This window comes from Capsicum annuum, unplaced genomic scaffold (assembly GCF_002878395.1).
Source record: "Capsicum annuum cultivar UCD-10X-F1 unplaced genomic scaffold, UCD10Xv1.1 ctg4984, whole genome shotgun sequence".
Lineage (NCBI taxonomy): Eukaryota > Viridiplantae > Streptophyta > Magnoliopsida > Solanales > Solanaceae > Capsicum > Capsicum annuum.
Genome location: NW_025857660.1, coordinates 19,484 through 90,248, shown reverse-complemented (window position 1 = coordinate 90,248; position 70,765 = coordinate 19,484). Strand labels below are relative to the sequence as shown.

Below are 70,765 nucleotides of genomic sequence, written 5' to 3'. Positions count from 1 at the left end.
GATGGTAATATGAATTTGATTCTTGAAGTTGTCATGGTGATCTGTTAAGAATGCAGAAACTCTTCAAACCTTATGCAACCATGGGTGCTTCCTTAGATTTTTTGACAAGTAGCTGTTGCTACTTTTATGCTTGAAAGAAAGGATAACAAGAAGGGTATTTTGGTAAATAAATAATTTTATATAAAAATTATGTAAATATATATTATTTTTAATACATCAAATCAAATACTGTGAATGAAATAATATCTGCATAACTAATACCTGCATTACTAATACTTGCATTTGTAATGCAAGCATTACTAATACACTTTATTCAGCATTATTCTTATACACTCTACCAAACGACCCTTAAGTGTGAAAAAGATTATAGTGTGTAGTAGTGAAAGAGAGAGTTGAGACAAGAAAATATTCTAAGTCTACAACTATATTCACTATACAAAAGTCAGTTGTAATATTAGTGAATGAAAGAGTTAGAGACAAAGAAAATATTCTAAATCTTTAATTATATTCACTATACAAAGAGAGTAAATATATGTTGAAGGAAGGTGTTTTTATGGTGGAGCTTTGAACTCTACAATTAATCCGGAGTTATTTGAATTGTACATCGTTGATGGGTTGTTGTATCCTGGAGGGGACAAGTCACGAGATATATTATTAGATTGGTGTAGATTATGCCGCAGTGGGCTTGAATCTCCTTAAAGAAAGCGAGATATCTGCGCCTCAGCCAAGAAGAAGATTATATTATTTTCTTCATTTTTTGTTCTTTTTATTATTTCAAGTGTAATTATTGTAACTGTGGTATATTACACCAACATGTGCTATAGGTTTAAAAATTAAGGATATAAAATTATATGTATAAAAGTCTTTCCAAAAGTCTAAAAACAAAACTCCTAAAAGAATGGTCTAACACAATTCCAACTTTAAAAAATTTTAGTTTTAATGGCCAAATGTTTACTTAGTCTAGCAAAAGTATCTTTTTTTAGTGGATGTGAAAAAACAAAAATAATGATTAAATTGAGACGAAGGAAATAGTATTTTAATTTTGTCCAGATTTGTTGGGACTTAGCCTACTAATTGAAATAATCAAGCTATCTATAGGGAGATCTTATACTTAATGATTGCCACAATAAATTAATTACCATACTTTGGCACTTTGCATTTGGTCACACTTTTTTTGTCATTTTTTTTATAGTATATAGTTGGTTGTATTTTTAATTTTTAAAAAATTGGTCTACCACATTTGACTCCAATATTGTTTGCACTTTGCGTCACTTAACACAATTGTACTAATTCAATTCTTAAACTTTTTCTTTAGATAGACACGCATTACATATGCACTGAGGTAATACAAACATCATTGTCTATATTTGTTTACAAAATGTTCAAAAATATATTAACTTTTAGCAAAACTTTGGGATTTTTTTTTTTTCAATTTATTGTAATCTTAAATTGAATAAAGTGATATGATGCGATCATTAATGCGATTTGAGTGACTTGTAGGTGCAGAGCGGATTTACGTAGGAGCTCGAAGATGCCACGATACTTAGATATTCAGAAAAAGAATTATATATAGATATATATTTTTGTATAATTAAGTTTATATAAGCAGAAATTGACACTCCATATCAAAAATTAATTTAATCGAATAAAATTTGAATTTTTTAAAAACGTCATGAAGTATCTAACTTCATAAGATATACAATCCTATTTTTGCTCCCTTTTCTTTCTACCTCTTTTCTTAAATCCCTTCAATTTCCTCTTTTAGTACATTGTTCTTATTATTAAATGATTATAAGTTTACAATTATTAGATCGATGAAATTTCTTTTAGTCGATCGATAAAGAAAAGAAGTGTTTATTGTTAAATATATATTGTAATAATTTTATCAGTAAGTTCTAATTCAATATTGATGTATTTATAATTTAAATTTTAAAAATTTAAAATATTTTTGACTACTTACAATAGACGATTAAATTTTAATTTTAACTCTAGCAGCTGTTATAGCATGGACTTGACATCTATGAAGGTACAAAAATTTTACTAGTAAAGCAAATTAGATAATTTGATACTGTTAATTAATGATTATACTCTTATCATAATTACTTTAATCGCACAACTTGACTAACAATTATCATTATTTTTTTCTTTTTATGATATTATTGAACGTTTTTTTTTTCTTTTTGATGTAAATTATATGCAAATCAATGACTTTGTTGGTACTATGACACATTACTTTTCGAAAAATATAATAAAATAGGTCAAACCCATCGATAGCCCCTCAAACTTGTTCCTAAAAATTCACTTAGACCCTTAAACTATGGCATGTACCTATTATAAACCCCTAACCCTCCCCCTCCCCTCCCAATTTGGTTCTAATTGAGCATTTTTTGCCCGATCAGCAGAACGTTCAAGTGTGTGTAATTCACACGTGATGATGTGGCAAAAAGGACCAATTAGAAGCTGACACATGGCATTGTCGGTCCAATAATTATTAAAAATTAATTATAAATTTTTTTTAAAAAAATAAAATAAAATGGGTCCCCTTCAACATCCCCCACCCCACCCGCTTGTTCTTCTTCTCCATTTCTTGCCATCTTCTCCATCTTTCATTTTTTTTTTTAATATCTAATTAATCAATAAAAAAAAAAAAAAAAAAAGGATTTTTTCCACTTCCTTTCCCCCCCCCCCCGCACGCGACCCCCGCTCCATCTTATCATCTTGTTCTCCATTTCTAAAAAAAAAAAAAAAAAATTCAACATTTTTTTAGAAATCTTATTTCTTTTGCAATCTAATTTATATTTATTGTTATTTTTCTTCTTCTTGTGTTGTGGGTTCCTTAAAATTTGAATTCTTTAGTAATATCAATAAAGTAATTTTAGATTCATATCAAATTAGCTGAAACAAATGGAGTTCGCCGGAATCAAATTTACTCCTCAAAAATATATCAAATTTGCAAAGAGAAATGTATTAATATGTTAAAAAGTTCATGACTTTCACCGTATCTTTTTAATTGAAAATTGTTAATTGTTAAGAATTTAAAAAGAAAAAAAAATAGAGATGAAGAGTGAAGAAGATGGTTAAGAATGAAGAAGATGGCTGGGGTCTTTGTGGGGCAGGAGGTCAAGGGGGGCTTATTTGGGGGCTGGTTTTTTTTTTTTTCTTTAAATTAAAATTTGATATTATTAAAAATATATTAAATAAGTTAAAATGTGAATTTTTTTACCAAAAATAAATAAATTATCATTTGAGATCCATTTACGCGCTCAAGGAGAGTGTAACACACTCTCCTTGCCAAATCAGCATTTTGTGCTTGATAGGTACTAATTTTAGCACTTGAGAGGTCTGATAGGTACAAACCTTAGTTTAGGAATCTAAGTGAATTTTAGAGATAAGTTTGAAGTCCTATCGATGAGTTTGGCCAATAAAATACTATCCACAAAAGAAAAGTGGTCCTAATGGATATAGACCATTCAATCAAAAGGTTCCTCGTCTTTTTCCAAAGTGTTATGACATGTATTTTTTTCTCATAATTTAAAATTATGAGATGAAATTATCATTTGAACTATAAAATAAAAATAATATTCATCTTTTTTATTTATTTAAACTTTAGCTTGCCTTTTCAAAAGAAAGGCATAAAATGATAAATCTTTAGCTTATTAAGCATATGATTCATAAATTTAAAAATAAATAAATTAGAAGAATAATAGATGAATGTGTGTTGTAGTACTTTTACAAGGGGAAAGCATCGAATTAATATCCTCCTCTCGTCTTCTCTTTAATTAGTTGTCCTGTATGATATTTATATAATATATTATTCTTCATTCTTATAATATGTGAATTCAATTGCTTCGTTTATCTTATTATTTTATTATTGCTATTTTTATTTCTATCCTTCTCTGATTGCTTTTTTTGAAGCTAAAATTTGTCAAAAATAATCTTTTTATCGTATAAAAATAGAGTTTGAGTACATCTTAGTATTTCAAATGCAGTTATTTGAGATTACACAAAGTATTTTTGTTGTAGCAAGCCTTCCAATAAGAAATTTAATACATTTTCAAAAATCAGATAAATATTTTAGAGATATTCTTTTTGAAAAAAAGAACTTCAAAAACGTCATGTATATTTTTTTTCTAATAATATAAAGTGTGCCTTTTGTTTGTACTCAACCCAAATTTTAATCAAGAAATGTATTCACAAATATAATTAATCCTTTATTATTTTTTTACTTATGTTATATTTTAAACCCCGACATTCCAAAAATAAAAATAAAAAAATAACAAAATCATATCCAAATGTCGATCTCTTAAATATACTAAATTCCATTATTTTTATTTTTTAAAATCTTTTTATGTCTGGTGATTATAAAATATTTTATTTTCTGCAAGCAAAATTAATAAGCTAAATTAATTTTTTTATCATATTTAACGAAGTTTAAAATAGATATAATCCATGTGAAAGCATATATTTATCCTTTAATTCGAAGATGAAAGCATAGGCCAATTTTGGGAATCAATTCCAATTAAACGTGGCACAACTCAATAACCAATTCTTTCAAATATATAGTACAACCATGTGTCTTTTTTTTTTTTTTTTTTAAAAAAAAAAGATTTATTTATATCAATCAATATTCAAACATTTGAATTGTGTGTTCCAGTATTAGCTTTATTCTTGTAGTTCCTTGCTTTAGATATCTAATCGTTATTTATTATTTATCATGTTTCGATTATCGTATTAATTTAAGTATATTCAATTGCTATTTGAAAAAATCCAACTTAAACAATCTCATATGATTTATATATGAAATTTATAGAGAAGTGTTTTCATATGTTATGTGTGAAAATGATCAGGCATAGGCGAACTTAAAGAAAAGAAATAGTTTGGAGTTTTTTTTGCGTTTGCTATAACAGTTAGTTTGTTTAAATCTTTAATTTGTTATATCTCTGCTCTCAATTTCATCATTTGTTGAATTCATTAAATGATCAACTTTTTTTTATCAGCGATTTACGAATTCTTCACATTTCTATCAATATTTTGTTGTTGCTATTGCTTTTTTTCTAAATGCTTTTATATATTTTTTTTACTATTTGTGCTCAGTTTTATAATTGCTTTAATTTGCTGCATATGCGCCAATGCTCTTTTGAAAACCAATTCTTTATCTACATGAGATAAAGATAATATATATATACGTACACTCAATTCTCTTCAGTTCCCACTTATAAAGAATATACTAAATATATGCTAAGCCTTCAGTGTTACATTTAATAATCAATATATATTAATATCCCGATTCATGAATCTCTTGATTTAAGAAACCAAAATAAAAGAAAGAATATTAATATAATAGACGATTGTCAATAAATACATCATTTGAAGATTTTTTTTGGATTTCTCTTCTCGTATATGATACTCACATTAAAGCTTAACTAAATTCAGATTCATGTCAAATAATATCATAATATTAAAAAATAAAACACCTTCTAACAAAGAGTTTTTTCTTTTTGGTTTCTCATTCGGTGTTTGGTGTCTGCATTGTAACCCCGACTAATTCGAATCGTGCGTTGTAGGGTCCATTAAGGTGACACCACTCCCAACAGAATTTTCTTCATACCTCAGGTGAAACTCTCGATTTCTAACTGAGGGTGAAATAGTCCCATCCACCACAACAGAACGTATGCAATGAGGAGATTCAAACTCGAGACATCTTGTTTATTATTTTAGGATTTTTTTAAGTTGTCATCATAAAGCAAGCAAGAGGGACCACAGAAAACTTTAACAATGGGATAGTACCGCACCTTTTAGTTCTTTGTGCCAACATTAGCCATTCTTTTTCATTCAATCTTTCTACAGTAACCCCCATGGCTCAACAAAGAATAAAATACAACAAAAAATAAACCAAGAAATGGGAGTAATTGAGCTGTAGCCGCCCCTTAGCACACCAGGAAAACAATCCTAATCATTTTGCTGACACCCAATTTCTCTCTCTATATATATCTTGAAGAGGTTCTTTCAATTTCCAGAACAAACCCTATAAGTTCTTTTTGTGTGTGTGAGTTTGTTTGCTGAGCTAAGGTATATTAGCTTTTTGTCACCTTTATGATGGTCTAATTTTGTTTTGATAATCAAGATTCAATTTTTCTGCAATACCCATGGTTATTTTTGTCTGTTTTTTGTTGCATGTTCTGTTAAGTTTAGCTGGTTTCATTTAGTTTTGTTAATCAAGATTCATTTTTTCTGATATAGCATGATTCTTTTGTATGATTTTGTTGCATTTTATGTTCAATTTTCATTTTTGGTTAATCAAGATTCAGCTTTTCTGCAGAACGCAATGATTTTATTTGTCTGTTTTTGTTGCATTTTATGTTCCTTGTTTTTTTTTAGTTTTTGTTGCATGTTTGTTTATATTTAACGTTGTGTCTGGGCTAGCTGTAGCTCACCTCGACTAAATAACGGAATAACTGCCACCCCACCATCAGGTAACTATATCCGTCAAGGCTAAGAAAGATGAGAAGAAATCACCTAGTGTTTTTTTGGTCTCTGCTGGGGTTTGAAATTGAGACCTCAAGTTCTCAACCCACTTCATTGACTATTAGCCACACACTTGGGTGCTCATTTTTTGTATGTGTCTGTTAAGTTGGTTTTGGTTAATCAAAATTCAATTTTTCTGCAATACCCACGATTCATTTGTATGCTTTTGTTTATGTTCAGTTTTCACTTTTAAGGTGGTTTGATTAATCGAAGATTCAGTTTTTCTGCAAACTATGATTCTTTTTAGAATTTGAGAGAACATCAGTTTTTCTCTATGTTGTATGGAGCAGAGTTGGCCAGTTAAAAACTCGCATGTCCAAAAGATGGGAGTGCTAGAAATGAGTATGTTGAGGTGGATGTGTGGTCATGTCATGCTAGGAGAGATAAGATTAAGAATGAAGATATTCCGAACAAGGTGGGAGTGGCCTTCGTGGCGGACAAGATGAGGGAAGTGAGACTGAGATAGTTCGGGCATGTCAAGAGGAGGTGTGCAGAGGCCCAATGAGGAGGTGCGGAAGGTTGGCCACAGTGGTATCTAGGAGAGGTAGAGGTAGACCAAGGAAGTATTGGAAGAGATGGTTAGACAGGACATGGTGCAGCTCTGACTTTCAGAGTCATGACCTTAGATAGGAAGTTATGGAGCTTGCGGATTAGGGTAGAAGGTTAGTAGGTAATTGAGAGTTGACTCATTTCCTAGCAGGATAGGTTGGTGCATTGTACCCGTTTCCCGATTTTTTCTTCCAGTAGTAGCAGCATTGGTCTCGAAGTTGGCCTATCTTATGACTTTTGTTATTCCTCGTTATTTATTGTGCTTCAGTTATCATGCTCCTCTTTGGCATGCAATGTTATGTTTTCCTTATTATTTTCTATGTCCTCTTCAATTATTTTAATTTCCTCATCTGTTACTAATTTAATACACAAGTCAAACGATAATCTGACTGAATTCTGTGCCCACTCATATGGCAACATTCTTGTTAGAAGTGGTTGACAACAGTTTTTCCTGTGATTTTCAGGCACAAAACATGGCCTTGATGTCTCAGGCAGGTTCTTCACATTGCATTTACTCTGAAAAACTAAGATGTATTGGTGGACATAGCAACATCATGAACAATATGGAGATGTTCAAAATGAAGGACATATGCTTTGGCCTGGATATTTCTTCACTGAATTCTTCAAGGCGAGTGCAAGGGAATTATTTGAATCGCATAGGAGTAGAACGTAGACGAGGAGGCCTGGCAATTGTTGCTGCAAGTCCTCCAACAGAAGATGCTGTTGTTGCAGCAGAGCCATTAACAAAAGAAGACCTTGTAGGATATCTTGCTTCTGGATGCAAATCCAAAGAAAAATGGAGGTGCGAAGTTAAGCTTTTCTTTGTGTTCTTAAATTTCAGTTGCATATAGTTCACCCAAAAGATGAATATTCATTTTCTCGCTTGGCCTTTATAAGTAGATTAGTCTGTTCATTCATGATTCACCACATATATGCCTTGATTGTCTTTCAAGTATGTTGCGTAATTCATGGATCAATCTTTATCACTTATGTATTTTTATTAGACGGTCCATTTGTGATGCAGGTATTCTTTCTTCAGCTTCTCTGGTAGTGTATGATACGGTAGATGTGTAATATACTTTTTGCTTGTCATCATTGTGGTTACATTTCATTTTTCCATTTCGAAAAAATAAAAATATCGTGGGTAAGTTTCGGTTCAAGGGAATTAGGACTTGATACAGTTCTTCTTCATTGAACTTTCAAGCTGTACCATTTAGGCAACTTGAAGACGGGAAACATTAATCAATTTCCTAGGCATTGCTGTTTGTAATTTTCTTACAAATTTTGAATTGTTGAAATTATGGTAATAAAATTTATGAACATGGATACGAGGTGCCCACAATTGTTAATAAAATTGTTTACCTTATCAAAAAGAAAAAAGGAATGAACATTGAGTTTTGGGAGCCATTTCTGTGGATCGGTATTTTTGCATAATGTGGCAGCTAGGATTCTGCCTCACATATAATTTGGATATTTTGATTTACTTAGCTATGTGTCTGGATGTAGACCATATTAATCATTTCAAGATGTAGACCATATTAATCATTTCAAGCTTTCTTGTTCTCTGAAAACTTGAGCAGGATAGGCACTGAACATGAAAAGTTTGGTTTCGAGTTTGGAACTCTGCGACCTATGAAGTATGAACAAATAGCTGACTTACTAAATGGTATTGCCGAGCGGTTTGATTGGGAAAAAGTAATGGAGGGTGACAAGATTATTGGCCTGAAACAGGTAGAATGGAAACTTGGTGCATGCAAACTTTGTTTTGAAATATTCTAGAATGAATTTGTCATGTCTCCATACAATGTGTTCTGCAACTTGGCATGGATAAAAGATAATTTCCTGATTGTAATAACTGTTTAAACTTTACTTTAGCATAATTGATGGATATATTCGCACTGCCTTCGCACAGGGAAAGCAAAGCATATCATTGGAACCTGGTGGTCAGTTTGAACTTAGTGGTGCACCACTTGAAACACTGCATCAAACTTGTGCAGAGGTTAATTCACATCTTTACCAGGTTTGCACTTTTGCAACTCCATCAATTTCCCTTGTAATGTAATATTGGGTAATTTATATCTTTGTAACTATAATCTGCACTGGTGATATGTAAGTCAACTTTAGTTATGTGATAGCTTGGCTTTGGATGAAAGGGAATCTTGTTTTCTTGAGTTGGAGAAATCCTACTAATTTCTCTACTGTATTTTCTTTTCCTACTTTCAATATGCTTTATTTGAACCGGGGATCTACCCAGAAATAGCCTCTCTCAGATCATGAAAGTTAATTACAACAAAGTACCCAGATCATGAAAGTTCATTTGTTTACATTTTTCTATTGATACACCAAGGTATTATAGTGATAGTAAGCACCCATGCATCTGTACAAAGATCATTGCTCCAATTATCACATATATAACAAAAAAAAAAAAAATCTTTTCTCCAAAACACATATACACAACAAAATATATCTCTTAAGCTTCCAAGAGAACTTTCTTCAAATCCTGCATGCCCCTTCTGCCCATGATTTTCATTTTTGGAACTTTCTCACAGTATGTGCCCATCTAGTGTACTTGCCAAAGGACATAGGTCCTTTCTCTCTCCAACCCCAGGAAATATTTGCACGGAAAAAATTAAGTTTTGCTGATTTTGTAGAAGTTCTCTCTTAATGTTGCAGGTTAAAGCTGTTGCAGAAGAGATGGGAATTGGATTCTTAGGAACTGGATTCCAGCCAAAGTGGGGGCTGAAAGATATACCAGTAATGCCGAAGGTAAAAACAATATGCTGATCGATGTTGTAACCAAAAGATTTATTTGGCGTGCTGGTAACTTAGCATCTTTTCTGGTTGAGACTTCTATTTTAACAGTGAAAAGATGTTAAGATTTTGTGCACAATCATTTCACATATTGGTTCAGCATGTCAAGTGCAGTAGAAGTCCTATTGTAATTTCATGGTTCATTACTATTCGATGAAACTACTGCGGCCCGGTGCTCATACTCTGATTCCATTGCTTTGCAACACCTCATTTTTTTACCGACAAGCCGTACCAAACATGCCTATTTCACATAGTTATTATTGAAGTGAAATTTCTTTCAAATCCTCCTTCTGATCATGAAAATGAGGAATAAGTCCGTGTGTGTATCATCATCCTTGATATTTCTAGGAGGCAAAAGATGACAGATGAAATATTGTTCAAATGATTACTTATTTAGATTGACGGTTTAGATGCTGCTTGTCCACATCTTGTCCCTATCTAAAAGACAGAGGGGACAAGTGAATAAAGGTGTAAAAGTTCAGTTAGTTCCTTCTAATCTAATCATTCATCATCTCCATTAGGTAGATTTTGATTATTAGCAATTACTTAATAAAAGGATGAAGGGAATGAAACTTGATGGTCTTCTTATAGTGGTTAGTTTTTGTTGAAACAGTGTTTCATTTCACTCCAGAATGCGGATGATAACTTAATTGACAATTCTCTGACATATTAGACTAAAAATCGGAAATGGTGAATTGTCCTCTTTGACCAATAGAGTAACGAAGAATACATGGCTGTCAGCATTTGGGGTGCATCTGGGAGATCCCCACTCCTCGACTCTTCTCTTAAGGACTTAACAAAAAAGCATGAAGAAGAAAGAACCAAAAGAAAGCTAAAGATTCATCTTTTAGTTGCAGTACTATTCACTTCTGGTCAACTCAAGATAAATATCTTTAGCGTTATTTTTCTATATATCCTGATCAAACAGAAAACTGAAGTTTTTATCTGAGTTGCATAGTAAGTGAATACTGAACCCGATCTTAGACCAGATCTAGTAAGTATTTTCCAATAATCAGAAATTGTGACTAGATCTTTCCTACCTCTTTTTTCCAGCATTCTTCACAATTTAGAAGCGTAAATAGTTTTCCCCCACTTGTTTCTTTTATGTTCTTTACTTATTTACTGAAGGGGGAGCCTTGGAGTACTGGTAAAGTTGTTGCCATGTGACCAGAAGGTCACGGGTTGAAGCCTTGGAAACAGTCTCTTGCAGAAATGCAAGGTAAGACTGCGCATAATAGATCCTTGTGGTCAGGCCCTTCCCCAGACCCTGCGCATAGCGGGAGCTTTAGTGCACTGGGCTGCCCCTTTTTCTTTACTTATTTACTCTTAACTAAGCCAGAATATGTTGCTGGTGTTTTATTTTGATTTGCAGATGTAATTTGTAAATAATTTTGCACCATCTACCGCTAGTCATATTTTATATTATATACTATACATCATTTGCTTCTCACACCTCAAAATTATGTGTGTTTTCATCTGGTCTTTTTGCTCTGAAAGAATCTCTAGTTTTTACTTTTTCCAGTATGGTTTGACCTCTGAGATCTGCAATTAGCTAGTATCTTCACTGACAAAGTACTTTGACTCAGGGGAGATATGAGATTATGAGAAATTACATGCCCAAAGTTGGCACACTTGGGCTGGATATGATGTTTAGAACATGCACTGTTCAGGTAAGCTAAATGGTTTTATCTTCTTTTTTTCCTTTCATTTTGATGGGATGCCATTGCCCTTGTCTATTGGAGTGTGTGCCCCTGTGCAGCATTCAAAAGCTTTATTTAACTCATCATTTTCCCATTTGTTTCTGGGGCCCTGTGTCGTGCCCTGCATGGTAACATTCGTTAGTAAGCTGAACCAGTATTTATGAATATGTTGTTAACAGGTAAATCTGGACTTCAGTTCTGAAGCTGACATGATCAGAAAGTTTCGCGCTGGTCTTGCCTTGCAGCCTGTATGGAACCTTTGTCCTTTCTGTCCTCTCTCTTTCTACATAAAATTTATGTAGTTACCTGACTATATAATGAAACAGATTGCTACAGCACTATTTGCAAATTCGCCTTTCACTGATGGAAAGCCTAATGGTTATCTCAGCATGAGAAGGCACGTGTATTAGAAAGCAGTTCTTGTTTCTCTGAGGACTATAATCAGAGTTGTACATAACAAATCTTTGTTTGTTTCACCAGTCACATTTGGACCGATACAGATAATAACCGCGCTGGGATGCTTCCCTTCGTCTTTGGTGACTCTTTTGGGTAAGCTCTCTTATTTTGGCAAATTCTTGTAGTTTCTTGAATTGTTGGCATATTACTTCCTCTCTTCAGTCTAGATTTTGTTTGGTAAAGTTGGAGGCTAATGGTAGGGGCATTAGGAATCATATTAGCATTTTCTTTGTCTTGTGGTACAACAACAACAACAAACCTAGTGTGTTCCCACAAAGTGGGGTCTGGGGAGGGTAAGATGTACGCAGTCCATACTGCTACCTCCGAAGAAGTAGAGAGGCTGTTTCCGATAGACCCCCGGCTCAAGTGTTTCTTGTGGTATTCGTAAATAAATTCCTTAAAGTTCTTATATGTCTAACCTGATTGTTTTAAGAAAAGGAAGAAACACTTCCACCTTTTTACTTACAAAGAAAAGGGTAATTCAATTTATACTATCAAACCGCACGTGTTGCGCTGGTGCATAATTATAGCGTACATGTGACCACAAGGAGGAGTGTTTAGTGTTTACTTGCAATCAACTTCACTTTTTTGAGTGCTGGGTTGAGGTTCATTACAGGCTGCCTTCACACTATGATTTTTAGCTGGAACTGTGCATCCTCTCTTTTATCACCTGATAGTCATCTTTGAAAAGGCTATTTGATTTGTCAGAAGAAAGGGTGTTCCCTTGTATTTTAAGCCCGTGGTACATTTGTAAAATGTATTTCACAGTGAATGTACTCGTCGTACATTATATACTCGATCTAGGTTAGGGAGATGGATAAAATTTATTGGAGTTCGAAAGCTGTCGTAGCCTACATTGAAGTCTGTTCAACTGAGTTATGTGATGGTTAGAAATTGAATGAAAATTTGTATTCAGTGTAAATGAATATTTTCTCTGTCATCTCAAAAACTTTCATTGTCACAACAAACACTTACTGTTCTGATGGGCACAGGTTTGAGCAGTATGTGGAGTATGCACTTGACGTACCTATGTATTTTGTCTATCGGAAGAAGAAGTATGTTGATTGTGCTGGAATGTCTTTCCGGGTATGTTATTTACCAACATTACAGATTTATAGATGTCATTCTCTTGTGCCTACTTAACAACATTGTTGCAGGACTTCATGAATGGAAAACTTCCGCCTCTTCCTGGAGACTATCCTACTCTTAATGATTGGGAGAATCACCTCACAACAATATTTCCTGAGGTATGTGAGCTTCATCCTAGAAAATGTCCTTTTTGCTGGTTTGTCTAGGTATAGTTATGGAAGTTTGAACTTGGGTTAACTTTATCAGGTCAGACTCAAAAGATATCTGGAAATGAGGGGTGCTGATGGAGGGCCTTGGAGACGGTTATGTGCATTGCCTGCATTCTGGGTATGAAATCTGTTTCTAGGGATTACGATGTTGATTTTTGTAAAAGAAGGAAATAGCAAGCTAGTATTACTTGGTAAAGCAACTAGGAAATTGGATGGTTATGCTCCCTCCCCTCCCACTGAGAGGAACTTCTTACCTTTTCTCCTGTTTATTGGGACACTTCCGATGTTTGTTATGGGCTACTTTGAACCAAATTACCCAGTTAATCGTTTTTTGGTTAATTTACAGGTGGGTATACTCTATGATGAGGCATCTTTGCAAAGCGTCTTGGACATGACATCTGATTGGACTGCGGAAGAAAGAGAGATGTTGAGGAATAAGGTAATATGTCCTTACTCATTGAATATTATCATGCATTTTGTATCTAATCTGTAGTTAGCTAATGTATCTAAGGCTCATATGTCTGCATTTTGTGGTAAAACTGTCTATTGTTTTATTGTAATGTAATAATTCCTTCTTTTTTTCGGGTGTTTTTGTTAATTCCTCTCATGATGTCAAATTTGAATTTCAGAAATTGTCAACATGTTCGTGCTTGAGAAAATGAGAAAGCATCCAATTGCCTAATTGTTGAGTCACTATTCGTTTTAATTATGTTATCTTCTTGATGATTTCAATGTTGTGTTGGAAATCGTCCAAATGTTCATGCTTGAGAAAAGAGAGACTGTAATAGGCCTTTATTTTCTAAACTCTGAAATCCTATCTGTATGAAGATATGCTTGCTTTGCTCTTCTTTTGGATCTTGGACAAGCAAAATGATTCAGAAACAAAAAGGGACAATGTGATCATGGACTCTCCATCTGATAAGCAGTTGCATTTCATCAAGTTATAATTTTCAATTCTTCATATTTGTCGTTGTAACTTGTTTGGAATATAAGATGACTAATATCACCCCTTTTAGTAGGTGCCAAAAAGTGGTCTGAAGACACCATTTCGAGATGGATTGCTTAAGCATGTTGCTCAAGATGTTGTCAAGTTGGCAAAGGTGGGTTAAAGCTTCTAATGCTTTCATGGCTCGTCCCATTTCTACATGTTTACTAACTTATTAGTTGATTTCTGATCTTCAGGAAGGTCTGGAGAGAAGAGGCTTTAAGGAAACAGGATTTTTGAACGAAGTAACCGAGGTTGTCAAAACAGGTAAGTAACTTATGGAACAGCTTAAAATGTTGGTTGAAAGGTCATCTTTTTGAACTCGTGTTAGTATCTCGTTGCTTGTTCTACAGATACAACACAATGTCAAAATGATATTAATACATTATTTAAACTGCTAGAGCTGTTTAGAATTCCAAGTGAACTCTTCTTTATTCTGGTAGGTGTAACACCAGCTGAGAAGCTACTGGAGTTGTACCATGGGAAGTGGGGACAAAATGTGGATCCTATCTATGAGGAGCTTCTCTATTGAAGTTGTTTTGAGAGTGCATTTTCTGTTCAGTTCTTTCCCTGTGCTGTAAATGATTTCTCGATTTCTTTCTGAGGGTTATATCAGCTGATCTATCAGCCGATTTTGTCTATCACGAGACGAATAATCTACTAGCTAGATTAAGATATGTAACTATGGCACAAAATGTCATATGTAGCTCTCCCCTTGGATATGATCAATCTGGTTCAAATAGCATCTGTATACTCTGGGGCATACATTCCCCAGGACATAAACATTCTCACGCTAAAGAAATAAATGAACCTTGGCTGACCACCTTTACTTGTTTCTGCTTAGACCCCCCCCCCCCCCCCCTCTATCTATCTCCGTGTCATCGCGCGCACACTGTGGCACAGCGGAGTTAAATTCTCCAAGTGAGCGACTATAGACAGCATTTAGCGGCAGAGTTCGTTGTAATTTTGTCAGGTAGATGCTGCATTGTTGTTACTACAGCCTACTGGTAGCAGCTACATTATTATTTTGTTTTTGATAGTTGTGCTGTCCGGGCCAGCTTGCGTACACCTCGACTAATTTTGTGGGATACCTATTGCCTCTCACCAACAATTGGTACGAGGCAACTCTGTCCACTGAGGTTGAAACCGAACAGAAAGTAGCAGCTACATTTGCAACCATGCTTAGATGCAAGAGTGCATGTGATGCATAAGGTTCAGCCTTATTCAATGGTTAATTATCCACATTGCTTGAGCAAGGTAAGTAGCATGCCTTGCTACTTACCTTCATAGACATAAGCTTTTGTGAAATTGGTGCAAGCTAAAAAGTATTTAGTGAAATGGTCGAGGTACATGAAAAGCTAATTCGAAATCCCCATGTTATAATTACTCTCGTGAAATTGGGGGAAGATAGCAAGTATCTGGTGAAACACGAAGACTCTTGTGAGCTAGTAAAAGGTAGAAGTATGAAGTATTCAGTTGAATAGCCGCGACATATGGAACCTAACATGACACCTCCATGAATATATCTTGTGAAGGTGGTGGAAGCTATCGAGTGAAATAGTCAAGGTGTATGAAAGCCAATTCGACGCTGCCTATCACGTAAGTAGACTCTTGTGAAGTTGGTGGGAGGTAGCAATAATCTGAAGGTACCTAATATACTAATATAAGTACTCAGGTGAAATAGTTGAGGTAAGTGGAAGCTAACTCGACACCTCCATGAACATAAGTACGCTCTTGTGAAGTTGGTGCAAGGTCACAAATATTCGAAATTATACAAATAAACACTTGTGAAGTTGGTGGAAGATTAGCAACTATGAGGTGGATTAGTCGAGGAGACTCTTGAGAAGCCGGTGGAAGGTACCAAATATACTGATATAAGTACTCAGTGAAATAGTCGAGGTAAGTGGAGGTTTACTCGACACCTCCATGAACATAAGTATGCTCTTATGAAGTTGGTGCAAGGTCACAAATATCCGGTGAAACAGTCGAGGTATGCTAAAGCTAAACCGCCGACACCTTCATTATACAAGTAGGCTCCTGTGAAGTTGGTGGAAGGCAGCAACAAGCTGACCCCCGACGAAATAAATACAGAAAGCTAAAAGCTAATTCAGACACCACGATCATTTTGTCTGAATGAGTCACATACCTTTACAGACCACTGTTTTTTCCTTCCTGGTCAAGAAAATCAGGGGCCAATCAGTGAGAAGCCCTAGACAGTTTTTTCCCCCCCACAATTACACTGTAATCATAACTGCTACACGCGCCTATGAAGAGCGTGCAAACACGCCAAAATCTTTGTTCCATCAACTGAAAAGTCAAACAAGTAGTAAATAAGTAGTACTCATCAATATTGACTTCACTTGACTTGTGTTGGAAGGAAAAAATGACAAAATTATTTTTATTTGGCGTTTATGATATAACTTAACTAAAAATAAAATGAAAGAAAGATAAGAGGGGATTGTTTGGGTGATTAGCATCTTCTACCTCTGAATTTTCAGATCGAGTCTACTAAAAGAGGGATCAACCTCAATTTCGTGGTGATCAGAAGACACCTCTGATCATTCATTCAATGCTCGAGTCACCATTGCTATCTTATTCTCCATTATTTTGTACATAGATCCTGCACTATTGTAATTTTTATTTTATTTTTTTTACTGATTTTGATTTTAAAAAAATTTCAATGGCAAATGAAGAGGGGTTTGTACAACGAGAATTCAAACTTTACCAACAAGCTGAAAGTTCAGGTATAAAAGAATTTTCACTTGACTAGTTAGTTAGGAGTGATCTCTATTAGGTTCGATTTCTAATTTTAATATGTTTTGCTTGAGTCTTAGATTTACTGAAAATAATCTTTCTGTTTTCATTAGACAATGAAAAGTCTGCGTATATTTAAAGAGATAAGTACATCATCCTCTACCGATAGCTACAATTTATACAAGAGATAAATACAAATAAATAAGAGTCCTAGTATGACCCCTCAATCTGAACGGACAGATTGTCTCGTAAAAAACAAAATTGAGATGAGGATAATCCTTTTGTGAAGATATTAGCAAATTGTAAGCGGGTGAGCACATATTGAACAACAAGATCTCCTTGAGCAACTTTATCACGAACGTAATGAAAATCTACATCAATATGTTTAAAGCGATCATGAAACATCGGACTGCGAATCATATACATAGAGCTAACATGATCACACATTACACGAACTAGTTCCCAAAGGAACACATCGAGCTCAGAAAGAACATGCCGAATCCAAGTAGTCCCAGCAACAGTGTAGGCAATCGCCCTATACTCTCCTCCAGTTGAGGATCTAGAGACAGTTGGTTTCGCCCTATACTCTCCTCCAGTAGAGGATCTAGAGACAGTTGGTTATTTCTTTGCACGCCAAGAAAAAAGATTATCAAGAAACCGTTGGTTGCTTCTTTGCACGCCAAGAGAAAAGATTATCATTCTCTACTGATAACTACAACTTATGCAAGAAATAGATAAAAATAAATAAGAGTCCTAATAGTATACACCATCCTTTTCAAACTTTGAAGACCTAGTGTAGCACTATACTACAAGTAGCAATTGTATTATTTCAAGTTGGGTGGTAAGAAGTTCAAAACGATTTTGATTTTAAAAATGATCGATTAGTTAAAAATATATGTTTTATGAGAAAAAGATAACTCTAGTTACAAATAATTTGTGTTGAATCGTTTATAATGAGATTGTAAAATTTGAGTTCATTTCTATATGATGGAGAAAAAAGTGTCTTTTGTCATTCTATATTATTTTAGTTTTCAAATATATGTATTTAGGGCTGGACATAAAATACAGAAAATCAAATTACCGAATCGAATAAAAAAATTTGGTAATTGGTATTAGGTAATTCGGTATTTGGTATGGTATTTGAGGGTAAAATTTCAATATTTCGGTATTCGGGATTGGGTTTGGTACAAAATATTAATACTGTTTGGTATTCGGTAACCGAATATCAAATTTCTTTATATATATATATATATATATATATATATATATATATATATAAAACCAACCCAATAGACAATAGTATTAGCCGTCCCAAAGAATCTCTTGGACCTGGTAATATATTCATAAAAAACAACAAAAAGAATACTGCATAGGGTTTCTATTAAATATACTCTTTGAGGTTTAAACGTACATTTACACATCTCCACCTTTAATATAACATTACCAAATACCGTACCAAACCGAATTTTGATTTATCGATTATCGAATTACCGAACCGATGTTATAAGTATGGTATGTGATATCTATGTTTAAATATCGATTACCGAATTATCGAATTTAAACTTTAAAAATATCGAATCGAATGCCGAACGTGTTGAATCAATTATTGAGAGATATTAAACTAGTAATTCAACTATATCCCACGTGAGAAACTATGTTTGTTTTCCATGTATATCACATTGCCATCCACCAATGTGTACCAGAAAAAATTACACGTTTATATTTGATATATGATTGGAAAAAACTTAGATAAATATTGGTCTGGTAAAGTTTATTGGATAGAGCTATGTAAAAATAAATATAATTCTTTTTGTTTTTTATTAAAAGTTTGGAAGTAAATTCAGAATTTAAATTTAATTAGTTTAATTTTTAAGATTCTTAATATCGTATGCATTGTCTTGTTAAAATTGTAAACAATAATCATCTGTTGTAATGAGCATTAGGGAGGAAAGATGTACACATTAGCTATCTTTGTGGAATAAAGAGGTTTTATGCAATAGACTCTCAACTCAAAAGAAAATTATCTTTGTATAATATGCGTCGCAACATATACAACTGCACGTCTCCTAAAATATATGAATAAACAGGCTTAGGAGAGAGGGAAGGACTAGCCCTCTAAGGTACGACTAAACGGACCTAGGGAGAGGAAAGGGCTAGCCATCTACCTCTTTCCACAAAAAGTGCGATAAAAACAGCTACCTACTAATCATTTATCTTGATCCTTGATCTCCACATCTTACTAAAAATTACACAAATACACAACTTATGTTTTCAATATTACAGAAAATCTCACTCCCTAAATATATTATAAAAATCCCAACATATACACAGAATGTTATGTATATGTCGATTTTGTTATGTATATTAATAGGGAGAGAGAGTAAAGTAATTAAAAAAGTGGAAGAGAGTGTAATTACTTTCAAAAGAGTTGGTATTTATGTTATTTATACTTTTATTTAAGTCATATCTCCAATGAGTTAAAGTGGTGTCACGTCCTATCTAATCACATTCTCCCGATCCTTTTTTCCTCCCACCCTTTACATCTTCTAGTTCATGCTATAACAAACCTCTCACATCTAACATTTTTGTGCACCTCTGATCCTTTTCACATGCTTGAACTGCATTGGTTTAATTTTGCTTCCCTCATTTTATCCTTTATCGAGTTTATTTTATCTTTCCTCGTATAATTTCGCTCCTAATTATATTTCTCCTAGTATGCCAATGCATCTATCTCGATAATTTCATCTCTCTTATTGTGCATTTGCAACAGAGGTGAGCCTTCACACCACACATCTCCCTCCAATACGATGTGCTATATCATCATCGATTTCTTAGTCTTGTTGAATTATGGATCCAAAATACTTGAAATTGCCTTTCTTGAGTATGACTTCTGCATCAATCTCCACTTTCAACACCCTTCTTGCATTTAAAGGTTCAAATATATTTTTTCTTATGTTTTAATAAGTTCTTACATATATATCTATACTCCATGTCAGAAGTTATAAGTCTAGATAAATCTATAGCATAAAGGCAATATCCATCCCCAATCTCGAATCGAGTCCTAATTAATGTATAGATTTTTTGATTGGAAGCATTTCCCTATTGAACTATCCAGTTAGTCGAGACATTAAGATAGACTGAACATCAGATTGAAAATTAAAATTTTAAAGCAAATCGACTCACCAAAGTGAGGTGATTAGATATGATATGACACAATTACAACTTACTGAGGATCACCGTGACATTAGATTATGAAGAAGGTTGTTGAATGTAGTCCCACTTATCCTCCCACACTAGTTGTCGTAGTATTATTTTTGTAGGTCTTTGTTCCTTTGATTTCTATTACTCTATATTGTCCCCTATAATTCATTTATCATATTATTTTGTTGACTTATATTTTCTTGCATTGTTCTAAAAAGCGTGATGCAAAGAAAGGAGACAAGGCTTCGCATCACGCACTATGCGCAACGTGAAGCTACGCGAGCGTATTATTGAAGTGAAGCAATGACAAAAAAGAAGAAGGCATAGTAGCTGTAGTCACACAATGAAGAAGAAGAAGTCGCAACAGTGGACTTCAAAGTCAACCTTAGAAAACTACAACAATGATAGTCACCGTAGTAGACTTCTTTCTTATTTTTTTTTATAATTGATCCTAAATATAAAATCAACACGAAATGACTCTTTTTTAATTTAAAATTGACCCTAAAAATTCTCTCTTTAGCCACACGCAGCGAGAGGGGCTCGCATCTTTCGCATCATCGCATTATGCAACGATGCGAGTGCATTCCTGCACACTATTTCCTTGTGTGGTATTTCATCTTGGTTTCCACTCCTATTATTTTCTCGAGCCGAAAATTTATCAAAAACAAACTCTCTACCTCATACACAGAGATAAAATTCGATAAACACCATCCTCCCCGAACACCACTAACTTGTGGAACTACCTTCTTCACAAAAAGACAACCAACTCGCGTGACCACACGCTCCTTAGATTCCTCAAATCCAAGAGATTCCTGGACATTCTCGTAATTTTACTGAATTCTAGACCTCTTTACCCAAAATCCAGTTCCCACATAACCTACAAACAAACTAACCTCAAAAAAAAAAAAAGAAAAAAAAAAAAGTAAAAAGCTAAAAGAAGACTTGACAAAAACACCGTTTTCTTGGTTTCCAACTAAAGACCAAACAAGAGAGATCTAAAACACTAAAAATAAAACACACCCACGTTCAGAAAGATAGTTTTTTTCTTTTGTTGGTAGTTTTTTTCTTTTGTTGGGAGGGACAAGAATCTATCAAGACTCAATTTTTATGTGTTCTTTATTCAAAGGTATGTTAAAGATTTCATTTTTATTAGTTTTTGTTGCTTTACATTTCAAGAATCTTGAATTTTATAGCTATTTGAGACATATATGAATGTTGGTATCATGGTATGGATCTTTATCAAGATTGTGATTTATCTTGATGAAATAGTTGTTACATTAATGGGAAGAAAGGGGTATTAGGGCAAAATACAAAAGGAGGCATATTTTTTAGGGACAAGAATCTATCTCAAGACCCATTTTTTATGTTTTCATTATTCAAGGGTATGCTAAAGATTTCATTTTTATTAGTTTTTGTTGCTTTACATTTCATGAAACTTGAATTTTATAGCTATTTGAGACATGTGTCATTGTTGATATGAATCTTTTAGGGTATTGATTATCTTGATGAAATAGTAAAAAAAGGGCATCCCGGCGCACTAAAGCTACCGCTATACGCGGTGTCTGGGGAATGGCCATTAATATGGAGAGGGAGGGCCTAGGGCTGTAGAGAAAGGGGTATTAGGGAAAAATACATGTACATCCCTAGGAGGTCATGGGTTCAAGCGGTGGAAATGGCCCGTTACAGAAATGTAAGGTGAGACTGTGTACAATAGTCCCTTGTTGCCCGGATCTTCGGGGATCTCGTGTATAGGGGAGCTTTAGTGCACCAGGATGCCCTTTTTTTTTATCCCTAAAGATGTATATATTTTAGGGACAAGAATCTATCAAGAATCATTTTTTATGTTTTCTTTATTCAAGGGTATGTTAAAGATTTCATTTTTATTAGTTTTTGTTCCTGTACATTTCAAGAATCTTGAATTTTATAGCTATTTGAGACAAATATGAATGTTGGTATGTATCTTTATGTAGACTTTGTATTTGGGTATTGATTATCTTGATGAAATAGTAGTTACATTAATATGGAGAGGGAGGGCCTAGGGCTGTAGAGAAAGGGGTATTAGGGCAAAATACACAAGTGGTTATATATTTTAGTGACAAGAATCTATCAAGATTTAGTTTTTATGGTTTATTTATTCAAGGGTATGCTAAAGATTTCATTTTTACTAGTTTTTGGCCCTTTACATTTCAGGAATCTTGAATTTTGTAGCTATTTGAGACATATATGAGTGTTAGTATGAATCTTTATGCAGATTTTGTATGTGGGTATTGATTATCTTGATGATATAGTTGTTACATTAATGGGGAGAGAGAGGGCTAGGGCTGTACGGAAAGGGGTATTAGGGCAAAATACAAGTGCATCCCCTAGGAGTTCATGGGTTCAAACCGCGGAAATAGCCCGTTGCAAAAATATAAGGTGAGGTTGCGTACAATTGTCCCTTGTTGTCCGGCCCTTCCGGGATCCCGCGTATAGAGGGAGCTTTAGTGCACCGGGATGCCTTTTTCTATCCCCAAAGAGGTATATATTTTAGGGACAAGAATCTGTCAAGACTCAGTTTTTATGTTTTCTTTATTCAAGGGTATGTTAAAGATTTCATTTTATTAGTTTTGTTCCTGTACGTTTCAAGAATCTTGAATTTTATCGCTATTTGAGACGAATATGAGTGTTGGTATGAATCTTTATGCAGACTTTGGTTTGAATCTTTATGCAGACTTTGTATTTGGGTATTGATTATCTTGATGATATTTTAGTTACATTAATGGGGAGAGGGAGGGCTAGGCCTGTAGATAAAGGGTGTTAGGGCAAAGTACAAGTGCATCACCAAGGAGGTATATATTTTAGGGACGAGAGTCTATCAAGATTCAGTTTTATGTTTTCCTTATCCAAAGTTATGTTAAAGATTTTATTTTTATTACTTTTTGTTGCTTTGCATTTCAAGAATCTTGAATTTTACAGTGATTTGAGACATTTATGAATGTTTCATGCAGATTTTGCATGTGGGTATTGATTATCTTGATGAAATAGTGGTTACATTAATGGGGAGAGGGAGGCCTAGGGCTGTAGAGAAAGGAGTGTTAGGGCAAAATACAAGTACATCCCCATGTAGTGGGATATTGAATATACCATCGGGGCCAGTGTATTATCCAACTGAGGATGAATTCGAGGACCCTTTAGAGTTTATTTACAAGATCAGGCCAGAGGCTGAGAAATATGGTATTTGTAAAATTATCCCACCTAAGAGTTGGAAACCCCCTTTTGCATTGGATTTGAATTCCTTTACATTTCCAACGAAAACACAAGCTATTCATCAGTTACAGGCTCGGTGCGCGTCCTGTGATCCGAAGACATTTGAATTGGAATACAATAGGTTCTTAGAGGAGCATTGTGGGAAGAAGGCGAAGAAACGTGTTGTGTTTGAGGGTGAGGACCTAGATTTGTGTAAGTTGTATAACTTTGTTAAACGGTTTGGAGGATATGATAAAGTAGTGAAGGAGAAGAAGTGGGGTGAGGTTTTTAGGTTTGTTCGGCCTGCTGGGAAGATTTCGGAGTGTGCCAAGCATGTATTATTCCAATTGTACCTGGAACATTTGTATGATTATGAAGAGTACTATAATAAGTTAAATAAGCTGGGAAATAGAAGTTGCAGGAGAGGAAACCAAAGTGAGAGGAAAAGGGAGTCAGACTGTCAATTCTCAAGTTCTAAGAAAAGGAGAAAGAATAGTGAGTCTGATCGAACTGAAATATGTAAGGTGAAGGAGGAAGCACACGATCAAATATGTGAGCAATGCAAAAGTGGATTACATGGGGAGGTGATGCTTCTCTGTGATCGATGCAACAAGGGATGGCATATGTACTGTTTATCACCACCTTTGCAACAAATTCCACCCGGAAACTGGTATTGCTTGCAGTGCTTGAATTCCGAAAAGGATAGCTTCGGTTTCACACCTGGCAGAGAGTTACCATTGGATGCATTTAGGCGCATCGCTGATCGTGCCAAGAAAAAATGGTTTGGTTCCACATCAATTTCACAAGTGGAATTAGAGAAGAAGTTCTGGGAAATCGTGGAGGGATCAGCTGGGGAGGTTGAAGTGAAGTATGGCAGTGACTTGGATACTTCCATATATGGCAGTGGATTTCCACGTGTAACCGATGAAAAACCATCATCAGTTGAACAAAGTACATGGGATGAATATTGCGCTAGTCCATGGAACCTCAATAACTTACCCAAGTTGCCAGGTTCGATGCTACGAACTGTACATCATAGCATTGCTGGTGTTATGGTGCCTTGGCTGTATATTGGGATGCTATTCTCTTCATTCTGCTGGCATTTTGAAGACCACTGCTTTTACTCCATGAATTATCATCACTGGTACGATTGCCAATTATTCTTTTTATCTTAAGTCCATTTTTTGTTCTTACAAATTAAATGACTACATGCCAAGTTCAATCAGAAGCATATTATTGTGTAATTTCTACTTCTTTGTATACGGTTAAATGACTACACGCCAAGTTTAATCAGAACCACAGTATGATTAAAGGCGAAACAGGTTATGTAGCCTTGCTCTTTTTTCCGAGTGACCTTTTCATTCTGTAGATTGCGATGTGATCACTTTCTAGTCAATCGAGTGGTACTTCCCTTTTCCCTTCTGCACCCCTCCCTGAAAAAACACACACACACATATATTTCATAGTTCATGGATTATTGAAGCTTAATTACAAGAATGACTATACCTCAACCCTAGATAGATGGGACCGACTATTTGGAACCTCAATAACCATTACACTTCATTTGAGTCCCTTCCATTGTAATACCCGAGAATTTTTCTGTTAGGACAAACTATCTCTCTAATACTAGGGATTCTTTCTCCAGTAATCCATTCGGTGACATATAGCTTTTACTAACTAAATGATATCAACTGTAACTAACTTTTCGTCCTAACTAGTTGGTATACCTTATATGGATACATTGCTTCCATTGTGTTCTATACCTTGCTAAGTCATGTGAATTTTAAGAGGTTTTAGGTCTTTAAGACAACTCAAGGATATGTGATTTTAGGTTTAATTGGTCTTTTTTTTCCTTTAAAACTCTCAACTCAATGAAAATGAGCTCAAAAAGTCAACCATGGCATCTACATTGTTGCGTAGCCATGTTGCACATGAAAATGTTTTGCAACAATGCTGACAAACCCTGTTATGAATATTATTGTCAGTTTTTTTCTTCTGTAATTCACTGTTGACACTGGCAGCAATGGTGCTAAACCAAGCAGAGAGATTTGGCATTATGAAATGTAGGTTTGCATTAGGTTCCACTTGCTTTAGTACCATTCTAGAATTGGTGTCACCTCATTATGGATGAATGAATATTTTCTAAAAAAGAGGCCTTGCTTACTTCTTTATTCCTTTGTTGGTTGCTCCCGTTTCTCTCCCTTCATGGCCCTAGAAAAAGCAAATTCTGTCATCATGCAACTTCAGTTGGTACCTAGGATCCATTTGGTAGGCTGCACTAATTAAAATAATCCTTGGATTAAAATTTAGTCTCATTCAATACATTGTTTGGTTACTTCTTTTAATTTAATACATGGATTGCTTATACAACCTATGTGGTCTTATTTTATCCCTAGTAAAATGGAAGGATAACTTATCCAAGGTTTAACAATCCATGGATGAGACCCTTAAATGACGAAGTTATCCCTCAATTCCTTTTTCTAAATTTCTTTTGTAATTTGATGTCCTCTTTAATTATATTGAGTTGATTATAAATATCCTATTTAATTACTTCATCAAAAATAAATGTCCTATTTAATTTTTCAAATCCGGTTCATTATAATTTGATGATTTCATAAATCAATGTTTGATTTTCTTCTCCATATTTGGTTTGCTTTGCTTACTGGGTTGAATTTTTTTGGTGGGAAGTTTTTTTTTTTTTTAATAGTTCATGGATTGGTCACTTGAACATTTTTCTTAATAAGCTTCAGGTATTTAAACATTAATGTAGCCTTAAATCTATGGTAAGTTAAGGCGTATTTGACCAATAAAAAAATATTGAAAATACACTGTGCTATTAAGAATTTCCATGGTGGCACATCATACCTGAAAATTAGTAACTTGTTCTTAACTTGACTAATTTATTGTAACAGAAAATCCCACAAAAGTTTAAGGGTATAAGTGTAAAGGAGATTTTTGTAGAATTTTAAATCAAACACAATACATGGTATATCTAGTTTTTAATACAATGAACCAAACACTTGATAAAAAATAATCCAAGCACTATAATCCCTGGATTCATTGCTAATCCCTGCATTACTTATATTCGTACCAAACGCGACCTCCTAGGGGATTAAATGTTTGCAAAGGACTGAGGGTAATGAAGTTGCTCATGTTGATGCAGTTGAATTGAATTGATCAGAGAGCTGAAAGGATGAGAACAACGTTAAGTAGAATACAGTAGTAAAAAGAAAAAGTAGATAGTACTGAACAAAACAACAGGATAGTGCAATAGTAATTTGAAGTACTTGTTGACAGCATACCAAGTGTATCAGACAACTCTACTTGGGGTTTTCCTCTAGGCATATTGATAATTTAGTTGGAAATGTCTTACTGACATATGTGAGTTTGTGTATCTTGTCTTGTAAATTCATTTGCATTTCTCTCTGATATCTTTTCTGCAATGACTGATTGATCTCATGATGTTGTTTTGATGTTTTTCTTATCTTTGTGCATGGCCAGTATCTTGTTAGTCATATAAAGAATCTTGATAAATTTATCAGTTAATGAGTTCTTCTTGCTTTCTTTCAGGGGAGAGCCAAAATGTTGGTATAGTGTTCCTGGAAGTGAAGCCCAAGCTTTTGAGAAGGTTGTTCAATGAGTACTTCCTGTCCTGTATTAGTTTCGTTGACTTTTTAGTGCAAATTGTGTGCTAGTGAAGTTAGAACGTATCTCTTTTACAGTGAATGGAAATTTGGCGCAAACACATGTTGACTCAAGTTATTGATATTTGAATGTTGGACTTTTAGGAGATTTTAGTGTAATGATTGATTTGTCCCTTTCTTAAATGGGTTTTTGGAAGACTATCGAGCATAGCTGGGGCAAGTGTAAAGTAGTGGAAGTATTGTTGCTCTTCGTACTATTTGGATCTTCAATTTTATGGATTTAAATCTTCTAATATAAGAAGTAAATGTAATCTAATTTACCATGTAATTCCATGTGTAGATGAATGTGTTCAAGGTCAATTATTTTAGCATGTTAATTTGATAGATGTAGAGCATAGGTGGAGTCGTGCTTAACCCACAGGTGACTGATGGCTATATACAATAACATCATTCACCAACATTAATTTTACCAGAAGGTGCTCCGCAAGATGTTAGTAATCTCTATTCATTCGGGTATACGTTAAGTGTCTGGATAGTGCTAAGATAATTGTTGCATATTCTTTTATTACATTTTGGCATGAAGAGATTACTTTTTCATATTACTTGATACAACGCGTTCTAGCAAGTTATTTTCCTGTTTTAGCTGCCAAAGAATTGATAAAAGAACGTTTAATTGCTGTTGTTAATTAACTTTTATCAGTGTTTTTAAGTGGTTTTTATGTAGCTTTCCCTTGTAGATTTCAAAATTTGGACTTCTCCTTTTGATTTACTCAGCTGGTAGCTGTACTCTAACTAGCAATTTTTGTTCAGGTAATGCGTAATAGCCTTCCTGATCTGTTTGATGCGCAACCAGACCTGTTATTTCAGCTTGTAACCATGCTGAATCCACGTGTGTTGCAAGAAAATGGTGTTCCTGTTTATAATGTGTTACAGGTTTGTGGTGGGACTTAATATTCTGACCTTGCTCCTTCTGTCCTGTTTTGCACTTTTCATTTATTGGCTTGTATTTGCTTGTTTACTTGTTGCAGGAGCCTGGGGACTTCATTATTACCTTCCCCAGATCGTATCATGGAGGCTTCAACTGCGGTAAGCCCAGATTTTTTGCTACTTTATTTCTGATTTGGAAAAAAAAATTGAAGGGTTCATTCTTCTTCAAATGCTTAGTCATGCATGGTTCAGCTCTTGCCTGTAGCCTTACCTGCATCTTAAGTTTCAGGCTTAAATTGTGCTGAGGCTGTCAATTTTGCCCCTGCCGACTGGTTACCTCATGGCGGTTTTGGAGCAGAGCTTTACCAACTTTATCGCAAAGCTGCTGTTTTGTCTCATGAAGAGCTGCTCTGTGCAGTTGCCCGGGTTTGATCCTTGTTCCCTTTGCCATTTTATTGTTGGAGGTTCCTATTAGGAGAAAAATTATAGGTGACCCCTTCCTTTGCAACCCCACCACTCAAATCCATGGTATCCTGTGGACAATGCTATACCCATTCGTGTTTTGCCCACAGATAAGGGTGCTCTTTTGCATGCTTTATGTGGGGGCTTTTTATCTAGGACTAGTTACTAATGTTTTCGTATGCTCTCGTTTGTGCTATTGTGATTTCTTCCCATTTGCCTAAGCCGTGCAGACAGAGTTAACTGGTACATGTGCTGGTGGGAAGTAGTTGGTACAGTTGAATAGTCTAGGTGCAAGTAAGCTGTTTAGATGCCACCGTTATTTAAAATCTTATTTGCTGGCTCATTTCCAAGTGGGTGGGGATTACCCTTTGGTACTTTAATTCCACATCACCAAGAGATGGTGCACTGAATTTTGTGACGTAGCTGTTAGACTGCTTTTGTTGCTTACAATATTTTCTAAGTTTTGTTCCGAAACTTATGCTATGAAGCTTTTTCTGATGAACTTTTGTTTTCATATTTTCATTGCTTTGTATATGTTGATAAGCACATGTATCTTTAAATTTTAGTCATGTCAGTTTAACAATTTTCATCACCTTGCAGAGTGAATTTGACAGCAAGGCAGCACCTTACTTGGAAAAAGAATTGGTCAGGGTTTATTCTAGAGAAAAGTCTTGGAGAGAGCGGCTTTGGAAAAATGGCATTGTCAATTCTTCTCCCATGCCGCCTCGTATGAAACCTGAATATGTGGGCACAGAAGAGGTACTTTAACTTTGATTTTGCTTCTTGAAATTTTTGGCCTTGAATGTTTCTTCACAAAATTTACCTTATCCTCTTTGAAGGACCCTACATGCATCATATGCCAGCAATATTTGTATCTTTCTGCTGTAGCGTGCAGCTGTGCCCCCTCATCTTTTGTTTGTCTTGAGGTAAGCATTGTTTATATGTGCGAAAAATACATTGCTTTCCTTGTTTCTGTACTTTCCCATATTTTATGCTCTTGTGAATTCTGTCAATAGAATATTGCTTTGGTCAAATTCAAGCTAAACTTAGCTGATCATAGAAGCATAAAATCATCTCTCCTTGTAGGGTGTATATTCTAGCATCTAAGATGCTAGGATATTCTCAGCATTTTGCTTTAATATATAACAGTTTTCCCATCATTATGCAGCGTATGTTTTAATTTATCAATTTTAGAGCCTAAAGTGAATTATGTTTCTTCTTTTGCTTTTTTTTTTTTTTTTTTTTTTTTTTTTTGGGGGGGGGGGGGGGGGCATAATTACACTGCTGAATGCTCTACCATACTGCAGTCGGCATTTAGTATAATCGTTGAGCACTTATCCCATATTTAGTCGTAGTCAGTTGTGTTCTTTGTCATCAATTTTGGTGCTTGATTATGCTTTCTTGACTTACTATGACTTTTACTTGCAGCACTGGGAACATTTGTGTGAATGTAAGCCACAAAAGCGTCGACTGCTTTATCGTCACACCCTTGCTGAATTGAATGATATGGTGCATCTTACTGATAGGAGTAATAATGAAGAGGCTGCAAAAAATATCAACAGGCAACTTCTGTCTTCCCACAATCCACCTGCTTTGTCAAAAAAGGTTCTGATCATCACTTTTGTTTAATATGGGTCCTTTTTCTGTGAAGTGTTTTGTTTTTCTTATTCCATTTGATTCCTCTGTTTCCTGGGCTAGTGAATATCAAAGCTTGTTGTTTTTGGTCCTTCTCTTGGACATCACAAAGTTCTCGCATTTTGTTGCTAGCTTTTCGAATTACCTGTAGATTCCTATCTAACCACTCAAGCAGCAGAGATTTCTATATCCAAGTTTTCAGCAGATCTGTAGTTATCAGTTTTTAGTTCAAAAGGGTGTTGTGTGGATCGAAGGTTCTTGCTTTCTGTTGCTTGGCATTATATATTGGAAGAAGAATACAAATATATTTCTTGGTATCAATATTTACTAGGATGGAAGAACATTCTCAATGATTATATACCAGTGTTTAATCAATTGTACTCTGATATATGTATCTGAAATGTTAATACTACTAATCTTCCTTCAACATCTGTTCCTATAATACAATGTTTTTGAGTTTACTACTATGTGTCAAAGACTGGTAAGAATTTTCTTAAATTTCTTTCTCTCGCTCCCCTTTTCCCTTGTCTAATTTTCTCGCTATCACACACCCTATCTTCTGACTTTTCAATCATGAAGCTTAACTATCTTAATGATTCTAGTGGTCAAAATGCTCAACAAATCTGAATGATACTAATGGTCTTGTAACATATCCTTCTCGAACCTTTTCTAATCTGTTTGAGAAGTTTCTAGTAGGCTGATACCTCAGTGAACTGTTCACATCTTCTGAGTCACTCGATACTTTGAGATGTGACGTCTGCAGTCTGCTTCTTGCATATTCGTGATACATTGTGTCATATAGTCTTAAGCTAAGAAATGGTTCTTGTTAATATGTGGCTTGTGCAAAAGAAACTTTCTTTGGGATGGAGCAGATGGAGCAATGAAATTTCACTTGGTGCGATGGAAGTCTATCACTTCTCCTAAAATATGGGGAGGTCTCGGGATTAAAGATTTGGTGGTTTTTAACAAAGCTTTGTTAGGCCAATGACTTTGGTGTTTTGGGATGGAGGTACAAGCATTTTGGAGAGGGTTGATAGTTGATAAATATGGGGTTATGGAAGGGGGTGGAGAACTAGAGATGTCTCTATGCTTTTTGGGTGTGGTCTGTGGAGGAATACAATGAAGGGATGAGATGATTTCAATAGAAATATCTCATTCAAGGTTGTAAATGAGAGGAGAGTTAATTTTTGGGGGCATAGGTGGTCCGGGGATAACTTATTGATAGATGATTTCCTAATCTTGTATACAATGTAATGCCAAAAAGATTTGTCGGTCGAACAAATTAGGGAGATACATGGTGGAGGGACTTTTTGTGACTTGAGATTTAGAAGGCATTTCCACGATTGAGACGTGACCGAGTTCCAAAATTGATGGCCATCCTTCGCAGGCAAGTCAATTTGGTGGATAAACCTGATGCTTTGTGGTGGAGTTTGGAGAATAATGGAGTTTTCTCTGTTAAATCTTTCTATGAGAAATTTCTAATTAGGGAGGAGGTCGCGTTTCCATGTGATGCAATTTGGATAGCGGTGGTGCCGAGTAAGGTGTTTGTTTTCTCTCGGCTAGCAGCTAGAGGGGTGATTTTGACGATGGAAAAATCTTAGAAAGCATAAGGTTGTTTGTGTCAGTTGGTGTTTCATGTGTAAGGAGACAGGGGAAGGAATGGATCACCTTCTCATTCATTGTGTCTTTACTATGAGATTATGGTGGGTTTGCTTCGGTGGTTCGGAGTTTCTTGGTTAATGCCAAAAATTGTGAAAGACTTAATGTTTTGTTGGAGAAGAGGGAATAAGAGGAGAATACGTAAGGCTTGAAATTTGGTTCCTCTTGCGTTGATGTAGGTTATTTGGATAGAGAGAAATAGGAGGGGTTTTGAGGGGTAGAGTCGAGTTTTTCTCAGTTAAGGAATAGTCTCCAATCTCTTATTTTGTTTTGGTGCACCCATAAAATTCCTTGTTGCATGGATGAATGGGTGGTGACTTTGTAGAGAATCAGATTATGTAGATTCTTAACCTTTTAGTTTTATCCTTTATACACGGCCAACTCGGCCTTGTTTATGAATGAAATACATTTACCTTATCAAAAAAATAAAAATAAAAATATGTGGATTGTGCAAACTTATAAACTGACAACTTCTAACTGTTATTGACATCAATCAATGGCCAAATGTAGATAAAAGGTGGCTCTATCACACAAATGCAACTTGCTGAAGAATGGCTAAGAAAGTTCAGTAAGCTTCTCCAGAATCCTTATTCTTCAGATGCTTATCGTCGTGCAATAAAGGAAGCCAAACAGTTTATGTGGGCTGGTCATGAAATGGATCCAGTGAGATATCAGCCATTTCATTTCTATAACTTATTAGTCCTTAGATTCATTACTGTCTTCAACTAAATATCTATATGTCAAATGGGGTTAGGTAAGAGATTTGGTGAAGAAGTTGATTGATGCTCAGAGTTGGGCTCAATGTGTCAGGGACTCTCTCTCTAAAGTTGAATCTTGGATGTCTGATCGCAATAGTGATGTAGCGAAGGTGCAGATGGAAGTTGTTGACAATTTGCTTAGCTTAAACCCCGTACCTTGTAATGAACCTGCACATCTCAGATTGAAGGTGAAATGCATTTTGCTTCTTATTTTACCTCTTATATGCAGTTCAATTTGCAGTGGGTCTGATAATTTGAGCATGCTTTTGTGCACAGGATTTCCAAAAAGAAGCGAGCCAGCTGACTCTGGAGATCGATTCTGTTCTTTCATCATGCTCAAATATTCTTGTAAGCCTGTACATTCACCTTGTTGATAGCTTTCTAAGTATAGTGGGGTTTCACATTCTACCTACCCCTAGTATTTTTTGTTTTTGTTGTTGCTACTGTGCTTCATTCTGAGCAGAACGTGATAGGAGCTAATGATGTTCTTTGAGAATCGTAGTTTTAGGGTATAATTTCAGGCTTTTTTTTATGACATTTGTGGCTGACATAATCTCTTTCTCCCCCTTCACACACACACACACACACACCAAAAAAAAAAAAAATAGAAGGGGAAAATAAGTTGGAAGGTTATCTAATTTCTGACTTGTGGCATCTGTTCACGTCATACTTTTACATTTTTGGATAGTTTGAAAATTTTTCTTCTTTCCTTTGAGATTTGGAAGTGTTGCTCATTCTGTTCTCTTATGTTAATTATTTCGTCATTGTCTTTTCAGGTATCTGATTTGGAAACCTTGTACTCCAAGACCGTAGATTGCCCCATCCACATCATAGGAAGTGAGGAATTGCAATGCAAGCTGTCTTCAGCTAAGGTATACCTTCTTATTTTGTAGGTTTTACTTCTTATATATATTGTTTATAAAGGTTACCAGGCTGATGTTGCCAATTTTTATGTTTTAGTAACATTGCCACATGTAACGCCTCCTTTTCTCCTAGAGAAAAAGAAACAATGAGTCAAATTAAAGGAATAAAAGAAAGTTGGGAGAGAGAGGAACAAAAAGAAGGCAACCCTTTTTTCGTCAACAAAATCGTTTGCTTAGAGAAATAATAATACATAAAATGGAAGACAAAATCCCTGAAGTTTGGTTCTTTTGTCGAAAGGAACTAAACTGCTTGTTTTTGATGGGGTATGTTCAAATGTCATGAAGTAGCCTTTTGTCTCACTGTAAACAGGTGCCCCTGTTTCTTTGATTTCGGATTTTTGGTATTCTTTGTGCAAACATTGGATGTTACCGCTGGAGAAGTTATAAGATCTTCTCAGGTGAAAAAGATGATAAATGCTTGTCAGTGAAGATAGTGGTACTTTTAAAGGTTATTCTTGAAGATAGTAGTATTGTTATCAAAGAACTGGGAGTTATAGCGTTTCAAACTGGCTTTTACTGTGAATGGGATTATAGAAGTTAAGACCCAAGTAGAGGGATGAGCTTAATGATATGAAATTTACACAATAAAAACAAAAGATAAAGTTTGAGAATATTTTTTATGTTTTCTATTTTGGCATAAGAACCAGCAAGTATTTTCATTCCTTCAATGACTAGTTTACTTATCCAAATTGTAAAAGCAATGAGAAGAAAATCCACCTGGGGTCGGCCAGTACCTTGACTTGCGTGGGATTTGTGAACATTGTCTGTTGTCTGTTGTTGCTGTTGCTGTGGTCGCTTCTTAGTTTTGCTTCGGGAGTATTCCTTTGAACGTGTGTGTGCCTTGTATCTCCTTGCTGCTGCTTTGATATTGCCACCGGGTATATCCTTATATTTTCCTATTTTTTCGTGTAGTTGTGGCTGTGGGTGGTAATGGGTGGTTAGGATCATGTCCGAGGGGGTTGTGGCGTGGGGTTGTGGCGGGGGCGGGAGATGGGGAGAGAACGGGAGTGGGTGGGAGGCCAAGGTTTGGCCGAGGGGGGGATAGTGGGGGGCGCGTGGATAGCGACGGTAGGCTGAGGGTTGGGTCTTGGAATATAGGGACCCTTCAGGGGAAGTCCATAGAGCTGGTGAAGATTCTTAGGAAGAGAAGGATCAACCTTGCGTGTGTCCAAGAGACCAAGTGGGTAGGGTCTAAGGCTAGGGATGTGGACGGTTACAAGCTGTGGTACTCTGGGAGCGACAGGCGTAGGAATGGAGTTGGCATCTTGGTAGATGAAGAGCTTAGAGGTCAGGTAGTGGAGGTGAAGAGGATCAACGATAGGTTGATGACTATTAAGTTGGTCATTCGGGGGTTTACCCTGAACGTGTGTAGTGCCTATGCGCCGCATGTGGGATCGGAGGGGGAGGAGAAGGTGCGGTTCTGGGAGGCTTTGGAGGAGGTGGTGAGAGGCGTGCCCAGTTCGGAGAAGATTGTTGTAGCGGGGGATTTCAACGGGCACATCGGGGCGCTACCGGGAGGCTTTGGGGATGTGCATGGTGGTTTTGGTTTTGGGGAGAGAAATGAAGAGGGTGCGACCCTATTGGAGTTTGCGAGGGCGTTTGGGCTGGTGGTGGTGAACTCGGGCTTCCCGAAGAAGGACGAGCACCTGATCACTTTTCGGAGCGCGATAGCCAGGACCCAGATTGACTTTTTGTTGCTTAGGAAAGGGGATAGGGCGTTGTGTAAAGACTGTAAAGTCATCCCGAGTGAGAATCTTTCGACCCAACATAGGCTCTTGGTTATGGATTTGGGTATAAAGAAGAATAGAAAGAGGAGGGGTAAGGAGTGTAGACCGAGAATTAAGTGGGGCGGCTTGACGCCAGTGAATGCGTGGGAGATAGGGGAGAGGTTGGCGGGAATGGGGGTGTGGGAGTGTAGGGGGGACGTGGATAATATGTGGGACAGGGCGGCAACGTGCATCAGGGAGAATGCAAGGGAGGTGTTGGGTGTTTCTAGGGGCCGGGCCGGACATCATCGGGGGGATTGGTGGTGGAATGAAGAGGTGGGGAAGAAAGTGGTGACCAAGAAAGAGGCGTATGCTAAGTTGGTGGAAAGTAAGGACGAAGAAGAGAAGCGGGTAAACAGGAAAGAGTACAAGCTAGCGAGGAAGGAGGCGAAGTCGGCGGTCACGGCAGCTAAGACGGCCGCTTTTGAGAGCTTGTATGCAGGGTTACAGGGGAAAGGAGGGGAGAAAAAGTTGTTCCGACTCGCTAAGGCTAGGGAGAGGAAGGGTTGTGACCTCGATCAGGTGAGGTGCATTAAGGGGGAGGACGGTAGAGTGTTGGTGGAGGACGGTCACATAAAGAAGAGATGGCAGTCGTACTTTCATAGGCTCTTGAATGACGAGGGGGACAGAGCTATTGTGTTAGGGGAACTGGAGCACTCAGGGGAGTGTCGGGATTTTAGCTATTGTAGACGTTTTAAGGTAGACGAGGTTAGACAGGCAGTCCGCAGGATGCGAAGGGGTAGGGCGACGGGGCCGGATGAGATACCGGTGGAGTTTTGGAAGTTCGTTGGAGAGGCTGGTGTAAGGTGGTTGACTGCATTGTTCAATGAAATTTTCAGGACGGCAAAGATGCCCGAGGCGTGGAGGTGGAGTACCATGATCCCCCTCTATAAGAATAAGGGGGACATTCAGTGTTGCAATAACTATAGGGGGATTAAGTTACTGAGTCACTCTATGAAGATATGGGAGAGAGTGGTCGAGGTGAGGCTGAGACGGATAGTGTTTATTTCGGAAAATCAGTTCGGATTTATGCCCGGCCGCTCGACGACGGAGGCAATCCACCTGGTACGGAGGTTGGTGGAGCAGTATAGGGAGAGGAAGAAGGATCTGCACATGGTGTTCATCGACCTGGAAAAGGCGTACGACAAAGTCCCCAGGGAAGTGCTTTGGAGATGCTTGGAGGTGAGTGGAGTACCGTAGGCATATATCAGAGTAATTAAGGATATGTATGAGGGAGCGAAAACCCAGGTGAGGACAGCGGGAGGAGACTCAGAGCATTTCACTGTCCTGACAGGATTGCATCAGGGATCTACTCTTAGTCCCTTTTTGTTTGCGTTAGTAATGGATGTGTTGACGCGGCGTATCCAAGGGGAGGTGCCGTGGTGTATGCTTTTTGCAGACGATGTAGTCCTGATAGATGAGACTCGAGGGGGTGTGAATGACAAATTAGAGTTGTGGAGGCAAACTCTGGAGTCTAAAGGGTTCAGGGTGAGCAGAACCAAGACAGAGTATGTGGAATGTAAGTTTAATGACGTGAGGCGGGAGAATGAGGTAGGAGTGACGCTAGAAGCACAGGAGGTAGGGAAGAGGGATAAGTTCAAGTATCTCGGGTCCGTGATCCAGAGTAACGGTGAGATTGACGAGGATGTCTCGCATCGTATTGGGGCGGGATGGATGAAGTGGAAACTCGCATCGGGGGTGCTGTGTGATAAGAAGGTGCCGCCCAAGCTTAAAGGCAAATTCTATAGGGTGGTAGTCCGTCCGGCCTTGCTGTATGGAGCGGAGTGTTGGCCAGTTAAGAACTCCCACATCCAAAAAATGAAGGTGGCAGAAATGCGGATGTTGCGCTGGATGTGTGGACTGACCCGAGGGGATAGAGTTCGGAATGAGACTATCCGGGAGAAGGTTGGTGTGACTTCAGTGGAGTGTAAGATGCGGGAAGCACGATTGAGATGGTTCGGACACGTGAAGAGGAGGGGCATGGATGCCCCGGTCCGTAGGTGTGAGAGGCTAGCGTTGGATGGTTTTAGACGGGGAAAGGGTAGACCGAAGAAGTACTGGGGTGAGGTGATTAGGCGGGACATGGAACAGTTACAGCTCACCGAGGACATGACCCTAGATAGGAAGGTTTGGAGGATGCGAATTACGGCAGAGGATTAGGGCCAGTTCGGGTCGCTAGTGTAGGGAATTAATTGGTGGGGGTGTATTCCTGTTATGATTCCGTATTTAGTGTTTCGTGTTCCGTGTTTCATGTTTATTACGAATCTGTGTGCTTTCCTCTGCTTTATATTCCTGCATTCCTGCTTTACTCTGTTTTATATTCCTTATGGGTGCCGTATCTATGTTATGTCATCTGCTTCTGTGCTGTACTATGTGTTTGTGTGATATCTCGTGACTTGAGCCGGGGGTCTTTCGGAAACAGCCTTTCTACTTCATCAGAGGTAGAGGTATGGACTGCGTACATCTTACCCCCCCCAGACCCCACCAAGTGGGAATACACTGGGTTTGTTGTTGTTGTTGTTGTATGTTCTCCTCTTTCAAGAATGATTTGAGCGAAAGATAATGAATTTGATCTGGCTATTTGGTTTGAAGACCAGGATTGGTTTGCTTTAGAAAGATCATAGAGGTCTGCTCCCTCTAGTACAATAAGCAATAGCATTCAGTATCGAAAAGTTTACCCTTGGCCTTAGTAAACCAGACCAACACACCTTTTCTATTGGTAGCTGTTACGATACTGTAGTTTTTCTTTCTTCTTCAGATTAGACTCCTGTACAGACTTACTGGACGATGTAAAAATGTCTGATGGAAGATTCAGCCTTATTACACACAAAAAAAAATGATGAGTGATGTCCAGATTCAGTGGATAATCCACGTAGGAGGCAATTAACTTTGGAGATGGTCTCCATTTTGCAATGGTGCATGTTAGAATGCAGATAGTTAAATCTTCAAAAGATTTTCCTTTAAATGTCGACAAAAGAAGAAGGAATCAGTAAGTACATTTATGCTTTTTGCCTGTCATAAGGAAATAAAAGTGAACTATCCTTTTAACATGGTTTCAGCATTGATTCATTTTTGCTCAATTGAGTTGTATTTAAGGACACAATTTAATTCAATTTAGAATTACCTCTGCAACCCATGAAATGTGCTGTATTTACATATCCAACTGGAAGTGACGTGCATTCACTTAAGATGCTTTGGATGTATGACATCTGCTATCTGAATCACCGTTTGCTGTTTCAAATGTCTTATCAACTTTGTGTCTTCATGCTGGTAGGATTGTAAATTAATTCAAAGGGTACCTCTAATTCACTCTTGGTGAATTGTCATTTGCTGCCTCAATCGTTAGAAATGGAATGGGTTCTGCTTTACAATCTCACATATTGAGCTTTTTCAGGCCTGGGCTGAAAGAGTAAGGAAATGTGTGTCTGAGACTTATGCAAGAGTTGAGGCAGATATTCTCTACAAACTAGAGAAGGAGGTGATCTGTTTATTTTTGCTTTCACTGATGCTGTCTTTCTTTTTGGGATTACTTGTTGCTTATTCTATTACTTTTTTTTTTTGTTGTTTCCAGAATTTAAGCCTTCAAGTGCAACTTCCTGAAGGTGAAATGCTCCTAAATTTAATTAGACAAGTGGAATGTTGTCAATCTCAGTGCTGTGAGATGTTGAAAGGTTCTCTCAGTGTCAAGGTTGTTCCTACCTGGTCATAGTTTTGAAAGTGTTGATGAAAGTAGAACATTGCATAAATGACACATTTGATGTTGTACAGGAACTTGAATCGCTTCTCAACAGATGGGATGGTTTTGCAGTTAACATTCCAGAGCTTGAGCTTTTGAGACAATACCATAAAGATACCGTGTCTTGGATAGCGCGTGTTAATAATATTCTGTTGGGCATCAGCGAAAGGGAGGATCAAGAAACTGTAGCCCATGAGTTAACTTGCATTCAAAAGGATGCATCATTGCTTAGAGTTAAAGGTTTGGAAATCTTAGTCGATCTTTTGTTTACTAGTTGTGATCTACTGCAAATGTCTATAATATTTCTCATGTTTTTGACATAGTTGAGGAGCTGCCTTGTTTGGATATTGAGCTAAAGAAGGCTCGCTGTAGGGTAAAAGCGCTGAAGGTAACTTGAGTGGTCATTCTTTCCTATCACTTGCTATGGATCATTAAGTTACATATTCGGCATTCTAATCTTGTCCTATTCCTCTTTCCCTTTTTCTTTCTTGGCTATTCGATTCTTTTTATGGTTCATGACTGCTGTTACATCTAATCGCTTAAGCTACCTAAAGTAATTCATCATTCATTGTGATAGTTTGGTCTCGTAAAATCTCTAGTTCCTTACTCTATCTGAAATCTGAATATTCTGAAATTCTTCTTTCGTGCAGGCACTTGGTTGCAAAATGTCCATGGATTATATTGAGCAGCTTTTGATGGAGGCTAGCATGTAATATTACAATTTTCGGTTTACTTTGTAAGGATTTTCTTGAAAAATCCTATTTTTCATCCCATTTGATATGCGAATATATCACTAGATTGCAGATTGAGAAAGAGAAGTTGTTTGCTGATATTTATGAGGTAAAAAAAATTGCTGTATCCTTAGAGGAAAGAGCCAAGCGCCTCCTTAGAAACAAGGAAGAAATATCTGAATTTGAGGATGTTGTAAGGTGTTGCCTCCTTCCCTGATTTGGGTTATTGCTTCATATTTCTTGTGTGTTTGTGTATTCATTCTACTTCCCGTCTAATATTTTATGTTTTGCAAAATAATTAGGGCTTCAGAGGAGATTTCTATGATTTTTCCTTCTCTTGATGAAGTCAAGGATGCGGTATCGGTGGCTAAGTCTTGGCTATCTAGGTCACAGCCCTTTTTATCACGTGATTCTATGGAACTTGGTTCAAGTCTTTCTCTTGAAGTTGAAAATTTGAAGGTAAATCACTTGCAAACTCTGCCTTTTTGAAATATAGTGAAGTTCTTACATCCTTTGTTGTAATATCTGCAGATATTGGTATCAGAATCTAAGCTTCTGAAGCTATCTCTGAGAGAACAACTGATGATTCAAACATTGCTTGATACTTGCACCAGATGGGAGCAGGATGCTTGCTCTGCTTTGCATGATACAGAGTGGCTGTTGAATGTCGAAAATATAGATGACGAAATACTTAGCAGACATAGTAAAATTGAAAAACAAATTCAAGCCATAGAATCTGTTGTAGAAGCAGGTCAAGGTCTTGGTTTCAAGTTTGATATGGTTCCAAAACTTCAAGATGCTTGTTCTACTCTTCGTTGGTGCTTTAGGGCTCTATCTTTTGCTACTGCAATTCCAACACTTGAGGTAATTAATTGTCTCATAAGATTTCTGTTCTGGATAACTGGTAACTGGTAAAGTTGCTGCCATGTGATCAGGAGGGTCACGAGTTCAAGCCTTGAAAACAGCCTCTGGCAGAAATGCAAGGTAAGGCTGCGTACGATACACCCTTGTGGTGGGGCCTTCCCTGGACACCGCGCATAGCGGTAGCTTTAGTACACCGGGCTGCCCTTTTATAAAGAGAGATAGATCTGGACATTGAATTGTGGTTTTGGCTCTTCTCGTCATGACTGTGCATGCACTCCTTAGTATTGCGGTAAATAGATGTGATTTTAATTGTTTTCTTTGGCTTCTTTTGGTATCCAGAGCTTAAATTTTTTTTTTCTGGTCCCATATTCTGCCTCTGGTATTGCCCATATTCGAGGAACAACAGCTCTAATACCTTTTAGTCTGTCATCACCGTGGATTTTAAAGGTGTACTGTGCGAATAGTTGTTGATTAGTTGTTGATGGTTATTTTTTGGAGCACAATTCTCTTTTAGCCGGTTTGCTAAGTTACATGGTATATCTCTTCGGTTCATGTAAATCTACCTAAGTTTGGAAACTACAGGTGGTGGTGTAGTTGGAGTACCATTCCTGGTTCATCCCTTATCCTTTTGTCATGTTGGCAAAACATAAAAGTTGTAAACGGTAAACTATCTTGCTGACCTGAAGATGGTAGCTAGCTTAGTGAAGCAACACCTCATTCAAGAGTATCGCTAGTGTGATAACGTATGACACCCTAAACCCTTATCCCGTTTCTCCTTCCTTCATATGCTTGCCAACTACCCTGTTGTTGGAGCTTAGACCTTTTCTTTTCATCTTTTGTGGGGTATCAGATGGTTTATTTTCTTTAGCCCCTAATTTGGCGCATTAGACTTTCTCTCTTTATGATTAAGAACTCTTGGATCTGTCTCTCCACATGTAAGCCTTTTAATTCCATAGTTTGTCTTACCTCCCCGTTTAATGAATTTGTTGCCTTTATGGTGCACCTGGTTAAGGCATTTTTTACTGTTCATCTGTCCCTCTTAAAATGATGGTGCATGTGCTTTAGTTTATTTGTTAACGTTGCTTCAGGAAGTCAAGACGAATTTGGAGATCGCGAGCCACCTTCCTGTTATGTATACAACTTGCAGTTTGTGTATTGCCTTAATTGATTGGGTGAATTGGCTTAATAGAGCTTTGGAAGTCTCCAGTCAGTCCACTGCTGGAAGATCCAACTTAAGTGATGCTGAAGAAGTTCTCAGACAGTATCAGGTACCTTTTCGTCCATCTTCTATAGCCTTTATGGAGATTTATTCCTCCTCTTTTGTGATAGGTATTTTGATGTTACTACTATTTGATTTACATTCTACTTATCCTCGTTGACATGTGAACGTTATTGTTCTTTATTTGGTGCTTTCTTGCTGCAGAACGTTCTTGTCTCATCTCCTGCAATGATTAGTCAGCTTCAGAAGGCTATTGAGAAACACAAGTAAGTTTCTTACTGATGCAGATTTCATGTTTGTGGGGTGTGTATCTGCTTGTCATCACATTTCATGATGTCCAAAGATAGCTTCTTTAGCGACTATCAAGTGTGGCATTGGAGAGACCTAAAGTTTCTCCATGTTGTTTAGAAATAATATCGCATACTATTGATAAAATATCTTATGCTTCTTCCGTTTTCCTTTCTTGGATTCCTCTGGTGAATGCATGTAAGTCTCAAGTTTTCTCTTTTGAGAAACTATCTTAGATGCTGTTTAGATCGATGGAACTCGCTACTTTCTTCACACAATTTTCTCTATTTTTTGAATTAATAGTTGTTACTTTTATTTAAACTAGTTTTCCAGCACGTGCGTTGCACGTGTATGCCGAGCCGTGTAATAATATGCGTTTTTATAAAACATCAATATTATTGAAAACGGAATAAACAATTAAACGTGAACTAATAAAGTATAATTCGTTATGAATGATTAACATGGATCGTCATATGATGACTTGTCGAATCTACACGAACATACCCAGTGTATTCCCACAAAGTGCGGTCTGGGGAGGTTAAAAAGGCGAAACATAATCTCACTACTAATATCTTCATTAGAGTAAATGTATGAAAGAAAACTGATTATGTTGGCTATTAAACTTTACGTGGAAAAAATTTGTAAGGTCAAATAACCTAATAATTAATTTGGAAATTATATTTACTTATTGATTCAAATGTGTTACTCCCTCCGTCCATCTTTACTTGTCCACTTCACTTAAAATAGATGCCTAACAATTCTTGTCCAGTTTGGAAAATCAATAGATGATTTACTCATTTCTACCCATTTTACCCTTATTAATTACTGTCACTACCCAACAAAGAATTAAATTAATTATATTTAAAGGGTAATATTGTAAAATTACCCCTATCATTTACTATTTCTTAACCTGTGTTCTAAGTCAATAGCGGACAACTATTGACGAGCTGAGGAAGTATTTTAACAACGTTATTCATAGTATTTTCTTTTTCTTCTTTGGACATTACAACAACAATAAAAATTCTTTGGTCCAAAAATAAATTGGAGGCTTCTTTTCTTTTGACGATAAGCAAAATTGATGTTAATATAGCTTGACATAACTTCTTTCTATTGTCATGGTAAAAGTATTTCCCAAAACACATATTATAGATATGTATTTTGTTGATCATCCTTTAAATTTGTACTATTATAGTGTGATTTTATATTTTAGGTTTACTTTTAATATTTCAACTTTATTTCTTTAAAGTCTATGCTTGTTAGCTTACTTTGCTCAATATCCTTTTTACTCCGTTCACACTTAGTGTTAGTAATATATTGAGTTTTAATGTATTGAGTTTTCTTTTCCATGCTCATATATATCATAAACATTACAATCTATAGAATATTGAAAACTGTAATTAATTAACTGAAAGCTTCTATTTCTTCTACCCAACACTCCATGCATATTAATAGTAATCGATTCTATATTTACTTTGTTCTATCCAAATATTCCTTTAATATTTCTTGTCTTTTATGTTTGTTTAGTAATTTTCAATATCTCTACTCCCTTGAATATTATTAATCAACTATTAATCATGTACACAAGTTACCATCATATTACCCGACACATTGACAAACTAAAACAAAACAATAACATAGCTTATGTATGTAATCATAATTTGTCAATTTTTGATATTTTAACTATATTTCTCTTAGGTCTATGCTTGTTAGCTAATGATCCGCAATAAAGTTATTAGATTGTTTCATACAAAATGGCAATATATAATTATTACATTTTCTATACATGTCGTAAACATTAAGTGAGATATATAATTGACTCACAGAATATTGAACATTACAGTTAATATAATGGGAAGCTTCTACTTCCTATATATCCAATATCTTGTATTAATAATAATCAATTCTATAGTTAATTTGTTATATTACTTAGGCTATTCGTTTTGTTCCTTTTTTTGTTTTAAACACATATGTAATCATATTTTGGGATAATTTCAAAAACTTCCCTTCAAGTTTGCTTCTACAATGCAGAACTTCTTTGTCATTTCAGATATTGCACATCAATTTTTTACTTTAATTTTTTTTGAAATAATACTTGATTTAAATGACAAAATTATGTGGTACTCCTATATTGTCCTTCGAAGTGTAATGATCAAATACTACATTTTTCGACACAAATACTCCCTTCAAATATTCTCTCTTAGTTTGTGTAAAAATATGAAAAAGCCTACTAATAATAAGATAAAAATAAAGTAAATCTTCGTCTTGATGTTTGGATTTTTAATCAAATAGTGTGGCAATATAACAATAATGGTTTTTATCACTGACCTAGTTAATCAGGAAAAAGTATTGGGCGTCCAACATCGCTCATGGATAATTGTAGTTCTAAAGTGTGCAACTGTTGTAGTCTCCCTTCAGATTGCTTGTTTTTTTGAATATTCATTTGTAATCGAAATTGAGGGATGTTGAAAGATGATGCGAAAACATAAAGGTGGAATGGGTGTGAGAGCCGAGAAGAGTGGAAAGTACAAACAAATTTGAAACTGGTCCTGACTATTAAAATGATGAGTTTTCATTAGGTGTCAGATTTTTTCGTAATAATTTGGACAATTGGATTTTAGAGGGGTAATTTAGTTATTTTGATTTTAAGTTTTGGTGTTCATGCTTTTAAGGTAGTGTAGATATTATAAGTATTGTAATAATTAACTGTTATCTAATTTAGTCTCTTGCTTCTACTGAAAGGTTGGGTTAGGATTTCAGTTGGCAATTGTGGAAAAGTTACAACTGTTATGTTGGTAGAATTTGGCATAAACCTACTGCACCACCATCCCGGTATAAACCTTATCTACTCAGCCTGGTAAAAGAAAGTATAGGGAGAAGTCAAGTATCAGAAAACAACGACAAGTCAATGAAAGGATGACTCAGGAGATAATTGTGTACAGAGTTCCAAAAGTAATAAGGGGAATGACTATAGCAGATGAAAGTATGTCTTAAGCAGGGAATTATTGTTGATTGATATCAAAAAACCCCTGGCAGATGCATTGCCATATCTATTTTTTTTTCTTGTTTACTTTCGTCAAGTTACTTTTTTAGTTAGTTTTATGATTTTATCACTTAGCAAGTTAAACTTTTGCAGCTCATGGCTGGATCAGGTGCATTTATTTTTTGCCCTCGACTTTACGGATCGATCATGGGATCAGTTGCTGCAACTTAAGGTAACATTTCTTTTTGTGTGCTGTACTTTCTTTCTTTCTTTTTCAAGGTCAACATGAACTCTTTAGTTTATGTTAGAACTACTTTCCTTTTCTCTCCTAGTAGAAGTCGTAGCTTTTACTATTTTGGAAATTTTGTTATTGGAGTATTTTTGTTGTGTTGGATTTTCACTTAATGAGTTGCTATTATGCTGGAAGTTGGAAAAGTAGTTTAGTGTCTCATCTTCTGTCTTTGTTCTCGTGGCTACTTTTGTATAGATTGTTAAATTAGGGCATTTGAATTTTTCCGCCAAATGGAGCACACGGGGCATTTTTCTTGAAAAAGAGGGGATAACCAATGTGATTCGTTTTCTCTATATTTTTCCTTTTTCTACGCGGCTCATAATACAAAAACGGTCTTAGTTCTTATCACCAACCATTTGAACTGGAGCTATTGTTTTCTCACTTCTGATTCAAATTCTTCTTTCAATCTTGCTTTGATTAAATTTCTTTTGAGCCGAGGGTCTATGGAAATAGCCTCTCTACCCCAAAAAGGTAGGGGTAAGGTCTCTCACATCTTACCATCTCTAGACCCCACTTGTGGGATTGCATTGGGTATATTATTATTGTTCTGATTCAGATTCGTGCTGTCAGTTAACCTTATGGAGATTGATTCGGCAGGGCGGCTTGTCTGGAAGTTTTCCGTCCTACTACTATATGTAGAAATTGAGTGAGCGAAAGGAAAAATAGTAACAGACTAGTGAAGAAACTTATGGAGAATTGATAATGAAAAAATTCCCATTGATGTGATTCGTTGGTTCTCACCTGGCTTGTTGTCCACAATTGTGAACTTTTATCCATCGAACTGACCCAAAAAATGCTCTCAACCTCCCTAAGAAATTAATATTTAATATCGAGCCATTTTCACGGTTCTTATATTTTGGAGCTTCAAACACGTTTTCTCATACCATGTATTGCTATCATGTGATATTCATTGATTTTCATGGTTACTGAATGTCTGGTGATTCAAACACGTTCAGGAAAAAGGGAATAATGATGCCTTCAGTTGCTCAGAACTGGACATGGTTTTTTCTGAGGTGCATAAGACAGAGGAGTGGAAGCGCCGGTGTGAGGATGTCTTACATCCTTCAGTCAGAGATGCTCACCTGCTTACAGCTCTTTCACAGGTTTAAAGTTGTTTTTTCCTTTTATTTTGTTCCTGTTGAGCTTTGTTGATCTGGTTATATAGCTAGTATGGGGTAGATGTGTGATGCAATCTAATGGAATTCCGCAGACTGAAAACGCACTTGAGAGATCAATCAGCATTTGTGAGTATTCTAACCGGACCAATGCAAGGGCGTTATGTATATTCTGCTCACTTGATGGTGTGAACCAGAAGCTTTTGACATGTTCTACTTGCAATGACTGGTACTTTATCTGGTTAATTAACTTACTAATTTTGTGTTTCTTGTTTTGATATAGATGTTTGGGAGAGGGGATTTGATAGACTGTTTGTTATTACCAGTTTTCCAGAGGTGGTATAACACTTGGAACCTATCTGGTCAATCTTCCAAAAACATCTTATTTTCAGAAGTACTTTTGTCAAAATAGCTTCTCAGATAAGGACTTTTGGAAAGTTGTAGTTTGTGTATCACCAATTCATTCAAAATTTTTTATGTTAAAATAGAAAACATAAATTTAACATACGTACTTAAATTTTTATCAATATAGACATAGTTAAACCAAAGTAATAGTATTGAATATCTTGTATAATTACTTATTTTTTCTACAAATGATTTAAATATATCAAGATAAATTGTTAGGTAAAACAAGAAAGGAAAAGGGAAAGAGGGTTGTACTTATATTTGAGAGACAGATGGGTTAAGTTGATATCAAATAGTTTGATAAATATAATTTTTTGACTAGGATATGTTTGTCTTGGCAGAAACTAATTTCTTCTTCTGCTTCTACTAATGCTCAACAACACTTTTCCTTCTCGGCCATGCATCTTTAAAAAAGTACCTGTAGTTTCCAAGAAGCTTGGCCAAACGGGCTATTAATTTCCCTCAACCAAGGAAAAATAGGACTATTTTGATTTCAAGCAACTATTTATTAATTATTTTTCATCTGAAGATTGCTTTCGTTATCACTTACAAAAATTGTTATGCTTCTATACAGCTTCCACTTGCAGTGCATTGGAGGGTCACCAGGAGATCCCAATGATTCTAAAGTTTTTAGTTGTCCTTATTGTCATTTTATGAACAGTGGAAAAATATCGAGAAATGGAAGTGATCCTCTGGTATGCTTGACCCAGTAGCTCTCCGAATGAGCTTTGTACTACAGTTTGTAGTAATGCCTGATATCTCGTTTTACTTATTGCAGAATATTGGAAGGAAGAAGTTCAAGTTGCACAAGCTTGTTGAGCTCTTATCAGATGATGAACATCTATGTTTATGGTAATGATAATTGTCTGTTTCAATTGAAATTCTGTGATAGAAGACTCAGAACTGCTTTTCAAACTGAGCAGGATGCTTGGATACCAATTTTCTTCTTCTCTTTTTTTCTTTAACTTCTCATTTTGGTTGGGAAAATGTGGGTAAGGAGGAGTTCTGGCAGTGGGTGGATGTTGCGTTAAGCAGCTTTTAGTATCATTGTATTACTAGTGTGCAACTCTGACCTTAGAATCATATGATAGAAAGTCTATAAAGTCTCATTTAACCATTGACATTCTCCTGGCAGGATTCAGGAAAGAACTGTACTTCATCAAATTGCTCAAAAAGCTCTCGATTTCAAAGCTCGTGTAGAAGAGATCGTCAAGTTTGTTTTGTCTTATTCAGATAAAGATCTTAGCATTATTGCTAAAAAGTTATGTGTCGCTTTGAAGGTACCAAATATCTGTTCAGCATTCAGTTGCAATGACAATATTAGTGTAGACCTGTTTTGTGTCGCTCATATGATAGTGCTTTCTCCTGCTGATGTGTATCTTTGGGGGTGTCTTCATTGATGTGGGCATGTTATTTTTTTGTGTCTTGCCTTCATCATTTTGGGCATTTAACTTGATTTTGGGATCAATTAATTCACACTTTTTTCTGTGAGCATGTAAGAATATTAGCTTTAAAATCTCTACTTGGAACTTATTTTCACTTTCTGTTGACTTCATAGGCTGTACATGTTGTTGGTGCATATGATTCCGAGTCGAACAGCAAAATCGAGCTGGCATTAGCAAGAACTTCTTGGAAAATCAGAGCTCAGAGATTATTAGACGGTTCACACAAACCCTCAATTCAAGTGCTTCAACGGCATTTAAAAGAGGTATGCTGCACTTTCACTTGCCTTATTTGTATATTGATTGATCTATTTATTTTTCTTGGGCGGCTCCAGCGCACTTTCCACAGGTTCTAGCTCGTATATTAATGATGTTCATTTCTTTCTTTTTTTTTTTAAAGGAAATTTGCTGGTTCTATTTCACATGGACCTCTCTTTTACCTTGTCATACAGGGTAAAAATTATTCAAGTGTGCTGCAATAGATCCTTCTAAATAAACTAAAAAACTGCAAATTATATATCGTACCCGATATGGATACACATCCACATGATAATCATTTCCAGATCCGTAACATAACTGCAGGACATCAGGAAATTGGAATTAAATATAATAGACCCTTGTGGCCCAGCCTTTCCCGGACCCTACTCATAGCGGGAGCTTTAGTGCACCGGACTGCCCTTTTAAAGGTGGAAAATCTCTTATGATCACGGGCAATTTTACTATACTTTTAGTGGAACTATGAAGTTTTAGGATCTCTGTTAGATTCTTATGTCTCCGAGCAATCTTATTTAACTTCCGACTGGAAAGGCCTATTGTCACTCTTTTCTGTTCAATAACCATCAAGAGACTGAACCTGTTAAGATAAATTTTTTAGCAAACCCCAGTCTAATAATGTTTCAACAGTTGAACTGATAGTTGAACGAGCGTAAGAAATTAATTACGACTCTTTAAAAACCTTTGGCTGTTTAGTTTTCTCATCAGGCTCATTGTCGAAATGAGTGGGCTCTACTCTCTGCAGCTTGTTCACCACTGCTGAAACTCTCATTTTCATATGGCGCTTTTTGTGAATCAGGAATGTAGTTCATGAGTATGCGGACCTTAATAGAATACATTTCTTGCCCTCTGGCTATGATAACATTTTTTGCCCTTTGGCTAATGATAAAAACGTTCCGACCTTAGTAGATCATTTCTTGATATTTTTCGGTTTATCATTGGCGCGAGGTTATCATTGGAAATGCTTGCAACCCAACAAATTATAGCCTGATATGTTGATTGTTCAATACTACTCCAGGGACTAGCTGTCGGCATTCCTTCAGAAGATTATTTTAGACAGAGGCTGACCGAAGTGAAGAACATTGCGTCGCAGTGGGCTGATATGGCAAAGAAGGTAAAAAAGTGTACATGTAATGCATCTCAATGGTTACGTTCTTGATACATGGTATCATCCTTAACCATCTTCCTTGTACCAGGTTTCAACAGATGGGGGCGCACTTGGATTGGATAAGGTTTTTGAGCTCATCATGGAGGGTGAAAATTTACCCGTGTCATGTGAAAAGGAGCTTAAGGTAAAATGTTAAAGAGAGCTACTCTTGTTCAAGATGAAAGTTGAGTGTAGTCGTATCAAATCTAACTAGGACATGTTTTCGGAATATGCAGTTACTAAGGGATCGGAGTATGCTTTATTGCCTTTGTCGGAAACCTTATGATCAGAGACCGATGATTGCTTGTGATAAATGTGATGAATGGTATCATTTTGATTGCATCAAGTTATGCTCACTGCCAAAAGTTTACATTTGCCCTGCATGTTGTTGCATGGAGGGAGAGGATTTTGCATCAATGTCAACAAGCGGCGAAGAGAGGTGAGCATTCTCTCCTTTTTTTCCCTTTAACAACTTGTAATTGCTTGAAGTAAATAATCCGTTTGTGTTCTTTGAAAACGAAAGAAAAGCATGCTTCCGGAGGTGGATCTAGAATTTAAATTTGATAGGTTCAAGACTCCGAGTTCTTTGGTCATCTAGATGAACCGTCTTATATGGTCAATGAACTCATACTAATGTTAAGACTAGTCGCGATATAAGTTTCTGACTGCTCGTTTGAACTGCAGGGTCATCAGTGGCAAACACGAGGTACCTCAGACGCCTTCCCCGCGACACAGAGAATCAACAAGGAAATCAAGAAAAACCAAATGGGAGAGAGTGGATGTTGCTGCTAATATATCAAGTACTAGTAATATTGAACAGTTATTCTGGAAAAATAGGAAACCATATAGAAGAGTAGCTCGTAGAAGGTCACAGTTTGAGAGCTTATCTCCCTTTATTATTGTGCAAAATAGTTCATCTGTGTAAATACCTTATTTTTGGTCTCTTATCGATTCTCATTTTTTTGAGCCTTTGGCAATTCTTCACTTCCCTTCTGTCTTATGATGATTACAATAGTATCATTTCACATTTTCCTCGGTACCCGCGCTAGAGGGCCGGAGAAGTGCTTCCTACCAAAGATTTTTTAATATCCACGTCTCGAAACCAAGGCATCTCAATCCGCACCAGTGGTTGTTCCTGCACATATATTTGCAAGTCAATTAATTAAATTTAAATTGTAAAATACTTATAATGCACCAGGCTATTTTTTTTTTTAAAAAAAAAAAAACTTAGAAAATTCAAAATAAATTGACAAGTTCATAAAGGTGTTTTCATTAAACTATGTTCAGCTATTTCATGCAAATATTGTTTAGGAATCTTGTTACTCAGAATTTGTCATTTTCCTTTTCTTTCCCCTTGTCCTTTTCTGCGTTAAATTGGTGCTAAATAAAAATCTACCAACCAACTCAACAGCTATTTTTTCAAAAGAAAAGTACAGGCAGGCACAAATTGTGTGCAGAAAATTTATTCTCATAAAACTATCTGAGTAAATTCTTGCCTTAAATGGCAAAAACAATCCTTTTTGTCCAGTACCACCCTACAGCTTTGACTGGACAGTAAATAATAGTACTGTTTTCTTTCTGGTTTTTGAATTTTTGAAAACAAAATAACTATTCAAACTCCATTGAAAAGAAAAATGGTGACAACAAGGTCAAGCTTTCAACAAGCAGCAGCTACCTCATCTCCAACACTCAAAGGTTGGCTCACCTTTGAGAAAAAGAAGTACAGAAAAGTCTCTGGGATTTATGGTAACTTTTTCCCTTGTAATAAAATTGTTGTATTAGGAGAGTTGAGAATGTAGAAAACTTGGAGTATAAAAAGACACGAGATTTTCTTTACAGCCTGTTTAGCTAAAAAAGGGCAGTCCATGTGCGGGGTCTAAGGAATGGTCATATTGTATTTTGTGCTAGCAAGCTGTGTAACACAATTTGTCAACCTGGGGTGCCCTTTATTTTCTTTGTTTCTTTTGTGAAACATCAAAAAGATGCAATCTTTACAAGATTATAGTAGTTTCTTGGCATTTGGGGTTCTACTAAAGTGATATCTTGTATTTCTGCATTCAAAAACAAACCTTTACATGCATGATTTTCAGTTTTTCAAGAGGGTGTTTAATATTTTGTGCTAGCTGTTCAACGCAAATTAACAACCTCCTGCGTGCCCTACAAGATTATAGTAGTTTCTTGGCACTTGGGGTTCTACTAAAATAATATCATGTATATCTGCATTCATAAACAAACCTCATTTGAGGTTTTTCTTAAACTGAATAATTAGTTGCATTTGCCTTGTATCTTTTGTGTACAGCAACAACAACATACCTAGTATAATCCCACAAAGTGGGGTGGTAGAGTGTAGCAGACCTTACCCCTATCTCAGACGTGTCTTCTGTCTTGTCTGTACTCTGCGAAACTGACTGTAAGTTGAGGGCCTTTCGGAAACAATCTCTTTACGTCCACAGGGTAGGGGTAAGGTCTGCGTACACTCTAACCTCCCCAGGCTCCACCCGTGGGATTACACTTGGTATTATGTTGTTGCCGAAATTGAATGTAGACTCTATGCTGGACTGAGCAGAAGAAACTTTTAAGTTATTAGCTAATTTTTTGACAAATAAGAGTATGATGTTAAATTTTTTGCTCTTGAATTGGTATTAGTAATTGATGATGTATGTGTAAATGCAATAGCAACATACCCAGTATACTACCACCAAGTGGGGTCTGGGGGGAGGGGAGGTAAGTGTACGCAGTCCATACCACTACCTCAGATGTGAGATAGAGAAGCTGTTTCCGATAACCCCCGGCTCAAAATGTATGTGTAAATGCATTAATGAAAAACAGATGGATTGGCTGCTTCCTATTTGGTTTTCTTCATCAATGTAGGGGTATCTGTTTCTTCTGAACGGTTTTCACTTTCTACTGTGTCTTGATGAACTGGATCCAGTTGTTTTTCCCTAGTAATTAAGGATTTGTTTTGAGTACCAGTTGATTATTGATTTGAATCCTTGAAGACCACTGGTATGAACTTTTTCATTCTCTATATTATGTGTGTTTAGCGGGAAGTAGACCGAGCAAGATTGAATGTATTTGTTAGAGCTTGGTAATATGATTATCGCATCTTATTACATCCTATGATCATTTGTTAAAATGCAGCCCAACAGTGAAAGGTGTTCAAAAGAAATGATCAGCTGTTAAGGAAAAGGTGCCGGTCATATAGCTTATTTAATTTATCTGTATTTAGTATGGTATAATAGACTGAGACGTTGATTTGATTATTCGCTAATGACATCAATCCCATGTTTTGGAGAGCTCCTCTGAAATCATAATTTTTCTTGAAGACAAACTATTTAGTTCCAAATCTTACTTGACAAGAGTTATTCTTCTTGCTACTGATAGAGTTTGAGATCAATTCAACTTTATTTGCATATTCACTGCAGTACAAGAGTATTTGATTTTTCAATTGCTTGCTAAAGATAAGTAGTGAAGATAGTATGACCTACAAGATTATTTGATTTTTCAATTGTTTGCTAAAGATTAGTGAAGATAGTATGACATACAAGTCTTTGCCTTCGCTCTGAGTCGATCTTTCAGTGCTGTTGCCTGAAAAAATCTTGAAGTTACTAAACTGTACATATATTGGCTGTGTAGCATAATATATCAAACCTGGGGTGCCCTTGTCTTTCTTGTTTCTTTAGTGAAACATCCAAAAGCTGAAATCTTTACAAGACTAAAGTAGTTTCTTGGCATTTGGGTTCTCAACTAAAGTACTATTATATATATCTGCATTCTGGAGGATCACATGCCCGTTTCATTGTTTCTTCTGATATCTTGAACTATAACTGTTGATACAGTTAATGCGGCAGCACCAGGAACAGCTCCAGCAGTAGTTCTTTCACTTCCTGCGTCACCAACAGGATCAAACGGAGATACTTCTTCACGAGTTTCTACAAGCACAAATGCTTCAGAGCTAGTTCCCCCACCTCATGTGCCACCAACAGGATCAGATGAAGCTATTCCCAAGCGAGTGTTGATGTCCTGTTCAAATGCTCCAAAGCTAGTTCCCCAACCTCCTATGCCACCATGGGGGTCAACAAGTGATAGGCCTTTGCTAATTCCTTGCGATGAAGAGGACGAGCAGAAAGAGACAAAGTTCAAGCTAAATCCTTTGTCAAGACTGAAGGCAGCAAAAGAAACACATGTGAGTGCAAATGGATTTTCTTCCCAAGTGCATGAAAAATCACAAAAAGTGATCACGGATGAAGTCAAGTCTATGTTGGTGACTCAGCTCACTTCTGAGAAGATGACTAGCGTGGATGAAATGGTTACTTTTGCCAACCGTACTTTTACCACGTTGAATTGGTTTGGTGCTGACTATGCTTTGCTCCACAAAGATGTCAAGGACTTCATTGCTTATAAATTTGATCTACTCACCGCTGAGAGAAAACTAGATATGTTGGCTATTCCAGAATTGGAGAACAAATATCTAGATTATATGCGTGAATGATATTGAAGAGTCGATTGAACAAGCTCAAGCAAATCAAAAAATGGCTAAGGAGAAAAAAGAACCTCTAAAGAGGCAAATAGAAGATGAAATAGAGCTGATAGAAGATGCAAGAAAGAGGATTCGCAGATTGGAACGAAAGATTGCTCATATTGAACAAGATGGAAGTTGATACAATGCTAAGTGCGTATCAAGAGATTCCAACCAACACAAGAACAACAAGATGAACAACAAAGTGCTAGTGAATCGAAAATGGCCACACACGGCTTCACTAGGCTTGCAACACTTGTTTGAACTAGAAAAGTGAGTTAACAACAAGAACAATAAAGACAATATTGCTAGTGAATCGAAAGAGCCCCACACGGCTTCACTAGACTTTTATATTTAACAACACAATGTTAACAAGATTTACAAAGAAAGAGATAGAAACTTGACACACAATATTCATTAATCTAAGAACCCTAACAAGAGAAAGGACCCTAAGACTAATAAATATCAATACCAAGTTCTTACTTGGATCAAGAGGAACTCAAAGAACCTAGTTTCTAGCCAAGATACAACACTAGTATCACTCTACTAGTGAGAATTTGGTTTTGGCCTTTCCAAATGATGAGAAAGAGAAGTAAAAAATTTACAAGTCTTTGTTTCTTGAATAATAGGAATGAACTAAAGCAAGACTAGCCCTATACATGGCTTATATAGTAACTTAGAAAGGAGGGACAAAGACCTGACATTTAAGTGGGTGGGTTTGGGGTGTCTTGGTGGGCCTCTTTACATTTTATTAAATATAGGCCCTTAGATGGGCTCACAAGGGCCTCACACATGGCCAAGAATGTGAACAAGGCTTGGAGTCATTGCAACTCACGTGCTTGGCTTCGTGTGAAAGGTCTCGAGCTAGGAATTCCCGTATCATAAGTGTTCAAAAGATGATGAGCAAAAATATAAAGCATACCATAAGATTAAACTAGGCGAGGTTCAAATACTTGGTACACAAATGGAGGCAGCTAAAGAAGTGCAGAGGGAAATTGAGCGGTGCAAGAAGGAAGCTCTCCAAGGGATTGAATCCACCACTCGCCGCCTACAGTCTTACAAATAGCTTTCGATTAGTTGGAGAAAGCTAGTCCTCATCATAGACAGATGGTCTGTTTATCTAATTATCTGCATGCAATGGCTCGTTAAAGTTTCTAGTTCAGTTTTTTAAGCAAATACAGTTTGGACTTAGAATCAGAATGTTCTTTTCTTACTTTAGATCTCATATCAACTTCCATTCTATTATGAGTATTTTGCTGTTTAGAAAGTTTGATAGTAGTTCAATGAAACAATAGTTTCTGGTGACTCTTAATTGAAGAGTTTGATCTTGGTTCTGTGCTGTTATTGTAGAGCGGATTCAACTGGTCTACATGCTTTGATGATTAATTAGAATGTGAACCTCCAAATATTTCTCATCACGGTGAGAAAATGCATCGATGATTCTGTAAGATGTGGCTGTGGTCATTCGCATCCCCCATCTACCCATAGAGACAACAGTGAGCAGTTTCAGCAGACGATGAGCTCACTGAGAAGCGGAGCTAAGATTTTCAAATTTTATGGATTCTGAATTCTAGAAAGATGACTTATTAGGTTGTGGATAGATTATTTATACATACTAAGTGAATCTTTTTAACACAAATATAAGATTTAGACCAAAACTACAGATTGTAAACTAAAACCTGAGCAATTTCTCAGTAAAGCACGTTTAAAGCATTTATGTGTCACTAAAGCTTTAGTAAGTTTTCATTAAGTTCTACTGTGAAAGCATAAATCATTTTGGAACTTATTACTTAGAATCCACCACCCATCCCCTGAATTTTGTACAATCTAAATTCAGTGTTTAAAAAGGCGTTTCTGGGGCGAGCCTCGGAGTGGGGCATAGTAAAAATGCATTGGAGCGATATGTGGGGGCATAAGTGGTGTGAGGCGTAAGCCCCATTAGTCTGTGCTAGGATCGAAATAATCAGATGTCATGAGAAAGCTAATAAAGCAAACCTCGGAAGATGTCACATAAGAAACATGCGGGAAAAGCATCAAAAGAGACACAATAATTTTACGTGGTTCAATCAATTGACCTACATCCACAAAAGAGATGAGCAATCCACTAAAAGTGAGTACAAAATGTCAGGAAAGACAACCTCATACAATTCAGTCAGAATAAGAAAGAGGTTCACATAAGTGACACCGTAACACTTGTGCCTCACAAATTCTCCTCCCAAATAATACTCTCAAACATCTAGGATTACATTGTGGATGCTACTAAACTAGAAAAATAAAGCCTTTATTTATAAAGTCTATAACCTTTTCCTACGAGAAGATCAGCCAAATATGGAGCATTTATGTTTTTCTTTTTCCAAAAGAAAAACCCTATTTTAGTAAGAAAGGCAGGGCAAATACCAACAATTAGGCTCATCCAACCTAAAGACACTCTTACATACCAACACTCTTACATGGTGTGATATTGATCGCTTTGAGCTATGTCCACATGATTTTCTCCAAAATGACTTCACACCATTAAGAGATCCTACATCTTATGTAGCTTCCCAATTCCTTTAGCTACCAATGTGGACTTTGGTTCGCACACCAATAATCTCCCCCTCGAACTAAGTTCCACGTGGCCCATCACCACGATCCACGAGTTAGTTTACGAGATTCACTATACTGTGTGCTGCCCACACCCAACAATCTCCTCCAATGAAGTTTCACGTGGTCGCCAAGATCCATGGTGCCATCGAGATTCACTGTACTATGGGCTACCTGCATAGTTTGAGTATTTATGGCAATGATGTTTTAGATGAGCAGTTTTAATTATTTTTTTAGTCAATCGATGTTTTTTGATTAACGTTTTAATACAAAGCAGTTCTACGTACAGTTGCACTTATTTTGAACTTTCTTGAATTTTTTATGTAATTTTATATTGTATTATATTAATATATAAAATATTAAAAATTAAAGATTCAAAAGGCTTACGTCCTGCGTCATATCTAGTAAAACGCTTTGTCTCGTGCTGTGCCTTTAAAGCACTGTATAATCTTTTGCCAACTAATAAATCATAGTTGTGGAAATATATTGCTCACATCGTTTTGTGTCTATGAAGAAGTATGATTAGTGGAATTTGAGTATTGTTTTGGATAATTGGTATGATTAGTGGGAATCATATATCTATAACCTAACATCTACCATTTATATTTATATCTATATCTATAATTTATAATCTACAATCTATAATCTATATCTATATCTATATCTATCTATAATATATTAAAAGTGTGAAAAACCTTAGAAATATTGTTGAACTTTTTGCCCTTTATTAAAAATCGTTGTTTTAGACAAAATCATCTTTTCACTGTTATTTCCTAATATTTAGAGTTAAAAATTAATTAAATATATTTATTGTAAAACATTTCCTTATTAAAAGTCATTAAAATTAATGATAACTAATATTTTTTTCATTAATTTAAGAATTCTACTTTTATCTACTTTTAATATTAGGAGAATATTATATATTGACATATTAAATTGACATATTAATTTAAGTAGGATTTATCTAAGGTAGAATTCTAATAATAATTAAATTCTAAATAGTAAAAATAAAACCGCACACTCATTAGGTATGCTTATTATTTTCAACTCAGCTTAACTCATTGCTAATTAAGGATGCAAATAATGTCCTACTTAAAATAAAAAATCACATGTATAAAATAACCTATAAGCACCATAATCATAAAGTGAGTTGATTTTTTTTCGTTATTTTTTTTGATTGATAGTGTAAAAATTTAATTAAAGAACAGATTTTAATATTCTTCTTCATCTTTTCCTATTTTTGTAATTAGATCTTAATTCTATTGTTGTTGTAGAATTGTTTGTTTTTAATAATATAATATGACTGATTAATCTTTGCAAAGTGATTTGAAATTTTACACTTCATTAAAAATTTCCACAATAGGTAAAATCATTTAATTTTAAATAATTAAACATAACACGTGCGAGACACGTGTGGTATATATATAGTAATTGTTATCATCAAGATCATGGTGATTCATTCGTTTTAATTTATGAATTTTATTTTTCTTTCTAATTTATTTGAAAAAAATATCATGTTCCATGTTTTAGTAACTTTTTTTTTTTGTTTTGGAAACTTCAGGAAAATCCGCAATCACTATACCCTCTGAGCACTCTGTGGTGAGCACTGTGTGCGCACAGGGTAAACCCCTCACTATGCAATAGCTCGCAACCCAAACCACACAGGAGATGTAAACCGCACTAGGTAAACCCCGTGTGACGAGCTCTATTGAGAAGACATTAGGGGTGGATCGAACCCGCGACCTCCGCTATGGGAAGTCCCCTCAAACCAACTCAACCACCCCCTTGGGGCATGTTTAGTAACTTTGATGACTTTGTTTTTTGATTTTATATACTTACCCTATAACAACATGATCAAAATTATCGATTCGAGGAATAATTAGTTTATTAAAATCTCAAATTTAAGTCGTAATATTCTAGAATCTTTCTCTCACATCCAAATTGATGAAAAGGGCGGAGATCACTAATAACTTCTAATCAGAATAACAAAAGAAAGAGGACAGACAGGAGCAAATAATAGAATATGAGAGCTCTTCATCATAGGCAAATTTCGAGTTGCTTAGTTTGATTTTTTTGGGTATCAACAACCTAAATTCATGTTTGTTCCGGCAAGAAATCATCTGTTTCAACCATCTTTCTCTTAAAGCTTTTTCCTTCTTTGCTTTCTATTTAGAGCTTTCATTAGTTCTCACTTATTTTTCCGTTCACAAAAAATTTCTTTCTTTAGGCAGAAGAAAGTAAGAATGTCAATAGAAACAAATGAAATACCATTTTCACCTAGATTTTCAAGATCTTTGGTCGAGATTTCACTATTCAAAGTTAGTGAATGAACTTCTCTTGGTAAGAGACGCAGTTTAAGAAAAAAGGCTTCCCAAAATTTCTTTGATCTCACCAATTCACGTCTTTCTCCAAAATTTATTAATCAACGTTTACAACATAGCCGTGATTGTCATTTGAAACAGAGATCAAATGGTATCTAGTTAGCCTTCTTACTTTTGCTTAATGATTTTATATTTGCTACATGATCAGTGTTTTGGTTCTAAGATTTGTTTGTAGGGTTTAGTATTAAAGTAATTTCAAGGCGGATTCAGAATTCTAATACAATGACCTCAAATGTATTAATTTATTTTTTTAATTCAACTTTTATACATAATTAAGATTGTTTGATTGGTGGAATAAGGGATAACCGTCCTCTCTTAAAATTCAAAATAATTCTATTATGCGTTTAATTATGAGTGTTAATCAGTCCCAAAAATCATTATATACTAAAATGGTGGAATATTCTATATAGAAGGTGGATAAGTAAAGTGTCTGTCACGTTCCTAAATTGGGTCATGACATGTTCATAGTTCAACAACAACAACAACAAACCCAGTGTATTCCCACATAGTGAGGTCTTGGGAGGGTAAGATGTATGCAGTCCATACCTCTACCTCTAAAGAAGTAGAAAGGCTGTTTCCGATAGACCTCCGGCTCGAGACACGGAATACTACACAAATACATAGTAAAGCATGGAATAAGATGACATAACATAAATACGACACCCACAAGTAATAGAAAACAGAGAAAAGTAAACAGATTCGTAATAAAGCATGAAACAAGGTATTATAACAAGAATAATACCCCTACCAAGTAATTCCCTACACTAGCGACCCAAACTGACCCTAGCCTTCTGCCCTAATTCGCCTCCTCCAGATCTTCCTCTCTAGGGTCATGTCCTCAGTGAGCTGTAACTGCTCCATGTCCTGCCTAATCACCTCTCCCCAGTACTTCTTCGGCCTACCCCTACCCCGCCTAAAACCATCCAAACCTAGCCTCTCACACCTACGAACCGGGGCATCCATGCCCCTCCTCATCACGTGTCCGAACCATCTCAATCGGACTTCCCGCATTTTATTCTCCACTGGAGTCACACCAACCTTCTCCCTGATAGTCTCATTCCGAACTCTATTCCCCCTAGTCAGCCCACACATCCAACGCAACATCCGCATTTTCGCCACCTTCATTTTTTGAATGTGGGAGTTCTTAACTGGCCAACACTTCACTCCATACAACATGGCCGGACGGACTGCCACCCTGTAGAATTTGTCTTTAAGCTTGGGCGGCACCTTCTTATCACACAACACCCCCGAAGCGAGCTTCCATTTCATCCATCCCGCCCCAATACGGTGCGAGACATCCTCGTCAATCTCACCGTTACCCTGAATCACGACCCCGAGATACTTGAAACTATCCCTCTTACATACCACCTGTGATTCCAACTTCACTAACACCTCATTCTCCAGCCTCACGTCATTAAAATTTCATTCCAAATACTTTGTCTTGCTCCTACTCAACCTGAACCCTTTAGACTCAAGAGTTTGTCTCCACAACTCTAATTTATCATTCACACCCCCTCGCGTCTCAACAATCAAAACTACATCATCTGCAAAAATCATACACCAAGGCACCTCTCCTTGAATACGCCGCGTCAACACATCCATCACCAAAGCAAACAAAAAGGGACTAAGAGTAGATCCCTGATGCAATCCTGTCAAGACAGTGAAATGCTCTGAGTCTCCTCCCGCTGTCCTCACCTGAGTTTTAGCTCCATCATACATGTCCTTAATTGCTCTGATATATGCCACCAGGACTCCACTCACCTCCAAGCATCTCCAAAGCACCTCCCTGGGGACTTTGTCGTATGCCTTCTCCAAGTCGATAAACACCATGTGCAGGTCCTTCTTCCTTTCCCTATACTGTTCCACCAGCCTCTGTACCAGGTGAATTGCCTCCGTCCTCGAGCGGCTAGGCATAAATCCAAACTGGTTCTCCGAAATAGACACTATCCGTCTCAGCCTCACCTCGATCACTCTCTCCCAAATCTTCATAGAGTGACTCAATAACTTAATACCCCTATAGTTATTGCAACTCTGAATGTCACCCTTGTTCTTATAAAGAGGGATCATAGTACTCCACCTCCAAGCCTCGGGCATTTTCGTCGTCTTGAAAATTTTGTTAAACAATCTAGTCAACTACCTTAAACCAGCCTCGCCAGAAAACTTTCAAAAATTTACCGGTATCTCATCAGGCCTCGTCGCCCTACCCCTTCGCATCCTGCAACATGTTCATAGTTACAGAATTATAATTGTCGAATATGTTTTACTCACATTGTTCTTTGTTCTTATGAAGAATAAAATTAATACGAATTCCTGTAATCGATTTCAATTTGTTTGAAATTGAGGCATAGTTGTTATCATCAACACCATTGTTATTCATTTGTTGTTAATTATATGTTTTATTTTTATTTTAATTTGTTTGAACATGAATCAAAAATATTTTATTCAAAAATCAACAAGTCTTATAATGTTCCACAATTTCCACTATTCCTCACAATATAAAATAGTGTACCAAACCTATTATATCTTGCAGATATAATGAGAGATTAGCAGACCCTTAATTTCACTTGTTTTTGGGTGTTGTTTTTTCACATCGTATTAAGTTCCTTCTTCGCATTTTACTTTTTTCAAGTTAATTTATAAATTTCTACTCAATTCTTTGAAAATGTCTAATTAGTTTTTTTTTTATGAGATGAGCAGTTTTAGTTGTTTTTTAGTCGATTGATGTTTTGATTAACGTTATAATATGAAGCAGTTTTACGTACAGTTGCACTTATTTTGTACTTTCTTAATTTTTTTGTATGTAATTTTATTTTTAATTATATTAATATATGAAATATTAAAAATAAAAAATTCACTAGACATACATCCAATGCCATATCGTAAAATGGTTTGTCCCGTGTCCGCGCCTTTAAAGCACTGTCTAATCTTTTGCCAATTAATAAATCATAGTTGTTGAAATATATTGCTCACATCTAGGGGTGTACAGATCAAATCATCAAGTTAAATCGAACCGACGAACCAAACCAAATCGAGAAAAAAAACCGACTTATGGTTTGGTTTGAGTGGTTTGGCGTTAGAAAAAAAACCCGACCATTCTTGATTTGATTTGGTGTTAACCCAAAAAAAATTCAAACCGAACCCGAATCAAACCGACATAATATATATATATATATATATATATATATATATATATATATATATATAATATTCGAAATTTTTTATACATAAAATATTAATTATAATCTGCTTTTAAAATACTTTTTCAACTAATTTTAGTAATTTTCAATAATTTGAAAGTAGATGTTTGCCCTATATATATTTAGATTTGGGTCTTTAAGTTGTAATATTTGTCCATTAATTGCTAATTAAATGATCGAAAACCCAATATAAACTTAAAACCTAAATTTTTCACTCTTCATCTCACTTTTTAGTTTCAAGAGAGTTTTTCGCTCCTCATTTTTTCATAATTATGGTTTTTTATTAGCACATGAGTGAAAACATATTTGATCTAGTCTTCGATCACAATATAATTGTAAAAACTAAAGATTATAAAAATAATCCGAAAAAAATGAAAAAATCAAAAAACCCGAAAAAATCGACTAAAACCTAAACCGAAAAAACCAATTTTATGTTGGTTTGATTTGATTTATAATTTTAATAAATCGATAATTAGTTTTTTTTTTTTTAATAAAAATCGAACCAACCCGACTTATGTACACCCCTACTCACATCGTTTTGTGTCTATGAAGAAGTATGATTTGTGTATTGTTTTAGATTGGTATGATTAATGGGATTCATATATCTATAATTTATGTAAGTGTAAAGGGCCCTAAAAATGTTGTTTGAACTTTTTCTCTTTCATTAAAAGTCTTTGCTTTAGATAAAATTATTTTTTCACTATTTTTTCTAATATTTAAGAGTTGAAAATTAATTAAATATATTTTTTCATTATTAGAATTCATCAGAATTAATGACAACTAATATTTTTCATTAATTTAAGAATTCTAAATAAATTAAATTTGATTTGTCTACTTTTAATATTAGGAGAATTGTTATAAATGTATTTACGTTATAGTGAATGTCTATCAAGATCTACTTTGATATCTATTAGGATTTGAAACATCCTTCAGACTAGGAGTAAATTTTCCCTATAAATAGAGGGGTTTTGTTCATTGTATTTACAATCTGATAACCCCTCAAGAATCTCTCAAGAGAAGAAATAAGAATCACTCTCTCTATTCTCTCTACTCTTCTTCTTTATTCTTTCTTATTTTATAACACGTTATCAGCACGAAGTGTCTTACCAATTGAGATCTGTTCGCACGAGACTCTGTCAAATAAGGTGAGATTATAAATCTAAAGGTCAAGGTTAGTAATTCCTTATGTTATTTGTATTTTTCTATTAATGATATAGTTATTGTTGGATTTGAGGAAAAATAATTGATTTGGAACCATTTATATTTTGAATTTATTTCTCAAGAACAATATTATCAAAAGAGATGATAATATGTTGGGTTCAAGTCCTATCGATTTATACCTAAGACGCCTTTATATGGATAAGATGTTGAGTTTGAATCTCAATGCACCATATTGATATATTATGATGGCTAAGGCAAAATAATGGGTATTGGATGAAAAGTCATGAAATTCGACCCATTGAATATGCTCCATTCCATGAAGTGAATGTGGCAGCAATATATTATAAGTCTGAAAGATGACAACTTACTTCATTCTTGAGGTGTATTTAGTAGCAGTGCATAATATGTCTAAAAGAAGACAAGTGATTAAATGCACGAATATACGCGTGGAGGGACAGTATGATAATGATCATTAAAAGTGATGATATTTTCACATGCATATTATGATCATAAGATATGTTAGAGAAAAAATTCTCTACATCATATGTATGCCTCAATTTGATTTTGTAGTAGCTATCATAATTTGATACGCTTAAGACATGATTATATTCCATTCTTGGGGAATGAGAAACTTATTAATGCAAATGTGCACTTAAGTGTGATGGTATCACAACGCACCTCCGAATGAAGCAAAATAATTGAGAAGAGTTATTTCGAAATCTACTTCTAAAGTAGTAAATCTGAAATTTATTCATGCAACAGTAAATTTGAAATTTACTAAAGCAAAAGCACATATCATGGTAAACTTGGAGTTTACTAGATTAAAAGTTCATAAGTTGGCATGAACGATTGTGATATCCCGAAGATGTGCATACTGAGTAGTGAACATATATTGAAGAATTAGAAAATTCTTCATGAACTTTAATGTTGCTTGTTCTCATGATAAGTTGGTTGTACCAATTAATTTTGGGATTGGATCCCTCAAATCTGAAAAGAATAAAAGGTGAATAAGGGTTCGTTCACCTATCATGTGATATGTTGAAAAGATGCATCAATAAGATGATCACATGTACATTCATTGTCAGCCTGCAGTTTGACATTCATAAAGTTGCTTGCTCAACAAAATTGAGTTAAGAACATAGTTTTCAGATTGTGCAATCAAGAAAGTTATCTTGATGGTGATGGTTTGGCATTGAATGCCTTCGATAAATAGCTAAACATTGCTAATGAGAACAAAGCTTCATGTGTTGATCTGAAATATGATATGTTGCATACAATAACACTTGTATGCATTAGACCAATAAAATATGATTATTTCTTCCCCTCAATTAGTTCAAGGTCATGAACCAACTATTCCATCTAATAGTTTTGATGTGCGGTATACGATTAATGAATGTACCATGATGCACAAAGATGGATCCATCAAAGAAGATGGAGGATGTATGTTATCTTTCCTAACATAAGGGGGAGATTATAAGCAGTTATGAAGTATGTTAGGAATTATCATTAGATCCCCATTCAAAAGATAATTCAAGTCAAATGCCGAACGCATCTCATATTTAAGCTGCAAGTGCTCCTATTTTATGTCTCTAAAGGGCAAAGTCTATGCATGCGTGAAGTGTGATAGACCAATCGATTCCAAATGAAATAGTACTTGTATAAAATTAAGAGCAAATAATCATAATAAGAAGGTAATATGCGCTTAAAGAGCCTATGACATAACACTTCATGAAACCTCATGAGAGGTTTATGTACCTGAAAATAATGAAGTGATGAGATCTCAAAATGTTATGTCGCATTGTGAACCGATACGAAATGATATATCATCAATATCTTTGACACAATATTGGCGCAATATTGTGAAAGATTACGAGGATCTGAATTCTACGTTTATTTAAGCATGTTGACGTAGAAACATTTATCAAGTGACATGAAAGGATGCATTTTGGTAAGCGTAAAACTTATTTGATTTGCAGTCCAGACACTTGAAGATGTCACTCATGAAATGTTGAATATTGTCACTTGACAAAACTTATGTGAAAACTTTTTAAGGATTCAAACTGCTTGAAGCATATAAAAGTTTCTGGGAAACTTATTTATAATCCTTATATTGTATAAGCTTATTGCTTGAACATCATTGAAACTCTTGGAGAGTTTTCAAAGAAATAGATTATTTGCTGAAATTTGAAATATATTGAATTGGATTGGTTATGAAGTACCATATCTTAGTGCAATTGATGCACTCATGTACCTTGCAAATACTACAAGGCCTATAGCCTTTTCAGTCAATTTGTTAGCAAGGTATATTTCTTCTCCTACTATGAGACATCAAAATGGGATAAAACACATGAGCTTGTTTTATTCTAAAATTGCAGTCCCGATCTTATTGGCCATGCTGATGTTGGGTAGTTATTTGACCCGCATAAAGCTCGATCTCAAATAGGTTATGTGTTCATATGTAATGGTACTGTCATATCTTGGAGATATACAAAGCAGTCTATCGTAGCCACTTCATCAAATCATGTTGAGATAATAGCTATTCATGAAGCAAGGCGAGAATGTGTATGGTTGAGGTCCATGATACATCTCATTCAAGAAAAATGTGGTGTGAAATATGACAATTTACCCACAATTTTATACAGAGATAATTCAGCATACATAGCACATCTTAAGGGAGGATTCATAAATGGAGATAGAACGAAGCACATTTTGCCAAAGCTGTTCTACATACATGAGCTACAAAAGAATGATCAAATTAACGTGCAACAGATTCGTTCAACTGGCAATGTGACTGATTTATTCACCAAATCTTCTCCAATTGCAATTTTCAAGAAGATCTTTCACAAGATCGGGATGCAAAAGTTCAAAGATGTTCTCATTAGGGGGAGCAAATATGCGTTGTACTCTTTTTTCCTTTCAAGGTTTTGTCCCACCGGGTTTTCCTTGTAAGGTTTTTAATGAGGCAGCCTATATGCGTATTGTTAGAGATGTGTACTCTTTTTCCTTCACTAGATCTTTTTCCCACTGGGTTTTTTCTAGTAAGGTTTTAACGAGTCACATTATCTATCTAACATTCAAGGGGGAGTGTTATAAATGTATTTACATTATAGTGAATGACTATCAAGATCTACTTTGATATCTATTAGGATTTGAAGCATCCGTCTTTTACTCAGATTAGGAGTAAATTTTTCTATAAATAGAGGGGTTTTGGTCATTGTATTTACAATCTGATGACCCCTCAAGAATCCCTCAAAAGAAGAAATAAGAATCACTCTCTATTCTCTCTACTCTTCTTCTTTATTCTTTCTTATTTTATAACAAGAATAATATATATTGACATATTTAATTTAAGATTTATGTAAGGAAAAATTCTAATAATATTAAAATTCTAAATAGTAAAATTAAAATTGCACATACATTAGGTATGCTTATTGTTTTCAACTTAGCTTAATCTATTGCAAATCAAGGAAGTAAATAATGTCCTACTTAAAATAAAAAATCACATGTATATAATAACCGATAAGCACCATAATCATAAGGTGAGTTGATTTCTTTTTCGTTATTCTTTTTAATTGATTGATAGTGTAAAAAATAATTAAAGAACAAATTTGAATATTCTTCTTCATCTTTCCGTATTCTTGTAATTAGATTTTAATTCTGTTGTTGTTGTTGCTCCACAATAGACAAAATTATTTAATTTTAAATAATTAGGCGTTACACGTGCAAGGCACGTGTAGTATATATATATATATATATTGTTTTGGATTGGTATGATTAGTGGGATCTTTGTCTTCATTTAGATTGATGTATAGTAATTGTTATCATCAAGATTGTCCTCATTCATTCGTTTTAATTTATGAATTTTATTTTTCTTTCTAATTTATTTGAAAAAAATATGTCCGATGTTTAGTAACTTTAATAACTTTGTTTTTTGATTTTATATACCTACCTTATAACAACATGGTCAGAATTATCAAACTCGAGGAATAATTAGTTTATTAAAATTTCAAATTTAAATCGTAATATTCTAGAATCTTTCTCCCACATCCAAATCGATGAAAAGGATGGAGATTACTAATAGCTTCTAATCAGACAAATATAAGAAAGAGGGCAGGCAAGAGCGAATAATAGAATAAGAGAACTCTTCATCCGAGGCAGATTTTGAGTTGGTTAGTTTGATTTTTTTTTTCTTTGGGGTTTCAACAACCTAAATACATATTTGTTCTGACAAGAAATCATCTGTTTTGGCCATCTTTCTCTTAAAGCTTTTTCCTTTTTTGCTTTCTATTTAGAGCTTTCACTAGTTCTCACTCATTTTCCCATTCATAAAAAAATTATTTTTTTAGCAGAAGGAAGTAAGAATGTCATTAACAAAAAATGAAATACGGTCTCCACCTAGATTTTAAAAATCTTTGGACGAGATTTCACTATTCAAAGTTAGTGAATGGACTTCTCTCAGTAAAAAATGCAGTTTAAGAATAGGGCTTCCCAGAATTTTTTTGGTCTCACCAATTCAGGCCTTTCTCCAAAATCAGATAGCCAAGGTTTACGACGTTGCCGTGGTCGTCCTTTGAAACAGTGATCAGATGGTATCTAGCTAGCCTTCTTACTTTTGTTTCATGATTTTATATCGTTACATGATCAGCGGATTTAGGATTCTAGTACAATGACCTCAAGTATATTAATTCATTTTTAAAATTTAACTTCTACACATAATTAGAGTTGTTTGATTGATGGAATGAGGGATCACCGTCCTGTCTTAAAATTTGAGATAATTTTATTATGCATTTGATTATGAGTATTAATCAATCCCAAAAATCATTATATACTAAAATGGTGGAATTAACTATCATACGTAGAAGGTTGATAAGCAAAGTGCCTGTCAAGTTCCTAGATTGAGTCAAAACATGTTTATAGTTACAAAATTATTATTGTCAGAATATGTTTTACTCACATTATTCTTTGTTTTTATGGAAAATATAATTAGCACGAATTCATGTAATCGATTTTAATTTGCTTGGAATTGAGCCATATTTATTATTATTATTATTATTATTATTATTATTATTATTATCAACGTCATTGTAATTCATTTGTTGTTAATTATGTGTTTTATTTTTATTTTTATTTTAATTTGTTTGAACATGAATCAAAATGCTTTATTCATAAAATAACAAGCGTTATAAATGGCTCCACAATTTCCCACTATTATATTCCTCACAAATATAAAATAGCTAGCAGCACCTCTATTTGAAATAGTGCACCAAACCTATTATATCTTGTAGAGATCATGAGAGATTTAGCGCGCATTGTTAAACTCTCCCATCTTTATAGCTAATTTTTTAAGCGTGGTTCTTCCACACCGTATTAGGTTCCTTCTTTGCATTTCATTCTTTTCAAGTTAATTTATAAATTTCTTCTCAATTCTTTAAAATAGTCTAATTAGTTTCTTTTTGAGGTGAGTATCTTTAATTATTTTTTAGTCAATTGATGTTTTTGATTAATGTTTTAATAAGAAGTAGTTCTACGTACAGTTTCACTTATTTTGCACTTTCTTGAATTTTAATGTAATTTTTTTATTATATTAATGTATAAAATACAAAAAATTAAAGATTCACAAGACTTACATTTAATGACATATCGTAAAACGCTTTGTCTCGTGTCCGCGCCTTTAAAGCACTGCCTAATCTTTTGCCAATTAATAAATGTTAGTTGTTCAAATATATTTCTCACATTGTTTTGTGTCTATGAAGAAGTATGATTAGTGGGATTTGTGTATTGTTTTGGATTGGTATGCTTAATGGGATGATTTTGGTATGCTATATATTTTAGTCTGATTAGTAGGATTCGTGCATTGTTTTGGATTGATGCATAGTACTCCCTCCGTTTAAAATTAGTTGGCCCTCTTTCTAAAAAAAAAAAAAATTGTTTCAATTTACTTGTCCAACTTATCAAATCAAGATTATTTTACACAAATTCTTCCCAGTCTACCTTTAATAGGTATTAAATATAATTACACTTTTCAAAAATTTTAAAAATAACACTTATATTTTCAATACAAACTTTATGAAACTTGACTTTTTTTCTTCTTTTCAAAGAGTACTATTAGTATTCCTATAAAATTTTCAATCCATGCATGCATATGCTATAATTTTTCATGCTTAATTAATTATTGAGTCTTACAATGTTAAGAAGGGTAAAAAGGTAAAAATATACTCCTAATCATTGAATTTCTTAATGGGTGTGCCAAGGTTGAAAGGGTCATCTAATTCGAAACGGAGAAAGTAATTGTTATCATCAAGACCATCGTGATTGATTCGTTTTAATTATGAGTTTTATTTTTCTTTATAATTTATTTGAAAAGAACATCGTGTTTGATGTTTTGTAACTTTGATGATTTTTTTTTTTTTATATACTTATCTTATAATAAGGCTGTCATGTGGGCCGGATCGGACCAACCCGGAATTGGCCCATTTGAATTAACCGGGTTATGGGCCGGGCTGGGTTCGGGTTGGGTCTAAGTGGGTCGGACCGGGCCGGGTTCAACAGTAAAAAAATTAAAAACAATCCTAACCTGATCCACTTAACCCAATCCGGCCAAACCCACCCAAACCCAGTCAAATTCGGTTACAAAATCGGTCAAATCCAGTCAAAAATATAAAAAGAAAAAACTTTTTTTCAATATACATTATATATACCCACCTATATACATTATAAATACGTTAAACAATATATATACACTATATATATAGTATATACTACATTAAAATTTAAAAAATATATACACATATACATAATTACACACATAGACGCACCATTCAATATATATGTACTACTTTAAAGTTTAAATAAAATATACTACAATATATATACATTGCAATATATATATATATATATATATATATATATATATATATATATATATATATATATATAGTTATATACTAATTTAGAAAATATATACATATGTATACGTTAAACATACACATCTATACAAATTTATAAAATATATACACATGTATATGTTAAATATATACGTCTATAGAAGATATATACACATGTATACGCACCATTCAATGTATATATACTACTACTAATAAAATATAATACAATATATATATATATATATATATATATATATATATATATATATA

General features: G+C 35.4%; 2 protein-coding genes across 4 annotated transcripts; both read left to right on the top strand.

The window, feature by feature from the left end:
- Positions 1-5,709: 5,709 nt before the first annotated feature.
- Positions 5,710-15,147, top strand: LOC107865075 (glutamate--cysteine ligase, chloroplastic). Of its 2 annotated transcripts, XM_016711434.2 has the most exons (16): positions 5,710-6,069; positions 7,539-7,876; positions 8,655-8,805; positions 8,987-9,094; positions 9,748-9,840; positions 11,472-11,555; positions 11,765-11,833; positions 11,912-11,982; positions 12,066-12,134; positions 13,034-13,127; positions 13,199-13,288; positions 13,377-13,457; positions 13,686-13,778; positions 14,359-14,439; positions 14,522-14,591; positions 14,768-15,147. In XM_016711434.2, the coding sequence occupies exons 2-16, from the start codon at positions 7,548-7,550 to the stop codon at positions 14,854-14,856; spliced, it is 1,572 nt and encodes a 523-aa protein (XP_016566920.1). In that variant the 5' UTR covers positions 5,710-6,069; positions 7,539-7,547; the 3' UTR covers positions 14,857-15,147. The 2 variants fall into 2 exon arrangements, with proteins under 2 accessions (XP_016566920.1, XP_016566926.1); XM_016711440.2 differs by lacking the exons at positions 14,522-14,591; positions 14,768-15,147 and having other exon boundaries at positions 5,756-6,069; positions 14,168-14,438.
- A 6,028-nt stretch (positions 15,148-21,175) lies between these two features.
- LOC107865060 (lysine-specific demethylase 5A) lies at positions 21,176-50,747 on the top strand. Of its 2 annotated transcripts, none has more exons than XM_016711422.2 (34): positions 21,176-21,405; positions 23,267-24,648; positions 27,075-27,132; positions 27,959-28,081; positions 28,177-28,234; positions 28,365-28,501; positions 29,138-29,296; positions 29,377-29,463; positions 29,966-30,142; positions 32,342-32,494; positions 32,586-32,777; positions 32,866-32,937; positions 33,366-33,461; positions 38,673-38,756; positions 38,850-38,966; positions 39,047-39,254; positions 39,338-39,402; positions 39,665-39,723; positions 39,812-39,943; positions 40,048-40,204; positions 40,277-40,609; positions 41,698-41,877; positions 42,033-42,094; positions 45,250-45,328; positions 46,345-46,491; positions 46,599-46,732; positions 47,483-47,603; positions 47,687-47,760; positions 48,044-48,188; positions 48,467-48,616; positions 49,642-49,737; positions 49,820-49,915; positions 50,007-50,209; positions 50,455-50,747. In XM_016711422.2, the coding sequence occupies exons 2-34, from the start codon at positions 23,315-23,317 to the stop codon at positions 50,693-50,695; spliced, it is 5,529 nt and encodes a 1,842-aa protein (XP_016566908.2). In that variant the 5' UTR covers positions 21,176-21,405; positions 23,267-23,314; the 3' UTR covers positions 50,696-50,747. The 2 variants fall into 2 exon arrangements, with proteins under 2 accessions (XP_016566908.2, XP_047259883.1); XM_047403927.1 differs by lacking the exon at positions 21,176-21,405 and adding an exon at positions 21,519-21,661.
- Positions 50,748-70,765: the final 20,018 nt, after the last annotated feature.

What these genes read in the sequence shown, in the direction of transcription:
- LOC107865075 (XM_016711434.2), top strand. Translation starts at nt 7,548, where the DNA reads ATGGCCTTGATGTCTCAGGCAGGTTCTTCACATTGCATTTACTCTGAA. An exon ending in TCACAACAATATTTCCTGAG is followed by an intron (nt 13,289 to 13,376) that starts GTATGTGAGCTT and finishes TAACTTTATCAG; the next exon opens with GTCAGACTCAAAAGATATCT. An exon ending in GAGAGATGTTGAGGAATAAG is followed by an intron (nt 13,779 to 14,358) that starts GTAATATGTCCT and finishes CCCTTTTAGTAG; the next exon opens with GTGCCAAAAAGTGGTCTGAA.
- LOC107865060 (XM_016711422.2), top strand. Translation starts at nt 23,315, where the DNA reads ATGGGGAGAGGGAGGCCTAGGGCTGTAGAGAAAGGAGTGTTAGGGCAA. An exon ending in CTGCAATTCCAACACTTGAG is followed by an intron (nt 40,610 to 41,697) that starts GTAATTAATTGT and finishes ACGTTGCTTCAG; the next exon opens with GAAGTCAAGACGAATTTGGA. An exon ending in TGCTTACAGCTCTTTCACAG is followed by an intron (nt 46,492 to 46,598) that starts GTTTAAAGTTGT and finishes GGAATTCCGCAG; the next exon opens with ACTGAAAACGCACTTGAGAG.